The sequence below is a fragment of the Carassius auratus genome, chromosome 50 (assembly GCF_003368295.1).
Source record: "Carassius auratus strain Wakin chromosome 50, ASM336829v1, whole genome shotgun sequence".
In the NCBI taxonomy this organism is placed as follows: Eukaryota; Metazoa; Chordata; class Actinopteri; order Cypriniformes; family Cyprinidae; genus Carassius; species Carassius auratus.
Genome location: NC_039292.1, coordinates 6,155,896 through 6,225,771, shown reverse-complemented (window position 1 = coordinate 6,225,771; position 69,876 = coordinate 6,155,896). Strand labels below are relative to the sequence as shown.

At 36.7% G+C, this 69,876-nt stretch overlaps 3 protein-coding genes and 1 long non-coding RNA gene across 9 annotated transcripts in view; 1 reads left to right on the top strand and 3 right to left on the bottom strand.

Moving 5' to 3' along the window:
• Positions 1-2,121, bottom strand: part of LOC113066784 (uncharacterized) — a 3,755-nt gene extending 1,634 nt beyond the window's left edge. Inside the window, exons 1-3 of the long non-coding RNA XR_003279222.1 lie at positions 1,699-2,121; positions 569-609; positions 362-476 (exon numbers count right to left, since the gene is read on the bottom strand). This is a non-coding gene — a long non-coding RNA (uncharacterized LOC113066784). The remainder of the gene's footprint in view (positions 1-361; positions 477-568; positions 610-1,698) is intronic.
• Positions 2,122-9,881: 7,760 nt separating this feature from the next.
• LOC113066779 (septin-7-like) lies at positions 9,882-57,101 on the top strand. 6 transcript variants are annotated; one of them, XR_003279221.1, is made up of 14 exons: positions 9,882-10,156; positions 13,431-13,530; positions 20,944-21,050; positions 24,283-24,383; positions 24,473-24,607; positions 26,085-26,202; positions 26,300-26,392; positions 28,556-28,652; positions 29,062-29,073; positions 31,309-31,360; positions 31,520-31,645; positions 43,801-43,928; positions 44,069-44,214; positions 56,452-57,101. XR_003279221.1 is itself a non-coding variant. In XM_026238796.1 (14 exons), exons 1-14 carry the CDS (start codon positions 10,118-10,120, stop codon positions 33,312-33,314), a joined length of 1,299 nt encoding a protein of 432 aa, XP_026094581.1. In that variant the 5' UTR covers positions 9,885-10,117; the 3' UTR covers positions 33,315-34,835. The 6 variants fall into 6 exon arrangements, 5 of the variants coding, with proteins under 5 accessions (XP_026094581.1, XP_026094580.1, XP_026094583.1 ...); XM_026238796.1 differs by lacking the exons at positions 43,801-43,928; positions 44,069-44,214; positions 56,452-57,101 and adding exons at positions 32,172-32,307; positions 32,432-32,577; positions 33,275-34,835 and having other exon boundaries at positions 9,885-10,156; positions 13,434-13,530; XM_026238795.1 differs by lacking the exons at positions 43,801-43,928; positions 44,069-44,214; positions 56,452-57,101 and adding exons at positions 32,172-32,307; positions 32,432-32,577; positions 33,275-34,835 and having other exon boundaries at positions 9,885-10,156.
• Positions 36,414-37,588, bottom strand: LOC113066783 (C-C motif chemokine 14-like). Its single transcript, XM_026238805.1, has 3 exons — positions 37,431-37,588; positions 36,913-37,030; positions 36,414-36,801 (listed from the first exon to the last, which is right to left on the bottom strand). Exons 1-3 carry the CDS (start codon positions 37,498-37,500, stop codon positions 36,720-36,722), a joined length of 270 nt encoding a protein of 89 aa, XP_026094590.1. The 5' UTR covers positions 37,501-37,588; the 3' UTR covers positions 36,414-36,719.
• Positions 57,102-57,881: 780 nt separating the features above from the next.
• LOC113066782 (C-C motif chemokine 3) lies at positions 57,882-59,027 on the bottom strand. Its single transcript, XM_026238804.1, has 3 exons — positions 58,868-59,027; positions 58,376-58,496; positions 57,882-58,260 (listed from the first exon to the last, which is right to left on the bottom strand). The coding sequence occupies exons 1-3, from the start codon at positions 59,013-59,015 to the stop codon at positions 58,152-58,154; spliced, it is 378 nt and encodes a 125-aa protein (XP_026094589.1). The 5' UTR covers positions 59,016-59,027; the 3' UTR covers positions 57,882-58,151.
• Between the last annotated feature and the right edge of the window lie 10,849 nt (positions 59,028-69,876).

The following is a 69,876-nucleotide window of genomic DNA, read 5'->3' as shown; positions in this document are numbered from 1 at the left end:
TGAGTGTGTGTATGTGAGAGTGTGTCAGTTTGAGGATGTGTGTGTGACCGTGTGTATATGTGAGAGTGTGAGGATGCATATGTGACATTGAGTGTGTGTGTGAGAATGCATGTGAGAGAATGTGTATGTGAGTGTGAGGATGTGTGTGTGTGACTGCGTGTATGTGAGTGTCTGTGTGTGTGAGTAGGCATGTGTGACTGTGTGTGGGTGCGTGTGTGACTGTGTGTGAGAGTGTGTGTGTTAGAGTGAGTGTATGTAAGGATGCGTAATTCAGTGTGTGTTGAAAAAGTGTGAGTGTGTGTGAGAACACACGTGTGAGTGTGATATGTGTGAGAGTGAGTGTATGAGTGTGTGTTTTTACCTTTGCACAATCTCTTGCGTTTCTCCTTGGTTTCCTGGGTATGAAATGTTCAAGCAGTTGTATGAAGCAAACATCAGAGCGTTGCAGAAGATGGTGATGTGGTCGTTAACTATGACTGGGTGAACAGAAAACATAAAGTTCATAAACCATAAACACCACAACTATTACAAGTGTAATATGTGAACATCTTTGCATTTTGCAACTCACCCTTTCATGTTGACCATGGTTTTAGCACTCACTGAACTTATCTGTAAGGAGAAAAAAAGCATGTAAATGTGAAATTTTAAGGAAATCTACAAAAATACAAAGAAATATATTGATAAATGTTTTATATCTATGGTTCTGAACCTTATCTGCGCCACCTGTTCATCCCTATCAGTGAGTCTATCAATAATCCCTATAAGCTATAACAGTCTTTAATTATAGAAGGGTGATTAAAACAGAAGTTGTGAAACTTTTTTCCCTAGGCGTAGATTACAAGATTACAAGGTTATATGAATTCTCAGATGACACACTGCAGACATTGTTTTTTCATTCACAATTTTAACTGGTCAATGGTTTCACCAGCTTTTTGAAACACTTTTAATATTTTAAATATTTGCTTAACCGATAGACAGATATAAAGGGTAACCAACAGAAATAATTTATTAAAAAGTGATTAAATACTGACTGTAACGATATTTCAGACCCTCAATAAGACTATATCTGGAAGTAAAAGAGTAAAACATGCAGACAAATTAAAGTAGTTAAGTGAATTTCATTATACAAGCGTAATAACCAGTGCTTGAAGAGGGAGAAATGCAGACGAACATAACGTTTCAAATCGCGCGTCACTTTAAGCGCTGGTCCTAATGAGTCTGTTTCTAAATTCAGAATTTTCATCCAATCTCGCCTCGAAAAATATGATTTTTTTTTTTTTTTTTTTGCTTTTAGACGACGCCTACTATTATGTATATCAAAACTGATTAAAAACACTGCATTATGCGTCGAAGTTCGGTAAAGTTGGCAACATCTACATATTCGAACTTAACATTAACTGAGCTAACTGTTAAATTTATGAGTTCTTAAACCACAAATGATAATAATATTTAATAACAGTATCGTAGACAACCAGCTAACGACTTTCCTTAAAGTAAGCCTGTTTTTCCCTCAGGGACAAAATAACATTAGAAGTTAACGTTAAGTTACCCACACTTAACGACTAACGGCACTGGTCAGCGCCGAAGTTTGAAATACTGGTTTAACGATTCAAAAAGGTAAACATTCTAAATTTTAGAACTCATATATAGTAGAAATAGCATTTAGTAATGACCAAAATGAGAAAACATGAACTTTACCTGCTTATTTTCGCCTCAGATTGAAGATTGACCGTGAAACTGAAGGTCGAGTTATTCCTTCTGCGCGCGCAGCAGCTCCACTGCGTGCTTGGAGGAGAATGTGTCCTTGCGCTAGGGCGGGAATTCCTTCAGTTCGAATATTACATTTTTTATTTTTTTTAATTTTAATATCAGCATATTATTATATTATTATATCAAATTATGAAACGGTACTATGAGAATAAATCCGTAATAAAACACCAAACTGAGCAGAACTATTTTGACAAGCGGAAGAAGATGTGGTCAGTTGACAGTACTTTGGAAATACGATTCTTTCGAGAAGGATTTTTCAACAAACCTGTTCAAAAAAGGATTAACCTGCTCTTTTATGCAAACACGCAATGTAGGCTACATATACAACATATTATATCAATAGTAATAATAATAATAATAATAATAATGAACGTTAACTTTTGTACAGTTGTTATTTATATTTTTAATCTATTAAAAAATATGGCATTATATTATTAATGCCACACACACACGTACACACACACACACATACTGCACATACTACATATAAATATAGCGCATTATGTGAAATAAATCTTCAAAAATATTTTTGGGACGTTATGCACATTGACAAGTTTTTCATGTGATTTTACATAAGATATGTAAATTTACAGTCTCTTTCTGTAATTTTACAATTTTAAACTGTATTTCAAAATTACGTGGAAAAAACTGTAAAATAAAACAGTAAAATTCCGTAAAATTACAGGTTTTTTTTACAGTGTAGTTTTATTATATTTATAAGAGAAAGACAGTCTGTACCGCTTTTTTCCTGGAAAAACACGAGAGCCTGGAGGCGTGACGTGTGGGCGGAGCTAAAGAATCACAAGCGCCAGTAGGCTTTTGCGTTGAGAGCGTTTGGAAGCTGTGACATTACCATGAGGAAAAAAACATCATCCAAAACAAACCATGGCTAACAGTCAGATTCAGCGTATATTTATGATCCAGAATCAGATCCAGAGGCTAAAATTGAACAAGAGCAGCATCAGCAACGACTACAGCAGGACTTCTCTATGTGGTATGTACTGAAACTGTATATATTTGCTTAGCGGTTTTGGAAAATGACTAAGTTCCACTTTATGTCGTCTTTTCTTATTTTTTTTTTAATCTGTACATGTGGAAAGTGCAGTTTGATGACAACATCGCATGTTGTTTACTTGATGTGCTTACGCGCTGATAGCTAAGTTAACAACACAGAGATATTTGAAGCAGTTTTACTCACCGCCTGTGGTTCCAACACACGATTGTGACCCTTTTTCGTTGGTACTGCATTATTCTTAAGAAATAAACGATGTGCAAATCCGGCATCAAACTGGGCCTTGTTTGTAAAACAAGCATCTTCGAAATGAAGGGAACAAACAAAAACACTTGCACAACTCCGTTGATGCTCTGTAAAAATAAACTCCATCCACTGGTCCCTTAATGCTGTTTTTCTTTTGGTAATCTGTGCAGGGTTGTCTTGCCCTGGCAACCAAAAACACACTTCTTTTGTGACATTTCGCGACACTCTCGCTCTGATCAGTGAATGTCTGTTGTGCTCTCTGTGCTCTGCTATACGGGAGCGCGCGCTCTTCCGGGAAAAGTGCCCTTAGGACCCATATAAGGAAATTCCGCTCAATCGTCACACAGAGCCATACTCGAAAAAAACTTTCCGAAACTTTTGACAAACCGGAAGAGGTTTTTTTGGAACAAAAATACTCCTTCAAACGTATAACTTAATTTTTTAAACTTTGTCCATGTTTAGCATGGGAATCCAACTCTTTAACAGTGTAAAAAACTCAGTATGTATGAAATAGCATCTCACCCCCCCCCCCCCCCCCCCCCCCTTAAGAGTTTTTGAAAAATAGCTTACCCCACCTTTAACACGCTATGTGATTCCGCTAGACCTTGACAGGTAAACATACTGTTACGCCTGGCAGCGTAGAAAGAAGGGGCGTGGTTACATCTGGCAGAAGTAATAGTTTCTCCAGCAAAAATAAATCATACAAAGACAAAAATATTTCATATTTACCTGCTTCACTTAGACACTGAAACTTAACAGCACGTGAGTAATGAGGCAAACATTGCTTACTTAGTAATTGCGAAAACAACTCGTCATTCTATACAAACAAATTTTCTTCACTTACTGTACATAATTAATAACGTAGTTATTTTTAAACATTGCTCTGTTAAACGAGATGGAAAGGTCTGGAAACAGTTTATGAGCTTATGAGTCTGACGTACAGTGGAGTAAGTGGTGTTTTTAACCACAGGATTGTGGTCATGTGTATTCTGCTGTTGAACTTGAAAGAAGTCATCTTCAAATATAACACGGCTTAGTTCTCTTTTCGGCCCACAAATACACGTCATGTTGGTAAAAGGAAGTGATGCTGTCCATTTTAGATCCAGATACTGTATGTATGTATCTATCTATCTGTGTGATTTAAAATGCAGAGGTAGCGGTCAAAACCTGGCATTCAGAATTCAGCTACTGAGAAGCTAGAGGTCATTAGGACTAACTGATTTTGATGGTGATCAGTTGGCCTAACACAAGCGCTTTCAACCTTTTGAATAAAGGCCTCCTATAGTAAACCCACATTTCAAAAATAATAAACACTTTTCTCTCACTTCTGTTATCTGACAGGGTGCTCGCCTCTGAGATATGTTTGTCTCACGAGTTTGTTTATAGGAGCAAAGGAAGTAAAGTTTCCTTACCTTAGCAAAGGAAAACCAGTCTCTTATTAAGCTCAAATTAAGCTACTGTAGGTACAGTAGTTCGGTAGGGAGACGTTTGAATAAATTAGCGTTTGCGATTGACAACGCAAATGACAATGTTGTGATGAGTAGGCTATACTAACTTTGTTATACTCGTACAATAGCCCCCTGTAGCGCGGCCTAAGCTTTTGTTCTTAATAGCATTTCTTTTGCTTGCATTACTTTTACTTTTATACTTTAAGTAGTTTTGAAACCTGTACTTTTACACTTTTACTTGAGTAAAAAGCTTGAGTTGATACTTCAACTTCTACCAAAGTCTTTTTAAACCCTAGTATCTATACTTCTACCTGAGAAATGAATGTGAATACTTTTGACACCAGTGCTAATAACGGAACGCCGACATCTTATGTATCCCCCGGAACTGGGCGCAATAATCAATCTATTGACTTATCGCGCAATATATGTACATGACCTCAATCATTTTTGGTGTCGCAATATATCACCCATTATATTTATATTACAAAAATTTATGTCACCATGCTTTGTACATTCCGCTTGCAACGGTGACTTTTGCAGCTTCTCGTACATAACGTGGTGTAGTCATGAGGTGCTAGTTCAAATTAAAACAATGCTTCTACAAAAAAAGTTTCACCTGCAGATATGGCCATTTTAAGGTATTTAATATTTTGATACTTAATTTCCATGTTCTAAATATTCTTAAAAATTAAAGGTGCACTGTGTAATTTTTAGCGGCATCTAGCGGTGAGGTTGCAAATTGCAACGAACGGCTCAGTCCTCGCTCACCCCTCCCTTACGGTGCTGATGGTGGCTGACACAGGTAAAGATGTCGTCGGTAAAGACACCATAGCAATGAGATTTCTTTACAAAGATAAATCAAGAAATTATTTTTACTTAATTATTTAATAAATAAATGTTATTGCGAATGTTAATGACTTGTTCATCATTCTGTTTGTCTGTTTAGGGCTACTGTAAAAACATGATGGTGACTTCCGTGTAAGGGGACCTGCGGTGTATGTAGATAGAAATAGCTTGATCTAAGGTTCTAAAAACATAACAGTTCATTACGAAAGGTCTTTATACACCTCTGAAAACATAGTTTATACATATATATATATATATATATATATATATATATATATATATATTGCATCTCTATAAATAGATCATTGTAAATATTACACATTGCATGTTTAAAAGTTTGTTGTCATTTGGAAGGTCTTCTTGCATTATTATTCTGTAACATGATAATATAATCAGTGGCATAAAATGGTATTCAAAATGACAATAATATCACTTATTGCAATGATTTATGATACATCCTCTGTTGTTTACATTACAAATACGAAAATGAGAGTGCGATAGGTCTACTCTGTTTGCATATTCTAATTTAGGTTATTGCATTTTATGCTGCAGAGACAATGAAAAAAATGTACTGAATTTTGGTTTCTTAAATTTATTTGTAATGGATTTTAGTAATCTTTCTTAAAATTTAGCCTAGTTTAATATCAAACTACAGTTGGTCTAACAGTTAAATGCAAACTCACACAAAAATGACCTGGAAACTTTTGTTAATGTTTTATATAGACTAGTTGTGGATATTCGGCTAGAGCTTGTACAAATAAAACGCCATTCACGCTGAAGTGTATTTCAGCTTTTTGCAGGGTAAAAAGGGAAGCAAAATTAATGTGTCTGGTAGATGTTTGAGGTTTAGGGAAGTCTGATGCTCCAGACACACTGTTTCTTCTCGCCTGACCTCTGGTGGTGTTATTTTTTTTTTTTTTTTTTTTTTCTTAATGTGAATAAAATTAGCACATTTAATACTTAATATAAATAATATAAATAATAAATAATATAAATACATTTAATATAAATAATATAAACACAAAATCGATTATCTGGTTTTGATTTTACAGAACAGCGGTCCTACCGGAAACCGTCTGAAGTCTTCTACTGCCACCTACTGATAAAAATGGATAGGTCTGATAGGTTTTCATTGGGAAACTACACTAAAACAAAAAAAAACAAACAAACAAACAAACAAACAAAAACCCTAGGCTCAAGGTTTCAGTTTAATTGTGAGTTTAGGTGTTTTGGTGAAATTCTTATATGATCATGAAGATCTGATTTAGTGTTGACTGGCAAAATGTACTCTATTAAAATAAAGACATTTTTAGTTTATTTATTTATTTATTGTTTTACTGGGGTTTTGAATTCCGCACTTATTGCATTGTTGTTACCAAAATGTCTGTAAAAGTAATGGATAATGTCCCGACAGAAAAGTGGCAGTTAGTGTAACTACGTTTATTTTTAAATATTTGTGCAACTACTCTTTCAATATTCCACTAGAGGGCGGAATAAGTATTATGAAAAATCACAGTCAGAAGACATCTTTAGAAATTCACTTTATAAAAAGCCAGGTTAATGTCCACAAAATATACAGCTAAAGTACAGTGTAGGATTATTATTCAACGAACAAATATTATTGATAAAATTAATAATTTCTTATTGAGCAATCTTGATTAATAAAAGCACAATAAATGATAACCCATATAACCATTGGTTAATAAAAAGTCTTACTAAAATGACCTCCCACAGACACCTTAAATCAATGCAATGCTCTACTGGCATCCAAGTACAGTATGTAATATTAATAACTCAACTTCTCTCTGTGGTAATGATAGACCTACTCTTACAAGCTCACAGACTTTTAGAAACTGTTGATGTGTTTAATTTTTGGTGCCCTATTGGCATTTTGTTATTTCTCTGTAAATATTTTTATATAGAACCATAAGCACAGTGCAGAGATGGGAAGTAAGTACAAATGGGCGTACTTCATTACTGTACTTAATTAGATTTTTCTTTTATCAGTACTCTTAGAAAATTACCCGAGATGGATTTAAGAACACAGATAAACCATATAATGTTGTATATCATATATTTATTGTATTGATGTTTCATCAGGTAGACTAAAAGTGTCTGTCTGCATTTTATTCAACTACAGCAATAGCAGGAAATCCTAAATTTCCTGCAACATAATAATTAAATGATATTATTTCATTGAGTCTCACTTGTGCACTTTCTGCGCAGCACCCTCCAGTGTGAACGAAACAGACGTTACATTACGTGTGTACTCACCAATGCTCACAACACCCTATTTTGGGTAGAAATAGGAAAAATAACACTTTAATTAGAAGTAAACATCCAATGCATATGTTTTTAGAGAGGTGTCCATAAGATTTCCTGACAAAAAAAAATATATATTGTGACAGATTTAATAAAATAATAAAACCTTTTTTGATGATTTAGAGGCCCCCTGCATGTTAACAGGGGGAAACAAGTGTGAATTTTGCTTGCACTCTAATTGTCTTTGCTTGCGTTTCAGTCAAATTTACAGTATAACTCACCTCAGTTTTGCCATTCTTAAAGCATCATAATAATTTTGAGTTGTTTCCAGGGACAAGAGTTGTTTCACCCTGCAATCTAGGATGTGGTCTACGTGATAGCAATTTATTTTATTTTTTTATCAGCTTAGTCTTTTCTATGCTTGTGTTGTATATGATGGTTGTTCAGCCAGGAACTTTTAGCCACTTTTACTTCAAATGTAAATTATTTTTTAGTAATGGCTACTTTTTACTTAAGTACTGTACATGTCAGAGCCCATACTTCTTTACTTTAACCCGAGTAAAAAAAAAAAAAAGTGTAGTCAGTACTTCAACTTTTACCGGCGTCTTTTTAAACATATGTGTTCTTCTACTTGAGTGAAGAATACTTTTGACATTTTTACTACTATAAATGCAGGGGTGCTTGTGTGTGGTTTTTGACACCCCTTAAATTATTTCCCCCTGCTCATATGCAGTTTTAGCACATATAACAACACCTTTGAATAAAGGGTCAGATGGTTTCAAGACAGAATTTTGTTTTAATAAGAATAGACCAGAGATGCAACTCTTTTCTTTTGCAAGAAAACCATATCACAGTCTTTATATAAAGGACTGCTGGCAGTTCACCTCTGTCTCTCATGAGGTGGAGAATGAAGACCTTCATGAAGACTTCATCGCTGTTTGGAGAATAAAAAACCTGGAGAATAAAAAAATGTAAAAACATGTTGAATCACATTTTACTAGTGAACTCTTCACTTTTTCAGGCACTAAAGCAATTATGAGCGTAAACAGTATCTGTTGCATTAAAAAAATCAATATCTGATTAGCTTTGAAACGGCCGGAGTCTTATTTCTGGACAAGCAGCAGTTGCCCTTTCAAACGCATTGTGTGAGTATTCTCTCGATATGTTACTAATCTTTAGTATTTACTTTACATTCATGCAGTTTTAATGCTTTGTCTGTAATCTGCTCTAGATGTGTAAAAGTTCCAGATTCCAAGAAACAGAAGAAAGGAGAGATTCAGAAGAACCTGTTCTGAATGGACTCTGAGTATAAGTGGGTCCAGAGGGCCATTAAGTACCTAGACAAGAAACAGGCTTTAAATTCAACAAAATGAAACTTTCTGAAAAAATAAAAGTAAGAAAGTGATGTGACATGCAGCGTATTGTGTTGAAATATCTATAATATTATGACAAAAGGCTACTGATCTGATGTCAGTTTTAAATGAGATAAAATAGTGTATACAGAAGATGTCATATGTTCGGAATAACTTCTTTATTTCAATATACGTTGTTAAGCCCATCAATTATAGATATAAAGCAGATAAGCAGCGATGTCATCATCCAGCTTAGTTAAATTCAGTCCGTATAGAGTAATTGCTAAATATCAGGTGTCTCCAACTAAGCAACAAAGCAAAAGGTGACAGTGGCAAGGGAACCCAAACAAAATCGTTGACAGAAATGAAGAAAAAAAAACTTGGGAACTTACTGGGATAAACCAGGCTCTGTCTGGGGGCCACTCCTCCTCTGGCCAGATGAACCAACATGTTGTGTTTTAATTCCTGGCTGCATCACAAGTCAGATTTTTTTAAATTATATGTATGAGGTCCATTTTATGAACAAAAGGTTATCAAACATTTTAACATTCCTGTTGTAAAAAAAAAAAAATGCATACTGTTATGATGCTAAATAGTAAACGTTGTAACTACTATTTGTATATTCCACTAGAGGGCAGAGCCATGTTCTGTTATCCTGACCAGAGCCTAAAAGGACTTTGTCCTGACTTTGTTAACAATTTTTTTAAATCCCCCATTTTAATTGTATTATTTGTTTATCTGTGCGTGTTTTGACGTATTGCGTATGTATGTGCCGAGCCAACTTCACACACAGCATCTTTTTCATTTTTACTCCGTCCTCGTGCCTGCCTACAAATACCACAATCCTTTGTAAAAATCCAGCGATCCAATTAAATGCGAGAGTGGGCGGGATATTATGACGTCACTACAAGCAGCCAGTCGCTGACCAATAGGGCTTGAATTATCCAGGAGGAGGACAATCGCCTTTCATGCTCGCAGCATTGTAACATTCCCCCCCGGCCGATGCTTGCATGCTTGTTTTTGTCCTGTGCACGTTTACTTCTCTTAAAATCCATTCATTTAGTCCAAATCCGAGTCAGCAATCAGGGTTCGTCGTGGCTTCTGCACTCGACCATCTTTGAGTCGACTCATCTTTTTATGCCTGATCTGTTGGGTTTCAGAGTGGGTGTTGTCACAGGACAATGATCGAGCGACCCGACTCAGCTGTTTCAAGCGTTGCAGTGAGTACAGTTTTCATACATTTATCCAAATCTGTCCATAAAATCCTTTTAAGGCACATCTGGCTTATGGATTCATGTATTTGAATGGTGAATTGATTCTAGCGTGACTGTCCCTCTAGTCATCTATATGTTATGGTAAGATGGTTTCACATTTATGCCTTAAAAGTTAACTAGCATCTCCTTATCTTACTAATTTCACCAATAACTATTCAATAGACACTAGTACTTATTCCAATGTTATTTACTAGGCAACATATTCCAGTATAACTACATGCTAGTCTCTATATCAAGTAACACATTACTGTTTATTTGTTAATGGCAACAAATCGCAAATTCTTTGGTTATGTGTGGTTCAGTTGTTTCTATTCCTAGTCTAAAGGTAAAAACAACTGTTGGAATACATACAATAGACAGATTTCCCATTGAATTTAATAGCTTATATTTGCAATTTGTCAAAGCAAAGAAAACTTGACTAGTAAAAGAAAAAGCCCTAGCATATAAAAACAAGTCTCTTCATTATTACTTTTTAGAAATGAAAACTAAGTAAAGTTACGTAAACGTACATACTAGTTATTTTTTTTAAAGAAATAAATGTGAAAATAGCATGCCATAATCTAGGACTCATAAACTTGATCCAAAGCTCACTGGTTCCTGTGTTTTATTGTAAAACAACTATTGATAAAGTGAATTATGAATCATGTACCTTAGCTCATGTAGTAAACGTTGTAACCATATGAAAACTAAGAAACAAACTCCTCAGAATCATGTTCTTATACTCAAATAACCCCTGAATTTTAAACATTACCTATCAATAAAAGCATAAGTGAAATGGTAAATCACATATTGTAAAAGTGAACCTGAGAAGTGCCTTTTTTTGGCCCTGTTGTGGTCGAGGCTGCACACATGTAATAATATGTCGATTAGCATTGACCACAAGACAGATGATCTTGATTGCAGATGCATACATATGTGTTTTTGGAGTGAAATGGTTGGGCTATTAATAGCTGTTTGGAGCAGCAATTGGAATGACAGGCTCTAAGCATGATGCGCAGCTCTCTTGCGGAAAGCAGTGAGTGGAGATGCATTTAAATGGGGTTAGAGGGAAGAGCAGCCAAAAATTGTCACCAAGCATATATCACAATCCCATTCGTGTGAACCACTTCATGCATCTGCTTAAAATCAACGTTGGGTCATTTGGTTTAAAGTAATTGCAAAAATAGCTCATAAAGGGGAAGTTGGTTCCGGGAAAAAGTCTAGCATCATTTCTTTGCAGATGATATTATTGATATTATATAAGTTTATAAATTTAATACTCCAAGTGCTTTTTGGGGCCATGATATTTAGGGTCCTCATATCAGCTGTGTTATACTTACTTTAAAGGCTGAATGAGTTGCACAAATGTAAACCTATTCTGATTAGTAAGCTTTTGAAAACCCACATTGTTTCCCACCTACGCTATTTGCATCCTTCCATCTGTCATGTTCTCCAGATTGCACGCCTAAATTAGGATGCTAACATGGAGAGGGGCTCGATAATCAATGATTTAATTCACCCATTTGGCCAGATGTTTTGTTGTTTGCTTTGTTGGGCCATGGCATCAATCTTACAGTTACATAAGAGTGCTTCAAGAGTGAAAGAGTGGAAAATGCCCTGAGCTTTTTCACAGAGCATGGCTATTTATAGACCGTATGAATTATATAGCATAGTTTTGAAGAAGATGCTGCTGCGTTCTGCGCAGCAAGTGTTCATAAACTGTCAAAGGTTTCATATCAAATCCATTTTGACATTTTGTTTTTTTAAAAGGATAGATCACGCGCAAATAAAATTGTCATTTATTTATGCTTGTTGTTCCTAGGCTGATTGATTTTTAGGAATGTACCGATAGTCAAATTCTAGCCAATACAATAAGCTGATAAATATTTTATGATAATTATGTTATGGCCAATAAGTGTTAAATGGCTATGCTGTTTATATCTTTTACATAATTAAATAGATTTTTCGTTATTTTTACATAATTTTTTTATATTGTACATATCTGAAAATATTATGTCTATAAAAATGAAAAAGAAAAGACTAAAATCTTGACATTTTGGCATGCAACTTTATAATGTATATAAAAATAATACTATAATATCAGTTATTAACTGATGATTTTTCTACATTATCGGTATCACTAATAACTACCGTAGTGCCAATCTAATGTCCATGAAAAATGTTGGTTTTTGTATTTTGTTTAAAGGAACGTATTGTCTAAATAAAAAAATAAATACTAAAATTGCCACTGTAATGTACAATATAAAAAATAATGAAAATAATGCATTTGACATTATTATTAAATTAGTGTTTAAAGATTAATTTTAAGTGAGCGTTAGATAATGGAGAGGTCATATAAATGTAAAAACAGGAAAAATAAGATTATTTATTCTTAAAAGAAAATATTTAGAGTTGCATGTTACATCAATACCATATCGGTTATTGGCCGATAATTTTTCAGATTTATCGGTATCGCCCTATAACCAGTATAGTACTGATGTAACTTTCATCTCTAAATTTTTTTTTACCTTGTCATATTCATTCATTCAGGCCAAAAAGTGTTAAGTTGCCCTGATAACTGTAGCCCTCCCCGTTCAAACTCTCTCTCTAACCCTAAACGATGAGTATGGCCCCAACTACTTAGTTTTCCATTGGCCTACCATGCATGAGAAGCTCAGCGGAGCCAATGCAGAGCGGTCAATTGTGTTTGCCTTGCCTAGCATGTGCTTTAGCGCTCTGTTTCCTAGAGCATGAGATTACAAGAGATGGAAAGTGACAGAGAGAAAGGGATGGAGGAGCTCGAGAAGGACTTACAGCTGGACAAGGCGCTAACTGTGATCTGGAGTGAAATCCACTGTCCCCTCATCCCATGTATCCTCCCTTCCCCAGCCTCTTGGTTTTCCAAAGTTTGTGTTTGGGCTAGAAAACCGCTTTACCTCCTAGTCGGCTTGTAGCTGTTTTGGTGTGTTATTTTCATATGTGCTTAACACGGATCTGTTTACTCATCCTCAAATTAGCAAAATTCCATGTTGTCCTTTGTTGTGGTATCCCTGCATGTGAGATTAGGAGTTAGGCTACACCAAGACATTATCAACTGGAACTAATGTTAATATTAGCATAGCCTTTAATATCTTTCCTCTGAAGTCTCCCTGAGACCTGTTTTGAGAGGGATAACTGTAATGGAGGAGCCGTTCTGCTCTTTAATCACTGGAATGTGGAGTAAAGCTGTGTTCTCTTCCAGCAGAGGAATCTGGAGGGTTATGTCGGCTTCGCCAACCTCCCCAACCAGGTGTACAGGAAGTCCGTGAAGAGGGGGTTTGAGTTCACACTCATGGTTGTCGGTAAGTCGCAAAATTCTTTTGCCTATGTGAGAAAGTCATTCTATGGAAAGTTTGCATATTGAAGTTTTCGTAAGATTTTAGACATGAAATAAATGTTGTTCTTCCATTTCAAGCTAAATTAAGTTTGTCTTAATATAAGTAATTAAGGCTTCAGGGAATTTTCATTTAACTTTAACGTTTGCAGTTCAGTTTGCCATATGTTTCTTAAAAAGCTGGAATTTTGTAAAATTGATATACTTAATTCTGTTTGGATCTATTGTTTATGATGCCATCATGGCAACATGATGACCAATGACACAAAAAAGATTTTAAAAAGATTTTAAGTTCTTTCGCATTCACGTCTTGAAAGGATGATGATGTCACAATTAAGTTTTCTGATTTATAGTAGTTCGCTACTGAAAAAAATGGTCAATTATGATGGTAACAGGGTTGTCGCATAACCTGGGAGACACAATTTGAAGTTATTTTGATAATACATAATTCAACTAAAATCTTTAAAAAATATATATAAAGACAAAATGCTGGTTTTTAATTCTATGTATTTTGCATATTTGATGAGAATATTTGAGTGAGAACAGGCCTAAAAATGAATAAAAAAATCTGTTCCTCTATTCCTCTTCCAAGTTGTTACTCATTCTGTGTCTTTGTCTCTCATTCTCTTCCTCTTGTTATATAGGCTTGTCTAGTTTGTGGTTTCTTGTTTGGTAAACCAGGCTTTTGAGATGCTTGTAGTGGTCCCAGGTGTTGAGCCGCGCTAGTCTTTGTTGAAAGCTAGTTGTATTGCCTTCAAGATGTGTAAATTTACAGTGATCAAAAGTGTAAAGGTGCAGTAAAATGAGCAATATTTTATTAAACTTTTACAGGTTAAAATGTCATTTACAATAGCAAAGTTACTTTCAAACCAAGCAGCTTTCTGTTCGTCAGTGCGGTGAATTTGTGTGACCAACTTGATTACGAACAAAATCTGCATGGGGAACTTTTTCAATTGCCGAGCTCCAGTTAATGGGAACTAAAATATTAAACTTTTATTCCCACTGTTTTGTTAGTCTTAAGCTATTCTATCTCTTTTTGTTTTGCGTTAAATTTTATGGAATGTTAAGAATTCTGAAACCAACAATATTTGCATACAGAATTGCGATCTTGCAGATGGTGGTCTTTGCTTACATATATTTGTATGCTGAATAGGGATTGGTCTTACAGTAATTATACTACAGTGGCCGAGAGAGCTCAATGTGCTGCAAATAGACAAATAAAAACACATGCAAATAGAAAAAGCACAAGCAAATCAAGAAACATCTTCATCGGCTTGACATCAGGTGCTGCAAATGCTCACAACACAACCAAATAAAATATTTAATTTGTTTCTTTTTTTGGTTGTGTTGTGAATATTTGCATCGCGTTTCTTTATTTGGTTTTGTTAGTATTTTCAGCGCATTTGTTGTCAAATTGAAGTTTTCTTAATGTGCAAGTGTTTTTTCTTCTATTTGAAGTGCGTTTCTTTGTTTGCTTGTGTTGTCAGTATTGTCAGCGTGTTTGTTGTCAAATTAAAGTTGTTTTCTTAATTTGCAGGTATTTTTTTTCTATTTGCAGTGCGTTTCGTTATTTGGTTGTGTTGTGAGCATTTGTAGCGCATATGTTGTCAAATTGATGAAGTTGTTTTCTTAATTTGCAGCGCGTTGAGCTCTGTCGGCCACTGTAATATACAGTGTAAAATACATTATAAACAGCAATATTGTAAAATACACTACAATTTTAAGTAACTATTTTCCGTTTCCATATATTTAAAATTTTTATTAATTCCTGTGATGGCAAAGCTGAATTTTCAGCATCCTTACTCATTTAATCATTTAGCAGACGCTTTTATCCAAAGCGACTTACAGTCCGACTCCTTAATGTCACATGATACATCAGAAATCATTCTAATAAGATGATTTGCTGCTCAACAACAACAAAATTTTTACTGACACCAGATATTTGAAGAGTAGTGTATAGCACCACTGATCTTAATAAATGCAAGTCTAGTAAGTGTTAATATCTGTCTTTCTGTTAATAATGTTAACCAGATTCCCCCTCCATAGAAATCATCTGGAAACATGATTTTGCAAGTATGTTCCACAGACTGGGCTGAGAATGTGATGTAGTCTCAGTATGTAATACATGTAGGTCTAGCTTGGTTTTGTATCTACTTAGAATTATCTTCAGCTAGGGCTAGTGGCCTTTTAAAGGACAGAAGCGAAAACTGTTGTCTTGTTCTCTTGTCACTCGTCCTGACAGGCACCACAGGGCTTTGGCTGTGGACTTCATTTTTCCCTCCAAAATTAAGGGAGGAAAAAATCTGTTTCCTGTCTTTTCTCTCCCTTGTGTTTTTTTCCCACAAGCATTTCCTTTCTTGCTCTTTCCCTCTCAAACCAGCTGGCAAAATGTTTCTTCAAGGAGAAAACGCTGGAAAATGTGACTAGTTTTAGAGGTTCGTTTGTCAAATCGAGTTATCTGAGGCGTGTTTGAGGTGCAAGAACAGGCCACAAAAAGACTGAAGAAGTGAAATGAAATCTTGAAGTTTGTAGTCTTGTTAAACATATGGTTAAGTCTGGGTACAGTCTCTTTTAATAATTGTTATTCAAGTATGTAGAGGAATTCACACCTGTTCAAGCAATGAATAGAAAAAAAAAACTTTCGAATTTGTTTTCATTATTAGTGCTGTTTGCATTCCTTCACATTAACGACTCCCGACAGCTGTGTTTGGACAAAATTTGAGATGCTTTAAGTGATGATTTTTTCAATTGGTAGCTGAAGTCTTCAGACCTGACACGGTGTTGAATTCCATGTTTCAGAGATATTTTCAACAAAACAGCAGCAATTTGTCAGGTGTGGCTGCACTAGCGTAGCTGGCACTTTTTTCGTACATTAGCATGCTGTAGGTCCGTTTAAAAGGTCCCTGGCTGAAATACAGACACACACACATGGAGGAGATTTTAATCTCTGGATTATGAAGCCAAAGCTTCCCCTCTCTGGCTTGCCAACAGGTCCTCTAACAACCTGGTCATGGAGCTAAGCCTGTCAGACAGCCTTAGCTGACACATGCTAATGTATCCGTCAGTGTCAAACACTGGCGGATCTCTGGGTTTTCAAATTGTTAAAGTTTCGTTCAAGTAAAAAAAAGAGGAATATTTTAAGTTTGTTTGTGTCATTTGTGCTGGACTCTTGACGGGTGGCTATAAGTGTATGAAGAAGAGTAACTCTATTATGTAAATGTTGGAGAGAGATTTGTTTAGATGGGATTTAATAAATAAACAATTAGGAATTTGACATTATGAAAGATGTGTGATGGTAGGAATGTGTGAAGTGGCTATTCTATTTCCAGTGCAGTCTGCTTTACTAATAATAAGAATGAAATTGACTTATAACAATTTATTTATATATTTTTTAATCTTTGGTGTATGTTTTTTTTTTTTTTACAGTGGTAAAAATAGTTGTATTGTGAAATAATGTAATGTTTTAAAATAATGAAACCGTTGTGCTGCTTTTGTTGAAACCTAGATTTTTTATTCAGGATTCTTTGAACAACAAAGATAAAAAGGTACCACATTTATTTGAGATAGAAATCTTTTGTAACATTGCAAATGTCATTACTGTCACTTCTGATCACTTTAATGCATCCTTTTTTTAATAAAAGTTAATTTAGTGATCTTATACTTATGCCAAAAATTTGAAGGGTACTGTATGTACATATATACCAAATTTAAACCATATATGCTCACAATTTACTACAAATTTATCATGTTAATTTCCCATCATTTCATTTGTAAAATCCACCAAATCATATCCCTGTGCACTTTTGATGTGTCTAAGTATCCCTTTAGTTACTGTCATCTTCAGCATATTTATGAAAATCATTCTAAACTATTGCAAAACAATGTAATCATATCTAATTGACTTGTAGCCAAATTGCAGAATTTGTGACAGCTTGCATGATTTATTGAAGAACATTAATATCTGTACTTTACACTAAGTGGTGAAATGTAGCTTAATGTCACATTATGGAAATTGATGTTCTCTAATGAGAACATGCAAATTATGCTTTAGATCTGTGAATTTTTAAATCCCAGTGTAGGTTCCTGGAAAGCTGTCTGAACCTTCTGTGAAATCACAAGACCTGTAATGTCATGTGGAAGGTGTATCTTAGCCAGAGTCCCCAGAAGTGTCCATGTGGTTGACATTCCGACCTTCAGTTATTTGAAGACTTCTATGAATGAGAACTATGCCTTTTAAAGAGCTATTACCCTACCAATTGAAACATTTCTTAATACTGTTGTATATAATCTTGCAGATTCAAAACAGAAATTGTGCAGAAGATTTGTGTTTGAGAGTTTTGCATTGCTGTTGGTGAAAATCGAACTCATTTCCAGAATATCTGCATATGCGTTGATGTAGAGTGTGTATTCCGATTCTGTGCGTGCAGTGTTACATCACACATGATGTGTCACCTCAAGGATCTTATTTTCAGTGTAGGGCTTCCTATTTGAAGATTTGTGTGTGTGTGAGTGTCCATGGGAGTTTTTTCGCAGTGTTACTGATTGTTATCTCGGGCTGTTCGGAGATGAACTCTGATCTTTGTTGCAGAACAATGGATCTTATCACTAGTGGAGCACTTCTCCACAAACTAGTTAAACACACATTGCTATCACACTTGCATTCCCACATCCTTTAAAATCCTAAAGCTCTAGCTTGTTCAAACTAACTAACAAAATATAATTGTAATAGTTATACAAATTAAAATAATTTGTTCTGCTGTTTATTTGCACCAGCAATTTGACTCTGTTTATGTGTTGGGGTAGTGGGCCTCTCTTTTGCTCTCTGTCTGCTATTTGTTTGTTAAAGGGTTAAGCAACTGCATGGCAGTAGTGCTTGAGCTCATTTTATGAGGGGAAAAGAGCGAGTGAGCGAGCAGAAAAGACAGCATGAGAGAGATGGGATAGCTGGGATTGGATGGGGGGCAGGGCAGTGGAAAAGAGGTGGAGGTGGGGATCATCAGGATATCTGAGCCCAGTAATGGGCCCTGGGGTGCTTTCTGGCCCAGAGCGTGATGACAGGAAGAGGTAAAAAGATGAAAGTCAAGAAGAATGTGTGGAATCTCTTGGAAAGTTTATCTGTTTGTCCTAGTCCTCCCATCCACCCGTCCATTCAGGGTTGCAGCAATTAATAAGGGAAGAAAAGTATCTCAATCTCAAAAGGGAAGTTTGATTAATTGATGATTGATTAATTGTGATAAAGTTTTTAACTCCATGTTAAAGCACTTTTCTAAATTACTGAATGGATGGTTAAACCAATTTATTTTATTTTTTAAATTCTGTCATAATTTACTCACCTTCATGTCTTGTTTTAGTCATTTTTTAATGCATTTCTGTCATTTTTTAACATAATGAAAGTGTTTTTTTTTTTTGTAATAAAATCTTTCGTTTTTTTTACAAGGTTTTATTTGTTAGTTTAAGATTTTAAGACATTTTTTAAAAGCCTTACAAACATACTGCAAGAAGCACTGGTGATTCAAATGCTTTTGAACACCATTCACAACACTTTTTCAAACTACATGCAAACCGTTTCAAACAGGGTCAGGGAAGTGATGCTAGCATGCGTCTTTTATTCTGAAATGTATGTTCCCCTTATAGCCTGTATGGGTCTAGTTTAACGTAAAGCCGGTGAAAATAGGGTCTATATATCCTCACTATGTGGCTGTGCCAATCTGTTAGCACTGCTATAGACTTTTCCCTCTGTTTAATGGTTTTCCAGTGTCTCTGTTTGTCCCTGCTGGAGAAACACATGTGCTGTATCTCTTTTGACTGGAGTAGTAGAAAAGAAAGAGGGTAAAGGGCCCAAAACCAGACGGGGAGGTGAGTTCACTCCATTCATCCATGGGTCTGATAAAGGTCAGCCGACTGTGAACTAGACCTGGATCCTTGCTGTGACTCAAGCGTCTCATTTTCAGAGATCGATATTTGATTAAAATAGGGGAAGAAGCTAATTGGGTCTGGCTTTGCCCTGGGAGGGGTGAGAGGGAAACAGAGGGAGAAACAGTGAATTAAAGATATCTGGAGCTGGTGGCTGATCTACCTATACACACCCATTAAAGCAGTGGCATCGGGATTTCATGAATATATCCTGCTGTTTGTGTGTGTGTGTGTGTGTGTGTGTGTGTGCCAATGCTAATGTGTGGTTTCTGTAAGTGCAGGCAGTCCCAACAATACTCTGTTTCTCTCTATCTGTCTCTCCTCCCACCTTTCCTTCTCTTCCACTGGTCGCCTCAGTTTAAGGTTGCTGACGTTTCTCATCTTCCCCCAACCCCACACACACAAATAGATGCTCTCACAGTCCAGCCACTCTGTCTTGTTTAGGTAAGTCTTTGTAGCCTGAGGCAAGGAGGAGTAAATTTACTCAGCAGACAGAGGGGTGGGCTTGGAGTCTGTGTGTTGTCTCTGGCATAGCACCGAGAATCTTTAGGCATGTGTGTGTGTGTGTGTGTCCAAATGTTGAACTGTTTTGGCTCCATGGGCCACACTGGTAGCTGCTCTTACTTTGGTTAATTTGGTTGATGTTGTTATCAAGATTATAACAGTTAAATCATAATTTACAATTAAAATATCAGTATTTTAATTCTAATCTTACAATCCAATCAAACATCAATGAATAAATCTAATTAGTTACCTCTGAATATTTGGTTTCATATGGTAAATGTCCACATAGTGCCTGGTGTAGTTAATGAATAAGGCAAGATTTGGAAGCTAAGAAGAGGAGGATTGTCAGTGGGAAGATTGTTTATTGAGAGAAGGAGCTTTGAACACCCCCACTTGAAGCCTAGGATCAAGCTTGTGTCACAAACGTGGAGTGAGAATGTGTATTTGAGTGGGTGAGGATGGAGTACATTGGTGGTCTGTTCTGCCAGATGAGCCCAAGCGTTCCCTTCCCCCAATTCAAGAGATGTTCAGAACGACACCGCCTTGTGCTCATCAGTTGTAAAGAAACGTGCGGATTTGGCTAAAGGGAATGGAGCAAGCAGTGTTTTATTCTTTCAGAATAAAAGAGCTCTCTTTTTCCTCGCTCTTCCTCTTTGTCCACAACATTTTCCCAATATACCCATGAATTTGCTGTCATTTGATTGCTGTCTTCAAGAAGAAACTATTGAATTTTTGGCTAGGGTCCTACATGTGGCATTGGTTGGCTCAAAAACAACAAACTAATTGTGTGTTTCTCTGTGGGTGGATGAATGTGAGAAAGTTTGTGAGGATCTGTGGAGAATTTCGTGTTCATCACCTCCTGTTTTTAAGTATGGGTGTCTCAATCTGTCTCTGGCATTTGACATTTCATCCTGGCACAAGTCAAGCACAGCCACTTAACATTTTTGTTTCTTTCCTGTTTTAGGTGAGTCTGGACTGGGCAAATCCACGCTCATCAATTCCCTCTTCCTTACAGACCTGTACTCCAAAGACTACCCAGGCCCATCTCAAAGGATCAAGAAGACTGTTCAGGTATGTCCTCTTTAGCTGACCTTTGACCTTCCTGATATTGATCCAGTGGTCTTCACTTTATCTACCACTGTCTCTACGTTAGTGTTTCTCTCTCTTTCTTCCTTTACCTTTGACCCTTTATCTCCAGCCAACATTATCTTCCACTGCCTTGCAGCCAAATGTGATATAGAGAAGCCATAAAGGAGGCTACTGAAGTCTGATTTCCTTTTTCATTTGAGTGGGGCTGTTCTACCTAATTGACCCATTCAGATGTGCAACTCTCCGTATAATCCAGAATACAGATCTGTTTTCTTGCATTCACCCACTGTTTCTCTTCAGGTACCAATTTTTGGTCTGTCGGAGGTGATCTTGTTTTTTTAAACTGGTCTGCATGGTACTTTCAGCAAGTCGTGCAGATAAACAAATCCAGTCTGTTATATTCAGGAGTTGCAAATACAATTGAGACCCACTGCAGTACTCTGTTAAGTATCATCGTTTTAAAAGACTTTTTAAGTGTTTCTTATTAGATTAGCTGCATGGCTATGAGGAAGGGTAAGGGCTTATTGCCTTAATCTCACTCACACACCCAAGATTGCATTTTGCCTCATCAAGTCAACCAACACGCAAGTGCATTGATACAGCTGGAGTGCAGAGCACCAACCAGGCTCAAGCAATCACAAACAGATCCCTGCCTTCTGAAGGTCCCAGGCCAGAGCAAATGCTCCAAGACTTCCCAGAGGAATGTCACAGCAGAGTTTTGACCTTATATGGATTTGATAAACAAGGCGAGAACAGATGCTGAGGCTGGAACATCAGAAATGGGGGAGGATACACTGAAAAGAGCTTGTGGTATGACAGGGTGACTCAATTCTAGTGTTTTTGAAGAAGATGGGAGGGGCAATATGAAGGGGTCTGTATTCCTCTGGAGGCAAGAAGGGTTCAGCCGAAGGTTAAGAATTTTCCCACGAAACCCAATACCCAGCACTGACTTTCCCACCACCCTTGAGATGGGACATGTTCCGAGGCGTCCCAGCCCTTTCTGGTGTTTTAAGTGCAGCCACTCTCGGTTCTCCTTTATGTTGATGAACAGATTTTTTCATTGATCATTGTTGACATCAAGACTAAGTTCACTGTTGAGGTTTGGACTTTGGCCAGGTTTGGATGACATGACATGTCATTTCTAAAGCAAGTTATTTCGCTTGAAAAAGCTTTCCAGTTATGCAAGTACAGCTCCTGTCTTGAATAGGCATCAGTGCTTGAATAGGGAAAGATTGAAATCTCTAAAACTTTTCTGCCCTACTTATTTTGCAATAACACCGGGGTGTCCAGTTCTGCTCCTGAAGCCACTATCCTGCAGAGTTTAGCTACAATCTTAATCAAAAACACATGAAACAGTTAATCAAGGTCTGCAGTATTACTAGAAACTTAAATGCAAGTATGTTAGAGCTAAACTCCACCAAATATTGGCCTTCCAGGAGCAGGTTTAGACACCACTGCATTAATATCAAATCATCAATCATCTTTAATGATGTAATGCCACATAGATTGTCAGGTACAAGTCAACTGCAAAGACAGCATCATTGAACGCTCTTGAGCACCCTTCTGAAACCTAAAATGACAAATGGGACACCCTTCTGTTCACACACAGGGCTTCAAATATGGCAATTTATTTCCACTATTTTTTTTTTTTAAAGTAGCCTGTCTTCTCTCTTCATATTGTATCTGTTCACACGGATTAAAGTTTGGTGGGTGCTTGTTCAGCCTTATTTGCTTTTCTCATCGCTGTGCAGAAACCAACCAAACATAACTTCCACATATTACAGTCTGAATCCAGCAACTGTGGCATCTGTCACCCAACATCTAACCACATCCATTTTCATTTGGAGAGATGATGTAAAACCAAGGGACATTTCTTGGTCCCAATGGAATTCAACAGAAGATTCTTCCAAGTTGGCTCCTCTTTGTTTTTTACCATAGACTACTCAAATTTTACCTGGATTTCACAAATTAAATCTCTGACATTTTACATTTTCTCCTGTCCATGCTTTCCTCTTCAGACCCCTCTGGCCCTTTCCCTGGTGGCAGGATGCTTTCTGCAGTACACTTTGTCTCGAGTTGTTCCACCATGAATGCCCGTAGTATAAATTTGTCAGCCTGGGCAAAGGCCTGCTGTCTAGTCCTCTGTGGTCACTTCAGGCAGGACACAGCGGCGAGAATATTTATATTCCCGAAAACAATCTGCAGTGTTTGTCAAAGCAGCCACACAAGGGCTGCTCTGGTTACGTCGAATGAAAGTCTTGACATTTTTGTGGCTTTGTGTTTCTACATTTTATTTTATTTCTGCTTCTGTGTCGCTGCAAAATGAAGTGGCCTGATGTGCCTCTTAACGTCCTCGCATGAGCAAGAATTGAAGGGTTTTATCCACCTCTCTTTCTTCCATTTCCTTCATTTTTTTCCTTTCTCTCACTTAAGTCTCCTCAAGTCTCACCTTTTTCTCCTTCCCACTCTCTTCTCTTCTTGAAGAACTACGAAAGGTTGTGGTTTGTTTTTGCTTGGAGAAAGTGAATGATGAATGATGTGCAGTTTTAGAAAAAGAGGGTCAGCCAAAAATAGCCAGGCCTGTGAGAATAGGCCGGTTTTTACTGAAAGCAGCTGAAATAACTTCAGAAGATGATTGAAGTTGAATCATAGTGACACTGGAGATGACTATTTCAGTGTCTCGCCAAGGCGCCTAACACTGGCCGAGCCTAGAATGCAACGAATGCACTGCTAAAAAAAAAAAGGAATGTAGAAGATGACGCAGAAAAAATGAAGTAGCTACACATTTGTAGCTAGAAAGTGGAAGGATGACGATTTACTTGATCTCATTTTAAAAACATGTATGTAGCAGCAATGAATTTAAATATGCATCTTTTAATAAAATGAATTAGTCAATCTCACTATTTCTTGGACAACTAGCTGACCATGTTACCTTGTAAATGCCTATTGGTTATTTACATATTTTGTATGACAAACCGCTATAGCGTTAATCAGTGTTTATTTTCTAGGGTCAACTATGACCTTTTGGTTGGATGCAAATGCAAAAGTACACATTTTTGTGCACAAACCTCTCCACTCACATGAGTGTTTGTGGTTTAGAGTTAGTTAGCGATGATGTTGTGTCAACGACAATGAATCTGGAACAAACAGGCAAGGTTGCTGTCCAATGCTAATTCACATATCCTGTGGTGACAACAAGTGGTCCTGCTTTCAGGTGGAACAGTCCAAAGTGCTGATAAAGGAAGGGGGCGTCCAGCTCACGCTGACCATCGTAGACACACCAGGCTTTGGAGATGCAGTGGACAACAGCAACTGGTGAGTTTAAGAGTTTTGGAGGCATTTCAGATTGTTGAATAGGCAAATAATACTTTGCCTTTCATTTCTCCTCCTCCTGTTTCTTTCAGCTGGCAGCCCGTCATCAACTACATCGACAGTAAGTTTGAAGACTTCCTGAATGCCGAATCCCGCGTAAACAGGAGGCAGATGCCTGACAACAGGGTGCATTGCTGCTTGTACTTCATCGCCCCCTCTGGTCACGGGTAGGTACTGCACCCTCTACAAACGAAGCCTGCTATGAATCAACCAGCTTAAAATAGAAGCACCATGCGCACACACACACACAAACACGTCCTAATTTACACATTTTGCACTTTGTTCTGGAGTGGGATGATGTTTGGAATTTTGTGCATTTATACTGTACAACTTTATAATGAAGGCATCAGTGCATTGATTTAAATGCATTAGCGGGTGAAATGAAGGACATATGAGCACAGATGGAGATGCACACTACCCACTCTCAGATCCAAAAGCCTTACATAATGCTTACTAAACTGGGCTCGACGTGATAGGCATTGACTGGTTTATTTTGGCTTAAATTTGCTCAAGATTGTGATTTTTATTTCATTTATTTTTTTATGTCAGAAATTAGATTTGTGATTTTAAAATATGAAGTGTTATATTTGCATTCAGTGTAGTGTGACATCGTAGCCCTGTCTGTGCAAGCAGCTATCCTGTGTGCCCTTTTTAAGACGCCATCATGAAGCAACATTCATATCTCTGTGACCTTTGTGTTGCATCTTCAGTCATGTATAAACAGCCCCTCAGCTGGGCCTCAAGATCACACAAAAAAACACACAGAAACCCTGCTCAGTGTAAGAACAGCCTCTGTCTGGAATCCTGAACTAAAGTGATGCAGAGAGATACAGAGTGAAGCCCTCATTCCCTCCATGACATAATGTTTCTGGTTTGGAAGGAAACGATGAGAAACCGTTGAGCGCTGTCTGACAGTGGCCCCTCTGCTCTGTTTATTCATGCCCGACTTGTTTCAGTTCTGTTGCATCACTTCAAAGGGCATGGCTCATTTTTATGTTTAGTTTATGTGTAAGCTTTACAGACTTATAGAATGTTTTATTTAACCCTACTGTTACTGTCATTGTTCATTATATTCCTAGTACCCATGTGGAAACTATGTGAAAACATGCCTTTTTTTTAGTTCGATTTTTTTTTTTCCATTTAGTTCCATGTAGTTGTAGTGGTTTCAATGCTTTTGCTTTTAAGACATTTCAGGACATTTTCATTCACTCGGTTTTAAAGTTAGTACCAGTTACTACTCTATGATATTTCTATATGCTATACATAGAATAGTATACATTTATACCACTAGCGGAAAATTGTAATCGGCACACTCCTATATTTTATTTTTTACTTACTGTATTTACTTATTTACTAATTTTTCTTTCATTTGTATATTTATTTTTAATAATTGAATTTATTTGAGTGTTTTTATTTTTTTTTTACTTTCAGTATTTAGTAGCAAAGCAGTAGTTGTGTCAACAGTAATAAGTTAAATATAAAAATTATAATAATATTAATTTTGGCATAGTATTGGCATGTGCTGTGACTTGTTATACAATGTAGTTTATTTAATTTAAATATGTTAGCAACATAAGTGCACAATACAATTGAAAACTGTTCCAAGAAACCTGCAATTCACTTGTATTCTGAATCTTATTTCAGACTGAAACCTCTTGATATCGAGTTCATGAAGCGTCTTCATGACAAAGTCAATGTCATCCCCCTCATCGCCAAGGCTGATACTCTCACGCCAGAGGAGTGCCAGCTGTTCAAAAAACAGGTGTCTGTTAATGTGTGATTTTACATTCTTCAGGTGATGATTTGCATTTGACAGTTTTTCTCAAGCACCACAAATTCTACTGCTCTCTCATCATTAGATTATGAAGGAGATCCAGGAGCACAAAATCAAGATTTATGAGTTTCCGGACACAGAGGATGATGAGGACAGCAAACTGATCAGAAAGATAAAGGTAAAGAGTCAGTCCAAAAGAAACCGTACATAGTCAGATGTACAGCAGATAATTACAGATGACAGTAGTTTATTATGAACTAAAAATGAACACCAGTATATATATAAACTAACTTAGTTAATGTTAGTTTACAAATATGATTAAAAAAATATGTTTATATATAATTTGTGCATTTAGATTATATATATATATATATATATATATATATATATATATATATATTAGGGGTGTAACGGTTCACAAAATTCACGGTTCGGTTCGATACGATACACTGATGTCACGGTTCGGTTCGGTTCGGTTCGGTACGTTTTAGATACAGCAAAATGCAAAAACATCTCAACTTTTCAGAATGCCGCAAGCGCACCGCGGGTCATGTGACAAGAACTAACCAATCAGCTTCATCCTTTCCCATAACAACGTTGAAAACTCAGCCAAGATGAAGGAACAGCTGATTATAGTTGTATATGGATTGCAATTTTGAAATAAATTTAGTAGCAGAGCTACTGCAAGCGATTTTTAGAGCTGCAAATCCATTTATCCTTCGCTGAAATTTACGCGTCTCATGGAGAGAGCACGTCATTGTTGCTTAGCAAAGACAGACGCCTCATGAGCGCTTCTGCCCAGGCGCTTTGGAAAGGAGGAGAAAGACGCGCTTAGCGTTTTCCACGCGTTTTTAGGAGCGATATGTGAACGGACCCTAAGGCGCTCGCTCACTCAGCACGCGCTGAAGGCTCATTGCAAAATGTCTAATGCATTTAACAGACCAGAAATATAAGATCCTAAAATAACCAACAGGTCTGGTGTTTGGGTGCACTTTGGATTCCCTGTAAGCTATAATACTGGTGTCTAAATGCTGCAGGCATAGTTTGTTGCGTGCATGTTTCTCCTTTTTTTCGTCTTTTCCCAGATACTGACACAATAAGGTGATGTCGGCGTAAATGAGTTGACATGTTTCAAGTATTCACGCTGGTGTTTTTTTTTTTTAAAGCAATGAAGCAACCGCGCGAAGCCCTCACTATATAGGATTTTAGAAAGAATGCAGAGCACTAGTGTAGTGTGCAAACTTACCACAGTGTGGATTTCAGAAAGTGTGCAAAGACTTCACGTGCACACTTACCATAACATGGATTTACAAATAATGTTCTAAGGAGGGGCTCTCATGTCACTCTGATCGAGCAGCTCATAGATGGAATCATGCATCTCAAACAATATGTTTGAGAGTCATCTTCTTTTTCTAGTCTGTTAAACGCATTGGCCATTTTGCAACGAGCCTTCAGCGCGTACTGAGTGAGCGAGCGCCTGACTGAGTCATAACATAACATAAACATAAGTTGGTGTTTTTTTCTTCTTCGGGAGTGTCAGGGGCGTTGCCTGTTACGTCGTTTGGGTTATTGGGCTACCTTGTTGAACGCATATCATTATATTTCTCTTTTTTTTTTTCAAATATAATTAATTAGTCCAACGAACCGTTCGGTATGCATAATGCGTACCGCGTACCGAACCGAAAGCGTCGTACCGAACGGTTCAATACGAATACGCGTATCGTTACACCCCTAATATATATATATATATTAGTGTTCCTGTAGCTCAATTGGTAGAGCATTGCGCTATCAAGTGCGAGGTTGTGGGTTCGATTCCCCGGGAACACATGATAGGTAAAAATTGATAGCTTTGGATGAAAGCACCTGCTAATTGCATATATATATATATATATATATATATATATTCTTATTTTTATTTTTTATGGAAAAATCATAGTAATTAATGACTTACAGTGAGATTCCTGAAGATCCTGTAAAAAAAAAGTAGTTCATTGTTAGTTTATATTTCCTAATGGATAAACTGTCAACATATAGTCTTACAATGAAACTTTACATAAATCTTACATTTTGAATCTGACAGCAGAAAAACAATAAGAAATGTTTTTGTCTTTTAAAGTCTGTAATTATCCCAACAGCATCCACAATGTTATTTGTTTTTCTAGGTTAGCTTGAGGTTATTATTGACGACATGCAAACTGCCACAGAACCAATTTAGTTGACTGACCCGTCTGTGGCTCTGAAGTTCAATGAGAATCTGCGTCAGACCCCCTGTGTCTGTTCACTTTTCACTGTGTGCGGTCGATGCAGGCTCACTTTAATTAACTGTGGTTTGTACCAACAGGAGAAGATGCCTCTGGCAGTGGTTGGCAGTAATGTGGTGATCGAAGTAAATGGCAGGAAGGTTCGAGGGCGTCAGTACCCCTGGGGTGTGGCAGAAGGTACGTGCTGCATCAGCATGACCCATATGAGCTTGTCATGAGGACTGTACCATTTCTAATAAAAACAGGGGTGTTCCAGTGCGTGTGAAACAAGCTTGCTGGACGGATTCCCTCTCAGGTCAAATGTCCAACTTGAGGGGTTCTGGAACAGGGAGAGTGACGGGGTTTAAGGTTTTACAGAAATAAAGATCCTCACCCCCTTTTTACATCATAGGCCACAAATTACTTGTTGTGGTCTGATTATCCCCACATTTCTAAAGCTCTCCTCCCTGAAAACTTTTTCATTTGGAATTGTTGTTGTGTGGTGAGCGAGTGTGTCTCTTTTTTTTTTTCCTTGGTTGTTTACGTATCATTCTTTCTTTTCTCTTTTTTTTTTTTCTTTCTGTCTGCTCTTTTCCATGACTGACAGAGGGCATTATTGGTAAACAAACCCATTTTTCATTTATACGCTCTTCGTTAAGGCCTCCCCCCTCCTTCCTCTTTCACCTTTTTGCTGCTCCGAATCTTTGCTGATTGTCAGATTTGTGCTGTACAAATAGTCATGGAGAAACCTATAATCTGCAGCCCCCTGTAGTAAATAGAGCATCTCTGCTCTCTAACATGTTTATAGGTTCTTAACTATTCTTTATGTAGGGCTGGCTGATATAGATAAAAAATAATATCTCAGTATTTGAGATATAACTCCGCATTTGAGAGTTTTGCTAATATTTGAAATGTACAAAGGCATCAGAAAGTGTGAGACTAATGAATGCGTTTGTTGCAATTAAAAAATAATCATTTAGTATGTATTACGCAAGTAAAAAAAAAAACGTAAATAAAAACAAAAACAAAAAAGAAATGTTTAAAGCCACATTGTATTATCGATGCATAATATATTTTGATTTGAGTTTTTGAAAACTATATGTGTATGTAAATAATATATATGCATAATTTATCATGCATAATATGTGACCAATATGAAATGCATTTCTTATTTAATTAAAAATATAATTTACTAAGTATTAAAAAGAAATATGACATAAATATGATATAATTTTGTATCATCATTTTTCAAAGACTCAATTATTTTATTGTATATTGTTGCATAATGTAATTTGTAATAAACAATTGAAAAGATTTGTAATATTTTAAACATTTAAGAAAATTTGATTTTTTTTTCTAAACGACTGCATGCACAAACCACTTTCCATCATGGTTATATTTACTAATGTGGCAGTATTAATAAGCATCAATATTTACCTACAGATATTTAGTGACTCATGAGGAGGAAACACAAAGCTAGTCTAATAAACATAAATGGCCAAATTAAAATGAACTAAATATTTATGATGTTCCTTAATTTGATTTGACAACAAAATCTTTGCAAATACATAATATTTGATATATCACCCAGCCCTATTGTTATGTTTAAACAAAAACTTGCATCCAGACATGCATGCCCCCCATTACTTATTTCCAACCCCCATTATGGATTTAAATACATTGAGGGGTACAAAATGTACCCCTGAGGTTAAAACATTTATTTTCTTCCTTTACATAATTTTTTTTATTATTATTATAGTACATTGACATCATCATTTATAAGTATTTCTGCCTCAGAACTCTGATGCGGGGTTGATTGAGTGCTAATATTTCCATTCTAACCTCAACGCTGTCCTAACATATGATGTAATATAAGGGACGCCGTTTTGGGGCACCGTCTATACCTGTCAGCATCAAGAGTTTTCTGTCCTGTCGAAGAGAAAATTACAAATCCCATGATCCTTTTAGACGTATGACCCCCTGCCCCTTCTTCTAGCTCCATTTGGCTGGTGTCTGCTTGTCATCGCAATGCCATGTAACCCCTCCAACAACACACCATTTTTAGTTGTAGTAGCCCATGAATCACAGGTTTGAGTGGGGGTCCCACAGGAGTGACTTTAGTCCCGCCCCTCCAACTGCTCTCTCACAGGTAGGTGGTTGTAGCAGATGATTGACACATGGGGTGGTCAATCAGCATGAGTTCTCCTTTTAGGTAAGATGCTCAGCATCGTAGGGCTCTATAACTGCTGTAACGGTGCAGGTTAGACCTGCAGAAGATGTTTCATAGTTTAACCATCTTTCAGAAAACAGTGTTTCTGGTCCTTTCCCAGAATACCATGTGATGACAACGATCGTACCTCTTTATATCTCATAACAGCGATTATGTGAACCCCTAACCTGCTGTTTATTTTGTGACTGTTTAACCTTTTGACATATTTAATTTTGATGTTTAGTTACTAAAACTGTGTTTTTATTTTAATTGAAAACCACCTGACCTGTGTCTCTTGATTTTTTTTATTTGAGATTGATTAATTGATTAATTTTGTGTTCTGTCAGCAACCTCATTGTCTGACTTTAATCAAAATCTCATATAAAGTATTTATCATAACTGCATACATTCACAAAAATAATGCATTTTCCATGTGAAATTTTGTTACACTTAACAGTTTCACAGCATTATATGTTGTAGTCCTACACATGAATATGCAAGTAGTGCCTACTTTTTTTTAAAATCAAGATGTATTTTGGAATTTTATGGTAAATTAAATCTAAAAACTGAAATGTTAGGGTTTTTTAAAGTTTTGAAGTCATTCTTATATTATTGAGCTTAAACATCCATTTCTTCCCTTTTCAGTGGAGAACGGTGAGCACTGTGACTTTACAGTCCTGAGGAATATGCTCATCAGGTAAGAAACAATGTTACGTGAGATACCTGTGCATTATGTCCTCTTTACCAGGCACAACTTAACAACAAATGCTGAAAAATATAGACAACTTTTATTTTCTGGTAAACTGAATTGGCGTTTTAATCAAAGTTTAACCTGTCATCAAACAATCTGTTCCAGGACACACATGCAGGATCTGAAGGATGTGACCAATAATGTTCATTATGAAAATTACCGGAGTAAGAAACTAGCAGCCGTCACCTGCAACGGGGTCGACGCCACCAAGAACAAGGGCCAGCTCACAAAGTAAGAGAACAGTTCTATTTTTCAGGTTTTGTCCTAAACACCCTCCCTTGGGAACAAGTCTGCAAAGTCTCCTGTAACATAACAGTTAAAAATTAAGTAAAAGTCTAGCCTTCAAGACATAGTTCACCCAAGTTTTCTCACCCTCAGGCCATCCAGGATGTAGATGATAATTTTACTCAGGAACAGGTTTGGAGAAATGTATCAGTGGATCTTCTGCAATGAATGGGTGCAATCAGAATGAGAGAAAGCTCACAATAATCCACAAGTGATGATCTACATCCATCTATTAACCTGTTGTGTATCAAAAAGCTCCATGTTTGTAAGAAACAAATCCATCATTGAGACAATTTTAAACTTAAACTGTTGTTTACAGCTTAAATACGAGTCCTCTATCCATAATACTGCATTACCTAATGTGGATTATTGTGATGATTTTATCAACTGTTTGGACTCATTCTGACGGCACCCATTCACTGCAGAGGATTTCTCCAAATCTGTTACAATTGTTGCAATGTCTCTCTTGCAGGAGTCCCCTGGCCCAGATGGAGGAGGAGAGGAGGGAGCACGTGATGAAGATGAAGAAGATGGAGACCGAGATGGAGCAGGTCTTTGAGATGAAGGTCAAAGAAAAGAAGCAAAAACTGAAGGACTCTGAGGCAGAGGTGTGTATGTGATAAGTCTAGATAAGTTTTTTATTTTTAAGCATTTGTTCCCATTGCTCTCCATATTTGTCATGGCTAATATCACAAATGCTTAACTTAAAATCCTTTGACATCTGTGATGCAGTTGGAGCGGCGTCACGAACAGATGAAGAAGAATCTAGAAGCTCAGTATAAAGAGCTTGAGGAGAAGAGGCGCCAGTTTGAGGAGGAAAGAAACAACTGGGAGTCCCAGCAACGCATCCTGGAGCAGCAGAAACTAGATTCATCAAAGTGAGACTCTCGCTGTTCTTTCTCTTAAAATTGCCTGAATAATGCAGTTAGCAAAGTAATATTTTAAATAAGGAACTGCACTTGTCCATAGAAGTAGAGACTGACTGTCCCATTTACAGCTTACACATTGAAAATCTGCATTCAGAGTTAAGTTTTAGCCTGAAATAGTTTTTTCAAATAATAATTTAGTCATTTTAGTGTATTTGAAATCGTTTTTTTACATTTAATGTTTTAAAATTCAACTTGATAAAATGCATGATTTAATAAATTATATAAAAGATATTTAAGATAATTCTGCATATTGTGGTTTGCTTTGAACTTAACTTTAGTTATAATTTCTTAATTAGTATGTTATACATGCACTACCCTTCAAAAGTTTGTGATCTGTAGATTTTTTTCCCCCTCCAGGACTTTTTATAGAAATTTCAAAAGAACAGCAATTATTAAAAATAATTTTTGTAACATTATAAATGTCATTACAGTCACTTTTGATCAAACTGAGTGTGTTCTAGCGGAGTATTATTTTCTTTCCAACCAAAAATGAATAGTGGTGTGAAGTATTGCTATCAGAATAATATCAATCATTAAAAATGTTGATAGAGGACATGGAAAATATTTAAATTTACAGTAACCATAACTAACAATTTATTATTGAAAAATTTCTTTACTAATGTTTTTGTCCTTTTTTTATTCTCAGGACAATGGAAAAGAACAAGAAAAAAGGAAAAATCTTTTAAAGACATCCTGAAGCTCCATTCCTTATAAAACCAGAAACTCCTTGCATCTCTTTCGATGCTCTGATGTTTTATGACCCCATAAGAAACGCATGCTGGAGTGCTACATTACAGTTTACTGCACTTTCCACTGCAGCATGAATGAAAGGAATGAAATGTAGGATATTTTTATAGTCACATCCACACTCGCCCTCTTCTGGTTGACTATTATATTGCACCTCATGCCCAGTGTGTCAAGTATGTTCTGGACCTTTCGATTAGAGTGAGAATATTGACCAACATTCCTTTGAAACTTTATATTGTGGTTATTACAAACAATACTTCATGTTGGTAATAATTTCTGAGAGTACAGACAGACACTTTCAGCTCTTCAGTCCACATTCACACATCTTAGTGTTAGATGTTCTGGTGGTAGGTTTGTATGGGTGTGAAGGAGAATCAGACAGAAGCAAGTGCTTCATGAGTTCATACAGAGCTAAGCATGTGTGTGTCGAAAACAAAGCTATGGATAAATGTTTTTTAGTTTCTGCTGGTGTGTGAGACATTGTGTGTTTCTTTGGGGTCATAAATATTCGAAGACCTGTTTTGACATTATTGCGCAGTTAAATTATGACAGTAACAATTTTCCATGTGTTTAAACCCGTTTGCTGGCTGTGTACGTATAAAATTGTGTCCCTACCATAGATGGTGTTATATAAAATGGCATGGTTGTCAATATTAATAACAATAGTAATTTTTTGATATGGATAGATATAAAAGAATTACAATAATATTATAGGATATTGCGCAAACATTATGCCTTAAAATTGCAGACTTTTACGGCATTTGTCTGCTTATGTTTTATTCTCTCTTTTTTTATTTTTTATTGTGATCCGATTATGTTAGATGTCCCTCAATCTATTCCTAAACTGATCTGAGACCAGTTTGTTTCATTTTAACAGTTGGGACTTGGATTTTTAGTTGTTATGGCTGATCCTAGATCAGTTTATCTAAACAGATGTTATTTTAGCCATACTCACCCAGATTGCCCTTTATAATAAACTCACTTCCCATTATAAATGTCAATGAGAGTGAAAGTTTAGATTTATAACACACAGGCTCCAGGTCTAACACATGCCAAACAGAGTATAGACAGCAACGTGCACAAAACTCTCAATGCAAGGGGCAATAACACTATTATATATGTTGAAGGTTTGTCATTATGCATGTTTGAACACTCAGTTCTTCCTGTTGTGCATCAGTAAAACCACACAGATGCTCTGAAGTATTTTTAGTTTAAGGTTTTTAGTAGAACAGTATTCTGGGAAAAAGTAAAAATCTGTTCTTTAAATGCTACACTTTTTTTTATAGTACACCTGAACATGGCTCTAGACATGTTTTTTTTTCTTAATTTGTAATGGCAATCTACATTTTTTTGTATATGTATACAGTTTTAAATTTCTGATTGTTTTTCTTCCCTTTTTATCTTCATCTCTTATTCTTTCTGGCTAACTGTACATTATTAAACATGAAATGTTATGCTGATAATGGTCATGTTGTCTTTTCTTATCAGTATTTAATATGAAATCATGTCGAGACACCAGGTAATCTCTGCATTTCAATATTTTTCAATATTTTTGAGCATAGATTTGGTTCAATTTCTGCAAAATGAGAAGAGTTTTTAGGTTTTTATTGGCCTAATATCTTTCTGTATTGAAGAGGAAATAAAATATAAGCATATCATATGGTATTATATACTTTTTTCGTAATATTGCAGTATCATTAGAATTTTACATAGTTACTTATTTTTATTATATATTTTAGAGTTAAATACAAGTAAATGAAAACGAAACAATTTAGTCCATCACTGTTGTTTAGGTTTGTAAATATGTATTTTATTGTGTCTTGGTACATTAGCAAAACATTAGCATAAAACCAAAAATACTAGTTCCTAAATATTTATTTATTTATGCAGCACATCCCGTTCCATAATTAACTATTTTCTGAACTAGGACCATATTTGGAAACAGGACTCACAAAAACTAGTTTAGATTCAAGCCATTTCAATTCCTGTCACATTATCTCACTCAATGAGGAACAAAAACGCATTTAGAAAGAAAATGATTCTGAACAATAAACATCATTTTGGATACAACTGTTGCATTTTTATTGATAAAGCTCATCTATTTCCCCAAGCAATGTCTACTTTCACACTTAATTTGCCTCTAGATGTTGAAACCATGAGGAAAAAAGTTAACATTTAATATGGTTGAATTTCTGTGACAAAATATATTTTAAAAGTAATGTGTGGAATTTGGAAATTATTAAAATAAAACTAGATTAAAGATGCTGATAAAACAACAACATTGATTTTCAGAAAACAGATTTTACACTAAATATGTGGGATTTCTCTACAGATCAACTGTATCCTTGTGTTAAATTGTGTACACCTTTGTAAATATGTAAATAAATAATTCAGACTACAAGAGAACCTACTTTGAGTTTCAGAAGTGATGAGCAGGACCAGTCCAAACACCAGAACACAAGATGTTCTCATGGTTTCTGATCTGAAGATGATCTGCAGGATTTGATGATGAGTTTTTGGAAAAATCTGAATGAATTAGAAGCTGTTTCGTGCTTGCAATATTTTCCAGTGTGATGTAATTGAAACTCAGATCTGAGGTTTGATAAGCACTGAGATGTTTCAAACACCCACCTTTCCTGGACCTACAACCACACACTGATCTTCTAGTACAGTATGTTGCTTTAATAGGAAAAAAAAATAAAAATAATAATATATATATATATATATATATATAATCTTAGGAATAGAATGGCATCTTTGCAATGATTTTGTGTGTGTGTGGCAAGAATACCTATATGTCTTATATAATCAGAACCTTTATCTTTTTCATGTTTGTATTTATTTTTATTTGTATGTGTATGTATATTAATTTCTGATTGTTTTTTATGTTATCTTTGTCTTTTATTCTTTCTGCCGAACTGTACATTAAACATGAAATGTTATCCTGATGAGAGTTACACCATCTTTTCTACTATTTATGCTAATTTAATAGGTATACATGAATATGCACACATTCAAATGAGTCTGACACCAGGTAATCTCATTGCATTTTAATATTTATTTGCAAAGATTAAGTGCTAAATGAAAAGGTAATTCTTTACAAAAAGGTTCCATAAATGCTGAAATTAACATTAATTAAGATTAATAAATGCTGTAGAGGTATTGTTCATTCTTAGTTCATGTTAACTTAAGTAGTTAACTAAACTTTATTGTAAAGTGTTACTAATGAAAAGAGTTTAATTCAGTTTCAGGAAATGCAAAAATGCATTTCTTAAGAAAGGACAGTTGTTAAAAAAAAGCAGTAACAGTATTATTTTGTGCATAATATAATGTGTTTTTATTTCTTAAGATGGATGCTTCTCCCTATAACTCTTTATCCAAGCCTCGTCTGGTTTCACACAAAATGTGGTTCTAGGTGTCGTAACCCTGCGGGGTGGGAAGGGGGGGGGGTTATCATCAGTTTTTATCATTTGTCTACAATTTAAAAGGAGCAATAAATTAAATATAAAATAATATATTTTAGAGTTAAATACTTACACAATGCCAGGGACAGGGCAATGTGAATTTGTCTTCACAGCACTCACAATTTTTGCAGTTGGAATTTGAAAGTCGATAAAATTGAAGCAGCAATTCTGAGGGACTGCAGGACCATAAGCTGTTGGAGAGATAAATATTGTTTAGTTTTAGGAGAGAACGATAAAACTGATCATGTCCAACCATGTATAAAATATCTAAAATATAAATATTAATTCGATATTATCATCCTTCAAAATAAAGGTCCTTTCTAGAACTTTAGGTTCTGTGAAGGACCATATCTGGCTGGTTAATCAGCATCGGGTTGTTTCTGGGTTCTTTCAAGCTCTGTATGTTTTTAACTCACTGAAGAAATCAAAGTTCAGTGATGAACATACAAAGGTTCCCGTATGGTACCTGGCTGTAAAATTATTTTATTTCTAATTTGATCCATTTTAATCACTTAAACTTTATGTACAACTTCATGTCTTATTTAAATAATAATTTAGTCAGTAGCAAAACTGTATTCCAAGAGAACTTACGCTGAGCCTCAGAAGTCCAGGCCATCATCAGGACCAGCCCGAACACCAGACACATAGAAGATGCCCTCATGGTTTCTGATCTGAAGCTGATCTTAAAGGTTTGATAACGAGCTTCTGCAGATGTCTGAGACAGTCCAAGTATGCACCACACCTTTAAATGTTTTTTCGGACGTGATGTTAAACAGAAACTCAGATCTGTGGTTTGATAAGGAAATATATTTCATCCCCCCTCCTCTACTTTAAAGCCCACACAGAGAATCACATTTGCTATATTGGGTTTGCATGCTTTTTGCAAGCAGAGATCGTGAGAAGATAAAATACAGGAGTCAGTTTAAAGCATCTTCAGAGAGAGCAGTTTTTGCTGATGCCCAACATAAGAAAGAAAGTAATTTGTCTTCAAAATTAATATCAACTTGTGTAACATATTGTGTAAAATAATATCTGCATTGCATTCTTTGTGTCCAAAGCACAGAAGGACTGTAATTCATCAATTGCATGAGTCAAATTCACAGTGACAAATTCATTTTTCACAGTCACGTAAAAAAGTATCTGCACTGACATGGGTGTTCAAAATACAAATATTAAACTAGAATGCAAACATGCTGTAGTACAAAATGGAAATAATTTTTGTGACAACTTCATGCAATTCACAAATGAATATGCATCATAATGACATTAAATCCTGATGCAAATATATTATGATCTAAATATGATGTGAAAGTGACATGACATATAGCCAAACATGATGACCTATACTTAGAATTCAAGTTCTGCATTTAACCCATCCACAGTGCAAACACACAGCAGTGGGCAGCCATTTATGCTGCAGTGCCCAGGGAGAAGTTGGGGGTTTAGTGCCTTGCTCAAGGGCACCTCAGTCGTGGTATTGGGAGTGCTGTACATTCACCCCCCCCCCACCCCATCCCCACCCCATCTATGATTCCTGCCGGCCCGAGACTTGAACTCGCAACCTTTGGATTCCAAATCTCTAACCATTAGGCCACGACTTGAAATGTTTAATATGTATTATTCTACATTTCAAATGTAATTATTCAGTTAAAATGTAATTATTTACAATGTAAAATATTAAATTATTATTAGTATTAAATATTTAACATAAAATGTCACAACTTTAACAATACTATGACTTTGATAATTAAAAACTATTAGTAATAATAATTTTTAGATAAATAAAATGTAGAAAATAACTATTTAAATAATTCTACTTTTTTCTATAGAGTATATGTATTTCACTTATTTAGATTTAAGTACTGTATTGCCTAAATATTAAATGAATTTTTTATTATTATTTTTAATCAAGATCCCACACAAGTCTTTATATAGCGCTGTGTAAAAAACAAAAAAACTAAAAAAAAAACACATCCTGCTCTCATTATCAAACAGCTTCTATTTTGGTCTGTCATTGATCTGGTGATATAAGCACTTTTAATGTTTACAGTGTTTAGCATTTCATGTGGTATCCATATGATGTTCCAACTTTTTTTCTTAATCTGTTTATAATCGATGCGTGAAATGCTCTTTACATATTACATAAAGGGTCGTTTTTCTCGAAACAATGGAAAGCCAAGTGATGATGTAATATAAAGGTGATGCATCTCAGCAAAAATCTACTCAACCTGATAATGATCAAGATCTTAGCATTCAGCACATTTGGCCTGTGGTTTTTTGTATGATATGTACTCTCATTTTCATGTTCAGTAAATGGCACAAATGCAAATACTCTACTAGAATGTGTAAAGGTGTATGAATATGTATTTATCAGTTATATAATCATCTTGCTCACAAACTGTGCATGTTTATTTGTTTTCAGTAATATTCATGATACATTTGACAAATACACCAGTAACGATTTGATAATTTAACAGAGTAAAATGCAGACCTGCTAAAATATTATTACTAAAGTACAGTGAATGAACCATAAACCAGATTCATTCAGCAGAGCATCAAAACCCCCGAGGAACCAGCAGCAGTGTGTCATTTTAATTTCTTTAGTAATGACATGAGAAACGTTGACTCATTCTGTTATGACTCATTTTGATATGAGGTACTTAGTGTTACAGTATGTAGGATATGATCAAATTAGCCAAACTGGCTAATGTGAGATCTGAATCACTCTATTGGACTTTTTCAGGATTTAATTGAATGAAGTGATTTAAAAGTTTCTCCATATAATTGCAGGACAAAGTCATCCACTTAATCTACATTAAACTTGACTATTTTGTAAATTCCCTTTAAAGAATTAGTTTAAAATGTGTTCTTGTCAGAAGAGCAGAACAGGCCTTTCAGTTCACTGGAAAAGACACGTAGATCAGACCATCATTATTCTGAGAAAAACACCCTTCTGAAACTGACGCCTACACTTCACAACTTCAGCGGTGGCTATTTAATGCGCTGCAGTTTTAGTCTTAACCACGTCATTCATTATACAGAGGAGCAAAGCTGCATGAAAATGCAATTTTGGGTGTACATATAGGCCTGTTCATATGTTATACAAGTGTGTGTGTGTGTGTGTGTGTGTGTCGGGGGGGGGGGGGGGCATATAGGCATACATGTGTTATACAAATGTGCGTGTGTGTGCATATAGGCCTATACATATATTATACAAATGTGTGTGTGTGTGTGTGTGTGGGCATATAGGCATTTACATATATTATAAAAATATACAGTATGTGTGTGTGTGTGTGTGTGTGTGTGCATATAGGCCTATACATATATTATACAAATGTGTGTGTGTGTGTGTGTGTGTGGGCATATAGGCATTTACATATATTATAAAAATATACAGTATGTGTGTGTGTGTGCATATAGGCCTATACATATATTATAGGAGTGTGTGTGTGTGTGTGTGTGTGTGTGTGTGTATACGTATGAATCATGTTGGGAAATCATGGCCTAATGATTACAGATTTGGACTTGTAATCCAAAGGTTGCGCAGGAATTGTAGGTTGGGGGAGTGAATGTATACCATCTTCAATACCACGACTGAGGAGCCTTTTAGCAAGGCACTGAACCTCCAACTGCTCCCCTGGCGTCACAGCATAAATGGCTGCCCACTGCTCCGGGTGTGTGTTCACTGCTGTGTGTGTGCAGAGCATGAATTCCGAGTATGGTCAACATACTTAGCTGTATGTCACGTCTCTCTCTCTCACACACACATATATACAAAGCAGAATCATTAGGCTAGGCTGCTTTATTAGTTGTTCTATTTTCATTATTTAATGTCATTATATTTTCATATTTACATAAATAGATTCAGTCATTAAAAATAATGCAACCTAAAAAATACAGGATGTGTTTTTTTTTTCAAAAGTATAACTTTAATTTTAAATACTTATTAAATTTTTTTTTTTTTTTAATTACTTAATAATTGCTGTTGGAGGAAGGCAGACTCTCTGTGCTGGATGAATCAGGCCCCATTATCACCGACTTCAGTTATGAAAATGAGAGTCATGGGGTGTATATACATATTTGTATTAATTTTTTAATCCACATTTAATCATTATAATATTTGTTTATTGTTATTCTGTTTATGTCTATTGTTATTTAATGTACAGTATTTTCAACTATTTAAATAATAAATAAATAAATTCATCATCAGTCATCAAAAGTAATACAACATTAAAAATACACGTTTTAACACTTCATTTATTTATTTTTCAAAAGTACTATTGAAAGTAACTAAAGATGGTACCACTTTACAAAAAGATTTTATTTGTTAAAATTAGTTGACTACACTTGTTTACACGTAGTAAATAAATACTAATACCAATAAATACTAGAGCATTTATTAATATCAGTCATTTCAATAGTTAGGCTACTAATACATTTTTTAAATCAAAATTGTTATATATGTCAACATTAATTTGTTATTTAATTTATTGTGAACTAACACGAATGAATAAGGTCTATAGGCCAAATGCATTTACACATTTGAACAAATGTGACCATATTGCAAAGTGTTAGTCTGATTTAATTATGTAAATATTTGCTGTCAGGAATTGTATTCGTTTTATTTCCGTTTTATGATCTAATAAATGTATTTTGTAGCTGAGCCGCACCAGCAGAAGTCGCTAGTAAATCCAGCTGCGTGTTACTCGCTTTTGTGCTGCGCGCTCATCCTCTGCGCATGCGCACCTGCCGCGCGTCTCTTCCCTCCGCGCTGGATCAAACTGCTGCTTGTCCGCGCCGCTGAAACGCCGAGAATGGCAAAACTGGTGGGACCTCTCCACAAAGAGCTCGCCGACTCCCTCTCCTCCTGCCGGGTGCTGGTGGTCGGAGCGGGAGGCATCGGCTGCGAGCTGCTGAAAAACCTGGTGCTCACCGGCTTTAAGAATATTGAAGTGGTAAGTTGGAGGAAGGCAATCATAATTAATTTCTTTAGTATTCTTAAAATGGTATCAATAAAAGATTGTTTAGTTATAACAAGCAGTATCTTGTCGTCTTTAATATTGTTATACTGTGTCTATGGTAGTATTATAGTTTTAACTTCGTTATTGTTAGCTATGTACAAAGGATTTTGAAACTGTAAGCTGTTTTAGCAGGATAATTTAATGCGGGTTCTCTACAGATATGCATAATATATAACAGTTATGTAATATAATTTAATTAGTTGGTTACAGTTCAAAATCATTGTGAAGGGGTTGTGGTAAGATTGTAATCTGACAAATGTAACAAGCATTAAGTGATAGAAAGCGCACACTTAACTGATATTGAAGAGAGATTATGTTGATGAGGCTTTCAGTGTTTTTATTTGTGTATTATTAAAACATAAAAGCAGAATATGGGAATGAGTAAAGTTGATTTCATAGGGCCCTAGTTTAGGAATATCATCAGTTTAGTCTCTGTGATGAGACTAGCGGCTGTGAGGGTGACAGTTTTCTACCCCTGTGATGGTGAAGACTCAAGCACTGGTGGTTTTGATGTGTTTTTTGAGGGAAAGTCGTGTCAGTTTAACCACTGTTCTATACTACTGCGGTGCACTGAAGCAGATGAACATCAGAGACTGCACTGTGCATACACAGACATTCAGAAGCACACAAACTCAATATTTCATAAATAAGCTTGGATAGCACATTAAAAGGCTACAACTTCACAATGCTTCTGAAGTAATTCAACTTGCAGCTTCACTATTATTAGACACTGTACAGACAGAGCTAATTCACACACACACACACAACCAGTTTCTCTCTGTCATTAATTCACAGCTGTGGATTTTCCCTTTCATTCAATATTGTTTGTTCAAAGTACATTAATTAAAAAAATACAACATCCTTGAACATGGAAAACAATATAAATTACACACTGATACTCTGAGGGAGTGTTGCGAATGGTGCAGCCTGGGAAGGTTTTCTGCGTGGGTTTAGGCTGACACTCATAGCACTCTGTTTGACCCTGCAGTTTGCAGATTTACAAAAGGTGAATGCCTAGAGAGTGACATTGAGATGAATACAGCAACATGTGCCACAAAAGTTGCTGATTTAATAGAAGAGCCTGCCTTCTTGATAACTGTGACTTGTCCCAAATATCCAGCCGTGCCGCTCTCGATGAGGGGAATGTCAGCAGCCAAACACATCCTGTTGACGTGATTCCTGGCCGCTGTGATTACAAAAGAAAAGACATTTTAGAAATGTAGAGTTCCTTAACTTTTACCAAAGATGGCTAAATTATTCACACCTCTGTTGTCCAAAGCATTCATGACAAGCTGGAAATTTCAGAAGAATTTCATGTCATAAAATGGGCTGCAAGGTGCAAAGAAAAAAACATTGGACTTCAAAGTTTTGACCTTAGTATTAGTGCTTTTTATAGTATCCACAGACAGATTAACTTTAGAAATGCAATCCTGCAGCAGGTCGACACCTATTTTTAGCTCAGTGTGTTTCAGTTTTTTCCTAAACACCCTTTGTTTGGATCAATTTTGCAAAGTTTGTCGATCCTTTCCTGTAGCCTAACGGTTAATTTTTTTTTAAAATTCTACCCTTCAAGGTATAGTACACCCAAAAATAAAAATTGTGCTTTAAGTTTACTCACCCTCAGGCCATCCAGGATGTAGATGAGTTCATAAAAACATCACAATAATCCACAAGCATTGATCCACATCCATCTATTAACATGTGAATTAAAAAGCTCCATGTTTGTAGGAAACAAATCCATCAAGACAATTCAACCAAAATACGAGTCCTCTATCCATAATATTGCTTTACCTAATTTGGATTATTGTGATGTTTTTATCAACTGTTTGGACTCTAATTCTGACGGCACCCATTCACTGTAGAGGATTCATTGATGAGCAAGTGATGTATTACTAAATGTCTCCAAATCTGTTACAATTGTTGAAATGACTCTCTTGCAGGAGTCCCCTGGCCCAGATGGAGGAGGGAGCATGTGATGAAGATGAAGAAGATGGAGACAGAGATGGAGCAGGTCTTTGAGATGAAGGTCAAAGAAAAGAAGCAAAAACTGAAGGACTCTGAGGCCGAGGTGTGTATGTTAGGACGCTTGTGTTTGGTTTCTAGGTCCAGATAAGGTTTTTTTTTAAGCATTTGTTCCCATTGCTCTCCATATTTGTCATGGCTAATATCACATACTTAACTAAAAATCCTTTGACATCTGTGATGCAGTTGGAGCGGCGTCACCAACAGATGAAGAAGAATATAGAAGCTCAGTATAAAGAGCTTGAGGAGAAGAGGCGCCAGTTTGAGGAGGAAAAAGCCAACTGGGAGTCCCAGCAACGCATCCTGGAGCAGCAGAAACTTGATGCATCAAAGTGAGACTCTGCTGTTCTTTCTGCTCATTTCTATAGTGTCTTTCTCTTAAAATAGCATTTCTGTAACTCGCTAGCAAAACAATATTTTAAATGAGGAACTGCACTCATGCATATAAGTAGATTCAAGCAGACTGACCTTTTTTTAACCTGAAATAAAGTTTTATTATTTAGTAATAATTTAGTTATTTTAGTGTATTTGAAAACAAAATTTAAAAAAAGAAATACATTAAAGGGGTCATATGATGTGATTTTCAATTTTTACGTTTTCTTTGGAGTGTTACAAGCTCTTGGTCCATAAATAAGATCTGTAAAGTTGCAAATACTTAAATCTCAAACCCAAAGAGATATTCTTTATGAAAGTTAAGAGTCATCCACATTAGAGTCCTGCACGGGTTCGGTACCCCACGGGTGACCCGCAAATTTGGCTGAAACGGGTGAAAAATATCCAACTGTGTCGGATACGGGTCGGGTCTGTGTGTGTGTGTATATATATATATATATATATATATATATATATATATATATATATATATATATATATATATATATATATATACATATACAGTATCTGAATTAAAATGTGTTTGATTTAAGCCTATTTCAAAATTTGAATCTCAACTAACGCGATTGTTATAAAGGTGTTTAAACAACAATACACTTCCACTTGCATGTATTTGACAATCGGAATATCAGATATTTCATTCCATAGCTAACACATTTGTGAATATGGGCCTAATCTAGGCTATCCAGGGTTGTTTTTTTTTTTTTAATTGCATCTGAAAATGACTTTGTGCAGCTCGTTCAAATGTGTGCTCTGGTGCAGATCCGCCTCTCGTGATGCTCAGCTGCGAACGATTTAAAAATGGGTGCGTTCGACTTGAAGCACAACCTCAGACGGTGGTATGATTCGCTTTTTTGTTGTTCGGTTTTCTTTCATGATCAAAAATACAACAAATGAAAGCGTTTATCTGTATTTCCGACTGATGAGAACTATGCATATACATTCATAAATCAGTCAATTTTGTATTTTATTATGAGATATTTTATTCTAATGTGATCAGTGACTCAAGCACTGATGGACCAATGAGCACATATTTCGACATTTGCAGTAAAAACGTGACATATAAATTATCAGAAAATGCATTTAATACAAATATATTGAAACGTCTGTTTATATACTCCATTAATAAAGGAGTCCAGACTAGTGTTGCACGGTGCACCGATACTTCAAAAGTATCGTGATTCTCGGAAATTAAAAACGTCACGATACCTAAATTTATTAGTATCGATACTTCAAAGAATGACTGCGTTCCGGATTTGTAAGAGACGTATTTCATGTTTGTGTGTGCAACGCACGCTTCCAGTGCCTCCCTATGGACGTCTGTGTTTTTTCTCCTCACAAAAGCAGCAAAAAAGCACTACAGCGAGATGGCTGCATTAGTGGCTTTACTAAACTGATTTGGCTTTACTAAAATGTGTGCATAATCGCATTAAATAGTTTAAATAAGTTGTTCAGTTTCTTGCATAATTAACATTTTAATTGTTTGGTCAGACAGTTCATATATATATATATATATAATATTCACATTAATCGGGGATTAAACATGGAGTTATGTCCTGTATGCTAAATATGAAAGCGAGCGTATCTGCACAGCACCTATAACTGCCCGTTGTGTCTGCTGATTGCTGATCGAGATTTACATGCTTGGCTCACTGACCCTGTATACTCATTCATTTCGTTCATAAACTAGATGTATCAGTTCATTCAACTCTCACGAATGAGAATATCTCTCGATCTCGTTCAGTGAAGGGCGGATTCGTTCACTACATTTAACAAATAACATGCTCCGTCACACAAGCTGTTCATGAGCTGCGCACGCGCTGCTGTGGAGGGAGGTACCTCAGTGAACGAGAAATATAAGTCAGCGGGTTACCTGAACGAGAACGGTCCATTCACCTAAAAGATTCGTACACGGACGAACGATCACTAGTGCAATTTCATATAACCTATATTAAATATTTGGAATATATATTTTCATATTTTATTAGGTTCTTTGATAAGGTTACAATACGAAGGTCTAGCAATGTATCTTCTGTGATGTCCCCGATGCGCGGGTCGCGGTGGGTAAAGAAATTTTACTTTGTTTGCGGGCTGGGGCGGGACAAATAATTTAATAAAAGCGGGACCCGCTGGTTTAAACCATTCGGTTTTAAAGTGTCGGGCCCAATGATTTCCGCGATGCAGAAAATGTGGACGGAATCGTGGAATCCAATCATAAAAACGTAATTTACAGTTTAACGCAGAATGTCACGGAATTTGTCAAATTTTGAATGAATTAATCAAAAGTAGGTCATGCACTTACATAAAATCACGATATGGACTAATATCTGCAAATATTAACCCGGAAAAGTATATTTAAATATGAATCCTGCATGTTCTGCGTGTCTGTGTTAATGAATGGCGCAGAAGCGTGTCTTCATTCATTAAACACACGGAAGCGCTGATTTCAGCCTCTTTCCTCTCACTAATAAAGACGTGAACACATGAGGAACATCTCCAGAACTGCACTGAGAGTCACTTCTTGAGCATCTGAGCGTTTGATTTGAGTAATACTAGTGTCATATCACATCCTAGACTGTAGTATCACATACACAGAACTGTAACGGTAAACCCGTCAAAATAAAAGTATTTGCCAGAAATCTATTACTATTGTTCAGCAGAATGTACATAGCCCACTACTACTACTATTAAAATGAAACTAACATAATTTTTTAAGGAATAATCACACAACATTTCTTCCATGTTTTATTTTTAATAGTAAATCCCCTTTTTTTACCAAAAAATAAAGTTTGCTTAATTTTAAATAATTAAAAGATAAATTAAATGAATGTTTTATGCCTTCATTTGATAACCAGAAAAATTTAAATACACAGAATTTCTGAAGGGAAAAAACATTTCACATAAGGCTATTTTAAGATTTTTTTTTTACTAATTTAGTTTTTTTATGCATTTAAATAATTACACATGCTAAAACACAGAATAAGTTAACAATAAAATATATGGTGAAGAAAAAAATAAAAAGTTTCATAGGGCCCTATACATCTAATATTTGGCATATTTGTTTTTGCAGAAGTTTTTTGAAATTATGTTCTCACTGGATGCAACAAATACCTAGTTTATAACGGGTTTTATTGTATGGCCCTATGATATCCACAATGCGGAAAACGTGGACGGAATCTCAGAATCCTGCCATAAAAATGGAAGTCACAGTTTAACACGGAATGTTACCTTATTTGTAAAATTTTTAATGAATTTTTAATGAATCAAAAGTATGTCATTACACTTTAATCTAATCACAACATGGACTAGTATCTGTAAATCTTAAGCAACAAAAGTCTATTTAAATATGAATTTTGCATGTTCGGTGTCTCTGTTAATAAATGGCGTAGATGGAAGGTTTTGTTTACTACACGCACAATGTACTGATACTGAAGTGCATGTGACACTCGCGGTGATTTCAGCATATAATTTTTTTGGGAATAATCACACAACTATAATTTTTATAGTAAATCCCCTTTGTTTGCCCAAAAATAAAGTTTGCTTAATTTTCAATAATTAAAAGCTCAATGAAATTGATGTTTTATGCCTTTACCGTATTTTCTGGACTATAAGTCACACTTTTTTTTCATAGTTTGGCAGGTCCTGCGACTTATAGTCAGGTGCGACTTATTTATCAAAATTAATTTGACATGAACAGAGAGAAATGAACCAAGAAAAAACATTACCATCTACAGCCAGGAGAGGGCGCTCTATGCTGCTCAGTGCTCCTGTAGTCTACACTGAAAACATAGAGTGCCCTCTCACAGCTGGAGACGGTAATGTTTTCTCTTGGTTCTAAATAAATGCGACTTATAGTCCAGTGCGACTTATATATGTTTTTTTTCCTCGTCATGACGTAGTTTTGGACTGATGCGACTTATACTTAGGTGCGACTTATAGTCCAAAAAATACGGTATTTGATAACCAGAAAATTTTCTGAGGGGAAGAAAAAAATCATATGGCTACTTTAAGAAAAAAAAAAGAACAAATTAAGTTTTTTTTATGCATTCAAATAATTAGACATGCTAAAACACAGACTTTGGTAACAATAAAAAAATATGGTGAGAAATAAAACATTTCCTAGGACTCTAAATGTATTTTTTGTTAAACTTTTAATACATTTGTGAAAATGTATAAGTTTCATGATTTTAATTAATTAGACATGCTTTTTGATGATCAAAAAAGGAGTCAAGAAAAATTTAAACAGAAAAAAAATGAATCCAGAAAAATTAAAACGGAAAAAATAAAACTGTATTTCAGACGGATAAGCTTTATAAAAGATGCGTTTCTGAAAGGTGGGGCATAGAGAAGAAACAATAATATACAGTATGTGGAAAAAAAAATGTTTTTAACCTTAAACCACATAAACATTTAATTTCACCAAATACACAAAATAATGTTATTCTTAGCAACCTCATATGACCCCTTTAATATTTTATTTAAATTTGATAAAATGTATGATTTAATAAATTATATAAAGGATATTGTAGAGAATTCTGCGTATTGTGGTTTGTTTTTAACTTGTTTTTAGTTATAATTTTTTAATTAGTATGTTATTGTAATGATTGCACTGAAGGCGAGCGTAGTAAGAACCCATGTGCAGATTTATTTACAGAAGTGAAATCCAAAATCCAAACAGGATACACATACGTGACTAGGCACGAATAGACTTGACTAGGAATGAACAGACTTGACTTGACGAAGCATGAAACAGATTCACTAACAGCAGGATACAACATTAATACACAACAAGGGACAATGGCAAAAACATGACTAATTGTAACAGACAATGAGGGTCACATGACATGAACAAATCAATGAGCAAACAGACACATGACTAAGACAACCAATGAGAACATGACACACTGAACAAGAGCAACCAATAGCATGAAGACAAGAGAGCAAGGGAAGCATGACATAAACAGCATAAGTCAAACTACAAAATAAAAGACATGAAAACAAGAACATGAAACGAAACCCCAAAACAGACATTAGTTATACATTAACTACCGTTCAAAAGTTTGTAGTCTGTAGATTTTTTTCCCCCTCCAGGGTTTTTTATAGAAATTTCAAAAGAACAGCAATTATTTAAAATAATTTCTGACATTTATAGAAGTCATTACAGTCACTCTTTATCAAATTTAAGTGTCCTTGCTGAGTATTATTTTCTTTTCAACAACAAAAAATACTTTAAACTTGTGAATAGTAGTGATATAATATTATAAAATTAAATATTTAAAAAATTAAATTAAATAAAAAAATTACAAGTCCATCTCAATAAATTAGAATGACATGTAAAAGTTCATTTCAATAATTCAACTCAAATTTTGAAACTTGTGTATTCAATTCAGTGCACACAGACTGAGTCTTTGGTTCTTTTGATTTTGGCTCATATTTAACAAAAACCCACCAATTCACTCAACATCTCAACAAATTGACAAAGTAAATTTTTGGCCTTCTGGAAAGAATGTTTATTTACTGTACATGTACTCAATACTTGGTAGGGGCTCCATTTGCATTAATTCTTAAATCTTCCTCTTGACAATACCGTGTAGATTCTCTCTGGGGTTCAGGTCTGGTGAGTTTGCTGGCCAGTCAAGCACACCAACACCATGGTCATTTAACCAACTTTTGGTGCTTTTGGCAGTGTGGTCAGGTGCCAAATCCTGCAGGAAAAAGAAATCAGCATCTTCAAAAGCTGGTCAGCAAAAAGGAAGCATGAAGTGCTCCAAAAGTTCTTGGTAAACGGGTGCAGTGACTTTGGTTTTCAGAAAACACAATGGACCAACACCAGCAGATGACATTGCACCCCAAATCATCACAGACTGTGGAAACTTAACACTTGACTTCAAGCAACTTGGGTTATGAGCTTCTCCACCCTTCCTCCAGATTCTAGGACCTTGGATTCCAAATGAAATACAAAACTTGCTCTCATCTGAAAAGAGGACTTTGGACCACTGGGCAACAGTCCAGTTCTTCTCCTTAGCCCAGGTAAGATGCCTCTTATGTTGTCTGTGGTTCAGCAAATTCCTTGACACGTCTGTTTGTGGTGGCTCTTAATGCCTTGACCCCATCCTCAGTCCATTCCTTGTGAAGTTCACTCAAAATTCTTATATCAATTTCACTTGACAATCCTCATAATGCTGCGGTTCTCTCGGTTGGTTGTGCATCTTTTTCCTTCCACTCAACTTTCTGTTAAAATGCTTGGATACAGCACTCTGTAAACAGCCAGCTTCTTTGGCAATGAATGTTTGTGGCTTGCCCTCCTTGTGAAGGGTGTCAATGATTGTCTTCTGGACAAGTGTCTTCCCCATGATTGTGTATCCTAGAGAACCAAACTGAGAGACCATTTTAAAGGCTCAGGAAACCTTTGCAGGGGTTTTGAGTTGATTAGCTGATTGGCATGTCACCATATACAAATTTGTTGAGATTAGTTGTGAATTGGCAGGTTTTTGTTAAATGTTAGCCAAAATCATTACAATTAACCCTTGTGGGTTGTTGGGGACGTTTTCGTCCACTAGGGGGTAAAGTTGAGTCTTATTTTGGCCACAACTTTCTCTGTGTTTGAGGTAATGGAATGATTTTTTTGGTGACAAATCTTATTTTGACCCATATTTTGGGAAATGCTTTGAAATTTTTCAAAAACTCAACGGTACACCGTGGGCAAATTCACTACCCTTTCGGGATGTTCGTGGATAAAAACATCCACTAAATTAAACTGCTGTAAAAATGTATCAGATAAATATTTTTTTAACATTTTTTTGCATAAATATATTAATCAACCTCAGTCCTGATCAAAACTACCAAATTTAAAACAAAAATTCCAAGATTTTAACTTTTTAATTACCAAGTTCATAAATGATGTCACTGATTTGGGGAAAAAACACACAAAATTACATATTTTCAATATAAAAAGTGATTGTGGACTGGATTTTTTTTTACCTTTTATCACAGTCTTGGGCATGTCAAAGATTAGTAACAAGATTGGCTCTGATGCATTGTTAGTTTTTGTGCAGCATTAGATTTACATTTTTTCTCCTAATTTGTTGTTGGTGGCTGTTTTTGCCCCATTGACTTCCATTATAACGACATTTTTTGATTGCAAAGCCATGACACCATATAATCATGCATTCTTGATTGTTTGTGGTTTTCCCTTTTGGGAAGAGGTAAAAAAAAATATATTTTTATAGTTGATCACTAGGTGGGACCATTAACCCTTTAAATAGGCCTCTGCAAAAAAGGCTTAGTTTCTGGCTTGTATATGGAGTTATATGGAGTATAACAGCAAATTATAGTGTTTGTGTGTGTGTGAGATTCTTGATTGTTGGTGGTTTTCCCTGTTGGGAAGAGGTAACATTTGTTATTTTTTACAGTTGATCACTAGGTGGGACCATTAACCCTTTAGATAGGCCTGTGCAAAAAAAGGCTTAGTTTCTGGCTTGTATGGAGTTATATGGAGTATAATAGCAAATTATAGTGTGTGTGTGTGATAGAGAGAGAGAAAGAGAGGGTGTGAGAGAGACCTTTGTGCACTTTCTTTGTTCTGCTGAACACAAAGGAAGATATTTGGAAGAATGTTTGTAACCAAACAGATCTCGGTCCCCATTGACTACCATAGTATATATTTTTTGCTACTATGGAAGTCAATGTGGACCGAGATCTGTTTGATTCTGTCATTCTTCCAAATATCTCCAAATATAACCAAATTATCCCTTTAAGGTATCTTAGTGGTGGGCCATTATCGGCGTTAACGTGCTGCGTTAACGCGAGACTCTTATCAGGCGATAAAAAAAAATATCGCCGTTAATCTATTCTCAAAGTTGGGTTGGGAGCTGGGTCTATACTAAGCAAGCTATGATGACTTTCACCTTTATATTTCATATAACCGACTGGCTGAGGCCAGCCTAAAAAGATGCCCAAGACAGTTGACGGGCCACTGCTGCGCATCGTCACGAAAGCTTATCTTTTTCACATGTTTTTACGCCTTACTGCTTGTCGATTTAAACATTAAAGCATCCAAAAATAAGACGCGGAAAAGCTGAACAGAGTAACTGGTTACTCTCATTATGTGTTCGGTGTGGAGAGAGAGAGAGCCGCGTATCACGGACAGCGACACTGAACCTAGCTCTCTTCTGCGAAGTTCTCCTTGAAGTCCCTCCTGCACCTGAACAAAGCAGTTTGAACAAACAAAAAGATGTGAAAGACCCCAATTCAGTACTTGTGGTGTTCTGGTGTTCAGGGCTCACGCAGAGAAAGGCGTCAAAACACTTGAACATCGAATTTGCTTATTTTTGCTCTTGTGCTGACAAATACATACAAAATGTCAAAATATCCACCTTGGAAATTATGCTCAAAAACTGTCAATTATTTCTTAAGTGAAAGTAAACAGTTGAGGAAAAAAATGGGATGTGTATTATATTGGATGCGTTCATCGTCTCTTAAAGGGACCGCGCCTAATTTAGCTACTGGCTGCTGTAATGTTAATCCAAGAAAATGAAAATGAAAATCACTCACTGCTCTTGTCTGAATTACTTAAATTTCTTAAAATCCTGTAAAAAAAAATCTTCTTTGCATCAAATTTGTGAACATGTATTATGAACCAAAATGCAATACCAACTTCAAATAAGCTGCAGCTCGCTGGAGGGGTCACGCTACATAATCATTTCTAAAACTTACAAGTCAAGCCCTTTCTCGTGTTGCTCACTGCTCTTCTCACCATTAAATATCCAGCACGACGGCATGCAAGTGTTTAAATCCACGTACTTTGCTTTTGTTTTGTCTATTCGCTTAGGTCTGACGTCACGTAGCAGCGCTTCCATGTCCAAACGCTCTATCAGTTACCATGAGAAAACAACAAAAGGTTCTAATATAAACTCACAATGTTATACAGGGTTTTCGCGGGGTTGTAAAAGGTAGTAAAAGGTAGTAAATTAAATTATGCCAAATTAAGGCCAGTAAAAAGTAGTAAAAAGTAGTAAACGTCATCTGACGAGGTAGTAAATTTTGGAAGCCCCATCTAACTGGGTCTATATCATGGGTGTCCAAACCGCGGCCCGCAGTCCAGTTTTTATTGGCCTGCAGCCAGGGTCCGAAATTAACAAGCACCAAGTGCGGTTAGATTTTCCGTTTGGCGACAGTGAAGCGCCAGTTTCGGCGTCTGGTCTATTTTTTGCGCGAGCCGCAAGCAATCCGCGTCAATTCCGGAAGGAAGTCACACCAAGAAACACGAGACAATCCGGTCAATTGTCAAAATATAAGCAATTTTCAAATTAAAATACCGCGAGTGACAAATGCGATCACAGGTGTGAACAGGCAGGCGGTGGACCGCGCGTGATTTTCCGTTCCGCGTCGCTTCGGCGTCCAGTGTGAAACAGGCTTAATCTCAAAAGTGAATGTTCATCATACCAAAATAGTAATAAAAAGATATTACAATTTCCTTTTGTAATGTTATGATGCCTGGAAATTAGTTCAAATCTCCTGCGAATCTAGAGCGAGCGAGCAAAAGCGTGCATGCAAACCGTGTAGCGAGCGCACGGCAGAGCGGGAGAGACCTTGCATGTGTGTGTGTCTCTCTCTCTCTCTCTCTCTCTCTCTCATGCAGTGGTGACGCGTAAACGGCACCTAAACATTGTAAAAAAAAAAATATGACATTTTAATTGTTTATTAATAAACAAGTGTTTCTGTGTCAGCTGCAAAGATGAGGTTGACACTGACTCGCGATCTTCGCAGTAGTGAACGCGCCGGGGAAAAATGCATTTCTTACGGATTAGCCTACTTTTATTTAGTTTTGAATGGTTCTGTTTAAAAGTAGAAATTTCAAGCTTTCTGTAGATAATAGATATAGGATATTTCTAATTTGTTTAGGTCTGTGAGGCGAGTAGCCTAGGCTACCTATACGCTGAGTTTCGGTTAATGTCTGAACATGTTGTGATTATACAAAATAATGAAACATGGATTAAAATGAAGATAAAATTAATACAAAACGAAATTAGTTTCAAAGAGAGGCTTTGCGTTTTCTGTTTGATGTTTTCTCTCTTTTTTCTCTCTCTCGCTCTCTCTTTCTGTGTGTTGGACAGTGCTTGGCTTGTGTCCAGTGTTGAAGTTATTTGTTTATTAATGAAATACTGTTATTATAGTGTACAATTGCACTTTATTATTACACATTGTGTAGCTGTTCATTCTAAAGGTCCAGTCTGTCTTCTAATTTTTATGTAATTGTTACTCTTTGACATATTGAGTAAATCCTATGGACCAAGGCCTGCTGTGATATCTTGATTAATCCAAGTCCTATGGTAGAGTTCCCTCTTACTTGAATGTAGCTCACTCACTTGCCCTAACACACATGCACACTCACATACACCTACAGAACCTCTCCTGACTTTCTCTTTCTCGCTCTCTCTGGTTCTCTCTCTCTCCCTCCCAGTGTTGAAATTAAGTTATAATTGCCTCATTAAATTGTGATTAAATATGTTATTAATTCATTTTGGAAGGATATTTCATGTCACTTTACTTAACACTTAACACTGCTACAGTTGAAGTTTGAAGCCGTGTTGGTAGTAAAAATATTGTGATGGTAGTAAAATAGGTGGTAAAAAGGTAGTAAATTCAATTTAAGAATCTCTGTATAAACCCTGTTATAGAATACTAGCGAAAAAGTTATAATATTAACCTTTAACTCCATACCGAAGTACCAGATAGCCAGACAATGAAAATATTAATATAAAAAGAAATATAAAAATTATTTGTGTTTGGGACGCTGTGAGCACGGAGACTGTAGTGTATATCGTAAGTTTGAAAGCGTTTAACTTAAATTATCAATATGAATAAACAGTGCTCATAAACGGCTGCTGAGGTCATATTCTCAAGTGAAGCGAGTTGAGGCCTGGACCTGGAAACAGCGCTTCTTACGTCATCACTTAACAACCGAATACTTTCACCACCATTAAAAGGCAGCAGGTGCATAAATACACTTTTGTTTACTCCATGTAGTTCTAAGAGCTGAGGTGTACATTGCGATTTTCTGAAATACATTAAGGTAAGTGCGCAAAGGTCTCTCTCACACACACTCTCTCTCTCTTTCTCACACACACACACATACACACTCAATATAATATGCTGTTATACTCCATATAGCTTCATATACAAGTCAGAAACTAAGCTTTTTTTTGCACAGGCCTAACTAAATGGTTAATGGTCCCACCTAGTGATCAACTGTAAAAATAACAAATGTTACCTCTTCCCAACAGGGAAAACCACCAACAATCAAGAATCTCACACACACACAAACATTATAATTTGCTGTTATACTCCATATAACTTCATATACAAGCCAGAAACTAAGCCTTTTTTTACACAGGCCTATCTAAAGGGTTAATGGTCCCACCTAGTGATCAACTGTAAAATTTACAAATTTTACCTCTTCCCAAAAGGGAAAACCACAAACAATCAAGAATGCATGATTACATAGTGTCATGACTTTGCAATCAAAAAATGTTGTTATAATGGAAGTCAATGGGGCAAAAAAAATTAAATCTAATGCTGCACAAAAACTAAAAATGCATCAAAGCCAATGTTGCTACTAATCTTTGACATGCCCAAGGCTGTTATAAAAAGTAAAAAAAAAATCCAGCCACAATTACTTTTATATTGAAAATAAGTCATTTTGTGTTTTTTCCCCCAAATCAGTGACATCATGTATGAACTTGCCAATTAAAGAGTTAAAATCTTGGATTTTTTAAAAAGATTTGGTAGTTTTGATCAGGACTGAGGTTGATTAACAGATTTATGCAAAAAAAAATTTGAAAAAAAAATATGAATCTGATACATTTTTACAGCAGTTTAATTGAGTGGATTTTTTCATCCTGAACAACTCGAAAGGGTAGTGAATTTGAACAATCCACAAGGGTTAAGGAACCAAAGACTTAAACTACTTTAGCCTGTGTGCATTGATTTTAATACACAAGTTTCACAATTTGAATTGAATTACTGAAATAAATGAACTTTTCCATAACATTCTAATCTATTGAGATGCACCTGTAAATCGAGGACATGGAAAAATATTTATATTTACAGTAACCATAATTAATAATAATTTTAATCAATTTCTTCACTAATGTTTCTGTCTTTTTTATTCTCAGGACAATGGAAAAGAACAAGAAAAAAGGAAAAATCTTTTAAAGACATCATGAAGCTCCATTTCTTACAAAATCAGACACTCCTTGCATCTCTTTTGATGCTCTGATGTTTTATGACCCCATAAGAAACGCATGCTGGAGTGCTACATTACAGTTTACTGCACTTTCCATTGCAACATGAATGAAATGAATGATACATCCACGCACGACTTTATCGCCCTCTTCTGGTTGACTATTGTATTGCACCACATGCCCAGTATGTCAAGTATGTTCTCGACCTTTCGATTAGAGTGAGAATATTGACCAATATTCCTTTAATTTAAAATTGTGTTTATCACAAACATTAATGTTTTTAATAATTTCTGACGGTACAGACAGACATTTTCAGCTCTTCAGTCCACATTCACACATCTTCCCACGGAACACACATACTTGTATAAAAACGTATAGCCTGAATGCGCTGTAAGTCACTTTGGGTAAAAGTGTCTGCTAAATGAATAAATGTAAATGCAACTTAGTGTTAGATGGTCTGGTGGTATGTTTGTATGGGTGTGATGGAGAATCAGACAGAAGCAAGTGCTTCATGAGTTCATACAGAGCTAAGCATGTGTGTATTGAAAACAAAGCTATGGATAAATGGTTTTTGGTTTCTGCTGGTGTGTGAGACATTGTGTGTTTCTTTTGGGTCATAAACATTTGAAGACCTGTTTTGACATTATTGCACAGCTAAGTTATGACAATAACAATTTTCTATGTGTTTAAACCCGTTTGCTAGCTGTGTACGTATATAATTGTGTCCCTACCATAGATGGTGTTATACAAAATGATCATCGATATTAATAACAACTGTCATTTCTTTATATGGATGGATATAAAATAATTACAATAATATTATAGGATATTGCTTGAACATTCTGCCTTAAAATTGCAGATTTTAACAGCATTTGTGTGCTCATGTTTTATTCTCTTTTTTTAATTGTGATCCGATTATGTTAGATGTCCCTCAATCTATTCCTAAACTGATCTTGGATTTTTAGTTATGGCTGGTCCTATATCAGTTTATCTAAACAGATGTTATTTTAGCCATACTCACCCAGATTACCCTTTATAATAAACTCACTTCACATTCTAAATGTCAATGAGTTTTCAAAATATTAAAACTCCTCACATTTTACAGAAATTTAATAAAATAAAACAATCTAACCCAACACTGTTGTTGTGTATTTTACACTAACATGTTTCTTTATTTGTATGTGTAGATGCAAATTTCTGATTGTTTTTGTTATCTTCATCTTTTATTCTTTCTGCCTAACTGTACATTATTAAACATGAGATGTTTCCTGATGAGAGTTATCCCATTTTTCTACTATTTATGCTAATTTAATAGGTCTACATGAATATGCACACATTCAAATGAGTCTGACACCAGGTAATCTCATTGCATTTTAATATTTATTTGCAAAGATTAAGTGCTAAATGAAAAGGTAATTCTTTACAAAAAGGTTCCATAAATGCTGAAATTAACATTAACTAAGATTAATAAATGCTGTAGAGGTATTGTTCATTCTTAGTTCATGTTAACTAATGTTGACTAATGAACTTTTATGTAAAGTGTTACCAATGAAAAGAGTTTAACATTCAGTTTCAGGAGATGCAAAATTTCATTTCTTAGGAAAGGACAGTTGTATTAAGCAGTAACAGTATTATTTTTTGTTTTCTTGAGCTGCTTTCTCCTCCATATATCTCTTTATCCAAGCCTTTATCCAGTCCTCTGCTGGATCCACACAAAATTCGGTTCTAGGTGTCGTAACCCTGCGGGGAAAGTTCACATTTTCATACATACGCAAAATCCGTTTTATCATTTGTCTACAAATTAAAAGGAGCGTTTACTAGTTGTTCTTAATATATTTTAGAGTTAAATACTTACACAATGCCAGGGACAAGGCAATGTGAATCTGTCTTCACAGCACTCACAATTTTGTTGGTTGGAATTTGAAAGTCGATAAAATTGAAGCAGCACTTCTCAGGAATTGGAGCAGCAGCCTGAGCTGTTGGTGAGATAAAATACATAATCTAGTTTTAGGAAAGAACCATAAAATTGATTGAATATCCAACCAAATATTATTTTGATATTGTTCATCCTTCAAAATAAAGATCCTTTCTAGAACTTTAGGTTCTGTGAAGGACCATATCTGGCTGGTTAATCAGCATCGGTTTGTTTCTGGGTTCTTTCAAGCTCTGTATGTTTTTAGCTTACTGGAGAAATCAAAGTTCAGTGACGAACATACAGGTTCCACTATGGTACCTGGCTGTAAAATTATTTTATTTCTCATTTGATCCATTTGAATCCCTTTAAATTTTATGTACAACTTCATGTCTTAATAAATTAGTCACAAAACTGTACTTCAAGAGAACTTACACTGAGCAGAAGTCTGGGCCATCAGCAGGACCAGCCCGAACACCAGACACATAGAAGATGCCCTCATGGTTTCTGATCTGAAGCTGATCTTCAAGCTTTGATAACGAGCTGTTGCAGATGTCTGAGACAGTCCAAGTCTGCACCACATCTTTAAATGGTTTTTTTTTTTTTTTTTTTTTTTTTGGACGTGATGCTAAATAGAAACTCAGATCTGTGGTTTGATAAGGAAATATACTTCATCCCCCCTCCTCCTCTTCAAAGTTCACACAAACAATCACATTTGCTATACTGGGTTTGCATGCTTTTTGCAAGCAGAGATTGTGAAAAGATAAAATACTAAAAAACTGCACTTTCTGAGGATGTGCTGTAAATTTATGACTCATAAGTTTACAGCACATCTTTAGAAAGTGCATTTTTTTTTGCTGATGCCCAACACAAGAAAAGAAAGTCCTATGTCTTTTAATTAATTTTCAACTTGTGTAAAATATTATCTGCATTGCATTCGTTGTGTCCAAAGCACAGAAGGACTAATTCATCAATTACGTGAGTCAAATTCACAGTGACAAATTCTTTTTTCACAGTCACTCAAAAAAGTACATGCACTGACATGGGTGTTCAAAATACAAACATTAAACTAGAATGGAAACGTATTGTAGTACATAATGGAAATAATTTGTGTGATAACTTCATGCATCATTCATTAAAAAAAGAACACTTAACAGATCAATATTTTATTTCAAATATGAATATGCATCATATTTCATATCGCCATTAAATCCTAATGCAAATATAATTATTTATTATATAATGATTACATTTATTTTTTCATATGTATTATTCTTTATTTAAAATGTGTATTCAATATTTAAACTTAAAATGTCACAACTCTATTTAGATAAATAAAATGTAGAAAATAACAATTTAAATACAAACCCGATTCCAAAAAAGTTGGGACACTGTACAAATTGTGAGTAAAAAAGGAATAGAATAATTTACAAATCTCTATTTTTTTCATAATAGATTTAGATAACAAATCAAATGTTGAAGGTGAGACATTTTGAAATGTCATGCTCATTTTGGATTTCATGAGAGCTACACATTACGAAAAAGAAGGGACAGGTAGCAATAACAGGCCGGAAAAGTTAAATGTACATATAAGGAACAGCTGAAGGAACAATTTGCAACTTATTAGGTCAATTGGTAACATGACTGGGTATAAAAAGAGCCTCTCAGAGTGGCAGTGTCTCTCAGAAGTCAAGATGGGCAGAGGATCACCAATTCCCCAGAGAAAAATAGTGGTACAATATAGTGGTAGTTTCTCAGAGAAAAATTGAAAAGAGTTTAAAGTTATCATCATCTACAGTGCATAATTTCATCCAGAGATTCAGAGATTCTGGAACAATCTCTGTGCGTAAGGGTCAAGGCCAGAAAACCATACTGGATGCAAATGATCTTTGGGGCCTTAGACAGCACTGCATCACATACAGGAATGCTACTGTTATAGAAATCACAGCATGGGCTCAGGAACATTTCCAGAAAACATTGTCAGCGAACACAATCCACCCTGCCATTCGCCGTTGCTGGCTAAAACTCTATAGGTCAAAAAAGAAGGCACATCTAACCATGATCCAGAAGCGCAGGCATTTTCTCTGGGCCAAGGCTAATTTAAAATGGACTGTGGCAAAGTGGAAAACTGTTCTGTGGTCAGACAAATCAAATTTTTGTCAAAAAATCGGAATTAAGCATTAAGCCATGCAGTGTGAACTTAGCCTTAATGCCATGAAATTTAATATCAACGTATTTTTCCCTTAAAATGATACATTTTCTCAGTTTAAACATTTGATATGTCATATATGTTGTATTCTGAATAAAATAGAAATTTGACATCATTGCATTTTTTTTTCTTCTTCACAATTTGTACAGTGTCCCAACTTTTTTGGAACTGGGTTTGCAATTCTACTTATTATTATTTTCTATAGATTATTAATGTGTATTTCGCTTATTTAGATGTAAGTACTGTTTTGCCTAAATATTCAATTGAATTATTGTTTTTTTTATCAAGATCCCACACAAGTCATATGTTTTCATAGTGGTTAAGATGGCACTGAATGAAAAAAAAAAACTTCCTGTTTTCATTATAAACCAACTATTTCCATCTGTCATTGATCTGGTGATATGGTGCACTTAATGTTTACAGTGTTTAGCATTTCATGTGGTATCCATATGATATTCCAACTTTTTTTCTTAATCTGTTTATAATCGATGCATGAAATGCTTTTTACATATTACATAAAGGGTCGTTCTTCTCGAAACAATGGAAAGCCAAGTGAAGATGTAATATAAAGGTGATGCATTTTAGCAAAAATCTACTCAACCTGATAATGATCAAGATCTTAGCGTTCTGCACATTTGGCCTGTGGTTTTTTGTATGATATGTACTCTCATTTTCATGTTCAGTAAATGGCACATATGCAAATACTCTACTAGAATGTGTAAATATATGTATGTATCAGTTATATAATCATCTTGCTCAGGAACTGTGTGTGTCATTTTATTGCTTTAATAAGTGACCTGAGAAACCTTGACTCATTTTGATATGAGGTACGTAGTGTTATGTAAAATATGATCAAATTAGTCAAACTGGGTGACTTATCTCTAATGTGAGATTTGAATCACTCTATTGGCCTTTTGTTTTTGGATTTAATTGAATGAAGTGATTTAAAAGTTTCTCCATATAATTGCAGGACAAAGTCATCCACTTAATCTACATTAAACTTGATTGTTTTGTAAATTCCCTTTAAAGAATTAATTTAAAATATGTTCTTTTCAGAAGAGCAGAACAGGCCTTTCAGTTCACTGGAAAAGACACGTAGATCAGACCATCATTATTCTGAGAAAAACACCCTTCTGAAACTGACGCCTACACTTCACAACTTCAGCGGTGGCTATTTAATGCACTGCAATTTTAGTCTTAACCACATCATTCATTATACAGAGGAGCAAAGCTGCATTAAAATGCAATTTTGGGTTTGCATACATATATTATACAAATTTATGTATGTGTGTGTGTGCTTATGAATGTATAGACATAATCATTCACATTCATTTATCACGCAAACATACAGAGCAAAATCATTGAAACTTTACTTCATTATTAAATTGGTTATTTATTTTATTTCTATTCTATATTTCCTTTATTTCATTTCATTATATTGTCATATTTAAATAAATTCAGTCATTAAAAATAATGCAATCTAAAAAATACAGTGAAATGTATTTTTTAAGTATAACTTAAGTATAACTGAATTTCTTTAATCCGTTTTTTAATTACTTAATTACTGTTGGAGGAAGGCAGACTCTCTATGTCCTGGATGAGTCAGGCCCCATTACCCCTGACTTAATTTATGAAAATGAGAGTCATGGGCTGTATATACACATTTATATTAATCTTTTAATCTTTGCAAATTGCAAAATCAATGAATCCACATTTAATCAATATATTATTTGTTTTTTCTTATTCTATTTCCGTCTATTGTTATTTAATGTACAGTATTTTCATCTATATAAATAATAAATTAATTAATTCAGCCATCAAAAGTATTGTAACATTAGAAATACACGTTTTAACACTTAATTTATTTATTTTTCAAATGTAATACTGAAAGTAACTAAAGATGATAACACTTTATAAAAGGGGTTTATTTGTTAACATTAGTTAACTATACTTTTTTAATATGTAGGCTGCTAACAAAGAGCAATACTGAAAACTGTGAACAGAGGTCGCTGTCCAGCAAATCACCACAAGAGTTTTTTTTTTCATTTTCATTTTTTTTTAATGCAGAGAACAAAAAAAAAAAATATATATATACAAAAGTATAAACATACAGCACATAATATCCACCCCCCAAAAAAATAGAACTAAAGAAAAGAGGGCCAAAATCTAAACAAAATTACACAAGGAGATCAAAGGCAGAGCAAATTCTAACAGTCCTTATAGCTTTCTTATTAGTAGATACTGAGATCACATTAAAATAGTTTTACATTTCTTTTAGGAAAACAGAGAAGACAGGGTTACAGTTGGAGAATTTGCATGTGTTAATGTGAAAATTGTTTAGGAATTTTTTTTAATGAATAACAAAACTGATATTTTTGTTTGTGGGGTCAGAGCACTGATCTATAATATAGATCAGTGGGTCAGAGTCATAATACCCAAATGTAATGTTTTTCATATGTACTGAGAAGCCTGGCAAAATCTTACACTTGACAAACACACCAATATCATCCCAAAGTTTCTGAGTGTAGTAACATGACCAAAATAAGTGTACAGTTTCTTCAGAACTCGAACAAAAAGAGCTTGTAAGATCAATGTCAGATTTAAATCTTTGTATTAACTTCTCTACAGATAGAACCTGTGTATAAGCTTAAAATAAATTTATTTCACTTGGTCTGAAAAATATTTTTTGTGGTAAAGACCAGATTTAATCATAGACAGTAAAAGAAATGGACACGGCGAGCTTGAGCGGGGAGTTCTTTGGCGTGAGTGAGCAGGAGTAAGTATTCTGATTAATTATTTTGTATAGTATTTTAAAATGTAACGCCAGTATGCCATATTAAGTTAATTGCCTGCGAGCTTCTCCTCCTGTCTGTACGGTAATGCGACAGAGAATTGAGTGGTTATGACGCAATCGTTAGCCTATTTTTACAAAAACTGTTTCTACAGGACCATAATGTAACATAGAAGGTAATGGAGCCCTTTATACATTGTAGTGTATCTTTAGAAATAAATGGACAAATGGAGTCTTTAAACACCTCAGATGTAAAGTTGTTCGCTGTCAAAATGAATGGGAGTCAATGGGAATGCTAACGCAAGTGAAGTTCTGCTACAAGATGGCGGCACCCTGCCGACTTCAACTTCCGGTCGACTTCCTTGGGGCCTGGATTTAATCACCGCGAGAGCAGCGCGCGCCACTGAGTGACATCTGTACTTCCCGGTCAGAGAGCACCTGTCCATCAAAAGCTCACTATCCAATCAGAGTAGATCACTGTTAAGCCTGCCCCCACGACTGTTAAATTTGTGTGTCAAGGGCGAGACTGGGACTCAGTTGCAGGTGCTCAAAAGGTCAGTTTATTAGATGGGCTTAATTTCAAAAGGACAGAAAAAATAAAAATAAGAATTAACAAACAAAAACTATCCAGGAACAGGGCAGTCTGGAGCAGATCCAAAAGAGCCTCCTGGACGAATTCCACTTGGAAATCCTCTGATGCAATGCCCGGATTAACTGACAGGGAGGCGGGGGCGCTGTTGAGGCGGGGAACTGGTGGAAGATGACCACATACGTAGCGGGGAGCAGGAATACGGTGACGGTCAGCCGCTGCTTTGGTTCGTCTGGAAACCCGAGCCAAGGTTTCCTCAGCCCTCCTCCAGGTGCGGCGACACCTGCGGACGAAGGCTAAGGCAGACGGAACGGCAGCATCGGGCTCCTGTGAGGGGAACATAGGAGGTTGAAAACCAATGGAGCACTGGAATGGAGACATACCTGTGGCCGCCACTGGCAAGGAGTTATGGGCATATTCAATCCAGGATAACTGTTGGCTCCAAGAACTTGGATTATGGGACGTCAGGCAGCAAAGAGCTTGTTCCAGAACCTGGTTTGCCCGCTCGGACTGCCCATTGGTCGGAGGGTGAAAACCTTACTACAGACTAGTAGAGGCCCCGATCTGTCGACAGAACTCCTTCCAGAACCGGGAGACAAACTGTGGCCCCCTATCAGAAACCACGTCCACCGGAAGGCCATGAATCCGGAAGATGTGGTCAACCACCACTTGAGCGGTCTCCTTAGCAGAAGGCAGTTTGGGAAGGGGGATGAAATGGGCTGCTTTAGAGAAGCGATCAACCACCGTCAATACGAGGTGTTACCCCTCGATGGTGGAAGACCAGTGACAAAGTCAAGGGCTATGTGTGAACAGGGGCGGGAGGGGATGGGTAAGGGGTGTAGCAGACCAACAGGAGGCTGATTAGAACTCTTGTTCTGGGCGCAAATTGGGCAGGCAAACACAAACTGCCTGACGTCCTGGGCCATGGATGGCCACCAAAATCGCTGGCGGATAGCAGCCAGAGATCTCCGAACCCCAGGAAGACAGACTAACTTGGATGAATGCCCCCACTGGAGGACTTCAGGGCGCAGCCCAGCCGGCAGGAAAAGTCTACCCTCTGGGCACTCCCTCGGCACCTCTCTCTCTCGTATGGCTTCCAGCACTCTCCTCTCCACGTCCCAGGAGAGGGACCCTACCACAATTTCTTTAGGGATAATTGTTTCAGTAGATACACTGGTTCTTTTTGTATCCCTGTAAAGACGGGAGAGGGCATCAGGTTTTATATTTTTGGAGCCTGGGCGATACGAGAGAGAGAAGTTGAACCGGCCAAGGAAGAGTGCCCATCGGGCCTGGCGTGAACTCACCCTCTTGGCCGAATGGACGAATTCCAAGTTCTTATGGTCCGTCCAAACCAAGAAGGGCTGTGCTGACCCCTCCAACCAGTGACGCCACTTACCCAAGGCCAGTCTGACCGCCAACAGTTCCCGGTTCCCTACGTCATAATTCCGTTCTGCTGGGCTCAGGCGGTGAGAGTAGTAGGCACAGGGATGTACCTTCCCATCTCTGGGGGATCTCTGAGAAAGGACCGCACCTACTCCAATCTCAGAAGCATCCACCTCCACAATAAACTGACATTCAGGGTCTGGAAATGAAAGAACAGGAGCAGAAATGAATCGGGACTTTAGGTCATTAAAGGCCTCCTGAGCCTTCAAATTTCACCTAAACGGTACCTTAGTGGAGGTAAGAGCTGTCAAGGGTGCAGCAACCTGACTAAAGTTTCTGATGAAGCGCCTGTAGAAGTTGGCAAATCCCAGAAACCGTTGCAGTGCCTTTCGTGAGTCTGGAGGTGGCCACTCGGCTACGGCCCTTACCTTAGCGGGATCAGCTTTGATTCCCTCCGCCAAAATGATATAGCCCAGGAAGGGAACTGACTTGGAGTGGAAAACGCACTTCTCCGCTTTAACATATAGCTGGTTCTCCAGCAGCCATTGTAGCACCTGGCGCACGTGTTGGGTGTGTACCTGAAGTGAAGGAGAGAAAATAAGAATGTCATCTAGGTACACAAAGACAAACTTGTTAACCATGTCTCGCAACACGTCATTAACCAGGGCCTGGAAGACAGCCGGGGCATTTGTCAGGCCAAAGGGTAGCACCCGGTACTCATAATGTCCCGAAGGAGTGATGAATGCTGTCTTCCACTCATCCCCCTCTCGAATCCGAACCAGGTGATAAGCATTACGGAGGTCCAACTTACTGAAGACCTTGGCTCCCTGCAAAAGTTCAAAGGCAGATGACATTAAGGGCAGGGGGTACCTATTCTTAATGGTAATGTCATTCAAACCTCTGTAATCAATACAAGGGCGCAAGGAGCCGTCCTTCTTAACAAAGAAAAACCCTGCGCCAGCAGGAGACGAGGAGGGATGGATGAGACCGGCATCAAGGGAATCACGAATATATTTGTCCATAGCCTCTCTTTCTGGACCAGACTGGGAATATAACCGACCCCTGGGCGGAGAAGTGCCTGGGAGGAGGTTGATGGCACAATCATAAGGCCGGTGAGGAGGCAGGGACACAGCCCGGGACTTGCTGAAGACCTGCCGCAGATCGCAGTACTCCTCCGGCACCCCGGACAGATCAGCATCATCCACCTGCACAACAGGAAACACAACACAAGGAAAAGAGGCAGAACCCAAACAAGACTCAAGACAAGACTGTTTCCAAGACAAGACTGAGTTTCTGGCCCAATCCACATGAGGGCCGTGCTGCACCAACCACGGGTGTCCCAGAACCACGGCGGCACTCGGTGAATCAAGAAGGTACAGCTCGGTTATCTCATGGTGATTGCCAGAAACGATAAGACTTACAGGAGGGGTGAGGTGAGTGATGGTAGTGATAGGGGAATCATCCAGAGACCGAACAGAGATAGGAGTAGAGAGGGGAATGGCGGGAATTCCACACTGCTTGGCCAGTGCCGTGTCAAGGAAACTACCACCTGCCCCAGAATCCACCAGGGCCGAACAGGAGTGACTAGAACCTCCGAACTGGACACCCACGGGAAGTAGTGTGCGGGAGGAGTGGGGGAAATTAAGCGGAGATGTGCCCACCAGAATCCCCCTGGCTACTGATGGGCCTTGGTTTTTAGCAGGCATTTTCCGACGAAGTGTCCGGCCCTCCCACAGTAGAGACATAAGCCCCGGGTGAGTCTCTCTTATTTCTGCTGAGGATTAAGACGCAGACATCCCACCTGCATGGGTTCAGGGTCAGCAGGAGATGGCAGAGGCAGGACCGGGGTGGATTCGCTGGTCATTTCACCCACCCTCCAAGAAGTGCGAGTAGTCAATTGTTGGTGACGAAGGCAAAGGCGGTTCTCAACACGGAGGGCCAGGTCGACCAGATCATCGAAACTGCATGGAAGCTCCTGGGTGGCGATCTTGTCTTGGATCTCTTCGTATAGTCCAGCACGAAACACAGCTCTGCAAGCCCCCTCATTCCAGTCACAGGCCGCTGCTAAGGTCTTGAATTCAATGGCATACTCAGTCACTGAACGGCCTCCTTGCCGTAGCCATGCCAGCTGGGCCGCTGCCTCATCACCCCGAGCAGAACGGTCGAATAATTTGACCATCTCCTGTCGAAAAGCCTCAAACGAGGCACAAAAGGGAGCCCGGGCCTCCCACACTGAAGTTCCCCAGTCACGGGCCCTGCCTGTGAGGAGGGTTAGAACATAAGCCACCTTAGTCTCTTCCTGGGTATACCGGCGGGGCTGGAGGGCGAAGACTAGGGAGCACTGAGACAGGAAGGCTCTGCAGGAGTTAGGGTTCCCATCATAGGGAGGTGGGTTGTTGGCATGAGGCTCAGGATCATGACGGGTAGAGGAAAGGCTAGTGGGGTCCTCTGATCTTGCAGATGTCTGTCTCCGAAGTTCCTGGAGCTGGGCAGTCAGCTCCGACAACTTGGCATTAAGGAACTCAACCTCCCGGGACGTGGATGTTAGCTGGGAGGCATGTTGGCCCAAGAGTATGCCCTGCTGGGTGACGGCTGATCTGAGGGGATCTGCACCTGCTGAGTCCATGGTGGTCAGATCGTTCTGTCAAGGGCGAGACTGGGACTCAGTTGCAGGTGCTCGAAAGGTCAGTTTATTAGATGGGCTTAATTTCAAAAGGACAGAAAAAATAAAAATAAGAATTAACAAACAAAAACTATCCAGGAACAGGGCAGTCTGGAGCAGATCCAAAAGAGCCTCCTGGACGAATTCCACTTGGAAATCCTCTGATGCAATGCCCGGATTAACTGACAAGGAGGCGGGGGCGCTGTTGAAGCGGGGAACTGGTGGCGCGCTGCGGTGCGGCGAAGAAGAGGAGTGACAGCGATCGGTGAGCTCTAACACGGAAGGCTGGAGAGTAGCGCTGCCTGAAAGCAGGAGGAAGTGGAAAAAACAAAACAAGAGGGTGAAAACAAAACGGGCACGATCTTTGTGCAGGCTAAACAAGAGATGTGGATAAAGTTGAGACATGGACGAGAACAACTCGACGATCTGACAACAGACAGCACACATGAGGAGACTAAATAGAGAGGGAGTGATTATCATAATGCAGAGCAGGTGATGGTGACCAATAACAAGATAATAATGAAACAAGAGGGCGGAGACGGGCACCACGGTGACACAGAAGCACATGGTAAGTGTAAACAACACACACTATGGGGAAAAACAGACAGATCAGCCCGGGGGCGTGACATTGTGCTACTGAGTTCATTTTTTTTTTCATTTCATTGTGTTTTTCTTCTTGTATAATGGCATATTTTTGATAGTTTCTGAAAAAGTTACGTTCAGTTTTATAAAGTTATGTTCATTTTTATTGAACCAAATGTAATTCCATACATCAGAGGAGCTATGCGGTGCTGTAAAATATGTTACATGTCTTAATGCTAGAGAAAACATCCATTTGACAAACTATATATTGTCACGAGCATCTAAATGCTAATATAGAAAAGAAATGAAACATTAATGCCGCTGCTGTCTCCTAACATTTTAGACTACCACTTAAGAATTGATTCCTTATTATGTGTAACATATTCTGATTATCTGATAAATGTATGTCTTCGTTCTTATTACCGTTCACAGTAATTACCCAATAATAGATACAGACGGTTGGTCTGGGAACGCGCCCGGGAACGCCCCATTACGTGATGTTTAGCCCGTGGGGGAAAACAGTGCCTTGGCGACCATTGAAATAAATGGGACAATCACGCCGAAGAGTTGCTGTGTCGTTTTCTGTACCTCCAATAAACTAACAAATTATGAATTGAAGTTCTACATCCTTCCTAATAAACATACAGAGCCGGAAACGATTACAAAATGGCTACAAGCAATAAGTTGTGAGGATGATCAAGGGAAGTTGTGGAATCCCAAGACTAAGCATGTGTATGTGTGCAGTCCGCATTCATCACAGGCAGGCTATATTAACATCATGTTCATTATTAACGCTATCAAAACTGTGTAAGGTTGTTTCAGAAAGTGGAAAGCATATATACAGTAATTAGCCTTATCATTCTACCTCAAGCAAAACTATGTAACGTTAGCCTTGTATCGAACATAAACCCACTTAAAAAAGCATGTGGAGACGTAACAACTTAGTTTTGTGTCAGAACTTTTACACTTTCATTCATAAATTCACCCCGTCTGGGCTTGCGAAACGATTGAATCACGGAATTCAGTCAAAAATAGAACTTGCTGTATACAGCAGAACGTCACTGGATTTGGCTATTTTTTAATAAATACATCTATATTAGGACTGTAAAATGAATCAAATATCGATATGGTATATGAATATTAAAGTTAAAAGAGACTACAATTGTTCTACGTGTCTCTGGGAATGACTGCTCAATATGTGCATTTTGCCATTCAGATACACACGATG

What these genes read in the sequence shown, in the direction of transcription:
- LOC113066779 (XM_026238795.1), top strand. Translation starts at nt 10,118, where the DNA reads ATGATCGAGCGACCCGACTCAGCTGTTTCAAGCGTTGCA. An exon ending in GTTCACACTCATGGTTGTCG is followed by an intron (nt 13,531 to 20,943) that starts GTAAGTCGCAAA and finishes TTCCTGTTTTAG; the next exon opens with GTGAGTCTGGACTGGGCAAA. An exon ending in AACTGATCAGAAAGATAAAG is followed by an intron (nt 26,393 to 28,555) that starts GTAAAGAGTCAG and finishes TTGTACCAACAG; the next exon opens with GAGAAGATGCCTCTGGCAGT.
- LOC113066783 (XM_026238805.1), bottom strand. Translation starts at nt 37,500, where the DNA reads ATGAGGGCATCTTCTATGTGTCTGGTGTTCGGGCTGGTCCTGATGATG. An exon ending in CTGGACTTCTGAGGCTCAGC is followed by an intron (nt 37,031 to 37,430) that starts GTAAGTTCTCTT and finishes TCTCTCCAACAG; the next exon opens with CTTATGGTCCTGCAGTCCCT. An exon ending in TGCCCTGTCCCTGGCATTGT is followed by an intron (nt 36,802 to 36,912) that starts GTAAGTATTTAA and finishes CCCACCCCGCAG; the next exon opens with GGTTACGACACCTAGAACCA.
- LOC113066782 (XM_026238804.1), bottom strand. Translation starts at nt 59,015, where the DNA reads ATGTGGTGCAGACTTGGACTGTCTCAGACATCTGCAACAGCTCGTTAT. An exon ending in GGCCCAGACTTCTGCTCAGT is followed by an intron (nt 58,497 to 58,867) that starts GTAAGTTCTCTT and finishes TCTCACCAACAG; the next exon opens with CTCAGGCTGCTGCTCCAATT. An exon ending in TGCCTTGTCCCTGGCATTGT is followed by an intron (nt 58,261 to 58,375) that starts GTAAGTATTTAA and finishes CTTTCCCCGCAG; the next exon opens with GGTTACGACACCTAGAACCG.